Genomic DNA, 58,923 nt, shown 5'->3' with positions numbered 1-58,923 from the left:
CGCCCCCATGCCTCATGAGGCCCGGGGGGAACGCCTCATGAGGCCCCCCTATTCATTTCTATTCATCTCACATCTGACGTATAAATTGTCGCAACTTTGCACAGTGATTTTTTGTTACACACACATGTCCACTATCCATGATGAAAAGAAGAAAAAATCCTATCTGTTTTTTTTTTCAAAAATCGAGTTTTAGTCAACCGATGCAGAGCGCCCATTAAAACACGTGGGGGAGGCGGGGCGGTCCTCATGAGGCGGGGCGCAGTCCTCGTACGCGGGAGCGGTCCTCATGAGCGGGTTTCCCGGACTGCTGTAGCCAATTTGTACACTACTCTATTATTACTTAGAAACGTTGTTACTACATTTGGAGCCAACTGAAACAACTCGATGATGCATGATGGTCAATTACATAGACTCTCTAGTTTTGGATGGATTCACCTAGTTTTAATTACACGTGAACAGCGACAATCCTCTGCTATTTTCCTCCAAAATATTCTACTCTTCCTTTCTTGGTTTTGAAGTGAAAATATCTGAGGTAGGAATGGATAGCCAGACCACAGACAATTTTCGAGCACTTACATTGCAGTTCCAGGGTCTCAGGGATCCAGTGAGTGTGTGGGTGTAGCTAGCTATGCAGAGAACTAGCTAGCTGCTGATACTGTAGTAGATGATGAAGAGTGGAGTAGCTAGCTGTTTACATTATGCCGTCCACAATGCATGGAGTTGCGGGGGGGGGGGGTGCTGAAATCTTATCACCTGATAGATAAAGGACGTACACGGAACACTAGAGCTCCCCTCCCTCGTGACACACAACCAAGCACCTGAATCGTGTGAGCGCGACGGAGGATCGATTAGCGGCGCGCTACAACAACACAGGCAGCAGCCATCCAGTGCGTGCGGTTGTGCGCCAGCCAGGCCTGCCAGTGGATCGGGGTGGACTTCATCGAGGTAACCCGTGTAGCCGTAGGACGGACACAAAGGATTCAGCACAGGGCAGCGGGCATTGAACAAGCCACGACACAGTTCCAGGGGTGGGTAAGAAAGAAAATATTTAATTTGTCATTTCAACAGTAGAGAAGCGTTTGGTAAATTTTTGGGCGAGGATTAGTCAAGTCTTGGCTTTCATACATTATTCATAAATTGTTACGCCATTTAAAACATTTCTAGTACCCTAAATGATCAGATGATTGTGGTGAGTTTGAATCAGAGTGGATCAAGAAAGTTCGAGGTGTTTTTTTAGATAAGTGTGGTATGTCAAATTTATGGTAAGAGGATGACCCATTAAATCTAAAATGGGTGAAGTCATCTCTGAATCTTACACCCCTTTCCTGCTTACGGAAATCTTCCCCGGGTGCCCCCGGGAACCCCGGCCGCGTGTGAAAGGAATCTCGGTTGAAACCTAGCTAGGGGAAGCCTAGGTGAAACACCGATTAAATTTTGGGCAATTTTTACCCTAGAACTAGAACTTGAGTAGAAGCGTCCTGGGTAAACACCGATAGTTCACGGGGAAACCACCGGTAGTTCACAGGGAAACTACCGGTGGTTCACCGAGGAACGCCCAGCATGATGATTGAAAGGTTGTCTCGGTGAAACACTCGGGGAAAATATGCAAATTATGTCAAACGTCATGTTTTGTTTCTGGTCATGCACACGTTTTTCGCTAGCTATCGCGCTCTCCCAAATTAATCCACACGTTATGTATACCCATGTAAATACACACACGACTACAGGAGTGTGTCGTTCGTGTGACTTTCACAGCCGCGACGGCATTGTTGTACAGTATTGCATCTTGGTGTTGTATCGTCTACACATGCTGTATACAAATAAACTGAGCTGATTAGTTAGAGTGTACTCGAGTTGCCGTGTCTTCTTCTTCTTTGATTCCTCTTCCAGTCTGGTACGCTGGTGAGTCTCATCCGTCTTCGTACTCGACTATACTGCTGCGATTGCAACATCACTCGGTTTCTGAACAGTCCGAGTTGATTCAGAAGCATCAGTGTGACAGTGACACAATGATAGCAAATTCCATTTTTTTTTCTCTTTTTTGTATACAATAATGAGCTGCAAATATCGCGAATTTCAACACTGTGAGCAATGAAATGAAGGCCCTCCAAAAATGTGAGTTACGATCGATAGAGGTGATATCATAGAGAAGTTACAAGTACGAACCACTACGCGCTGTAGTACAGTATCCACCAGACCATGTTCAAATTATCGCACGAATCGCGCCATTATTACATTGTACACACTTCAGCTGGGATCGGCGGCGGTGCGAGCAGAAAACACATCTAGGGGAAAGTTGCATAACAGAATTCACCGAGAGCATTGTCGTAGGTGTGAAACGACGGCAGTGAAAATTTCACCGAGAGGTTCCCCAGTGAATTCACCAGGGAATCCAACGGTGGTTCACCGAGAGGGGCAGTGGGAAAGGGGTTAGGTTGGATGAAAGTTAGCGAATAGAAACCGTTTATGTTTAGAATTCTTAAACAGGAGGTTGGCTTGGAAAATTCTTTATTAAATTTGGATGTAGTGGATAGAATAACTCTGTGTAAATTTCGTTGTGGGAACCACAAGCTGCCTATTGCTAATTGTTGATATTTACCTGATCAATCACCCGAATTATGTACTTTTCTATGTAATTTGCAGGTTCAAGGGGATGAATTTCATTACTTGTTGGTTTGTCCTTTCTTTAGTGACACACGTACATATGTAGGCATTATATTAAGAAGTATTTCTCATGTCGTCCTAACGTTATTAAATTTCATCAATTATTTAGTAGTAGGAGTATTAAAAAGTTGAAGAATTTGTCCAGAATTCAAGTGCAAGACATGCAGTATATGAGGTGCCAATTTGGTGTTAACTTGTTTATTTTTAAAAGTGGACATTTTGCCATCACCAAATTGGCAACTTGCAATCTAATTTCCCAGGGTTCGACTGGTTGGTCAATAAAGACATTTTATCTATCAAGATCAGATACATTGATGTACTGTAACCCATGATTTGTAAATCATTTATCTCTGTGTTTTTTGTTTTGTGATAATGTAGCCTATTTTTGTCTCAAGAGCTCTTGGTCTGAATGTACGTTCCTTCAAAGTCAATGTCAACAACCATTCTGTATCATCTCTTCCGATATTAATTTAATAATTTCATGAATCTTTTATCGATGAAGAGCATGCCAAAGAACTTTTTAAAATGAGGCTGAGTTGCTTTATCATCATCATGATGTGAACTATGACAAGTGTGCGCAGTCAAATCTGCATACAACAACCACTGATAATAGAAACACACAGCGCTGTAGCAGGTGAACACTATCAGTAGGTTGATCACAAGTATTAGTCATCATACAGTTCATGTGATGAACGTCAAAGGTCATATGATAGAATGATGTCATCAGTGACTGAAAATGTGGTCAGCCCTGATTACCAAGTCAAAGCCAAGTTACGGTAGTGAGTTTAGCAGGCGCTCTGTCTATATCGAAAGTACAAAGGGGAAAAAAAAACGGTAAGAAGGAGATGAATTACTTACTGTAGGCAGTTGCTGACGGCATTAGACACACGCAAGGTAATGTATTGGACAGGTGGCTGCTTAATTGGATAGGACCGACTGATTTTTTTTTTTTTTTTTGGTAGCCCTACATACCCAAATTTATGTTGGTAATCATAAATGCACACTCTTTTTTTGCCACTCTTTTTTGTGAGTATGCATTAAATTCCTACTTGTACGTTATGTGTATCTATATTAAATGTAAAACAAAATCTGCCACCCTGATATATTGGAGATACAGGTGTACATGCAGTGGATCTGATGTTTATAGTCTGTCTCTTTTCTGGTCAGTTTCAAACTTCTATCTAGAGCCTTAAATTTGCCTAGTTGGATTGCAGGGTATTTATCTTGCATAACATCCATGTACCTCTCTACTTTATCCTAGATACTTATTAACCTGTTGAAGATGTAGTGATTTTCCTACACTGTATAACACACATTTCCCATTTACCATGGTCCGAAAATACTCGGGACTAGTCTTCAACGGGTTAAAAAAAACTTCTTTCTTTTTATTCTAATAATGAAGCTTTCTTGTAGTACAATGTTCAATTTTATGTGAACAGGGAAATGAGGAGATACAATGTTAAGACTCAGTAAAAAATATACAGCTGCATTTTTAATCTTAATCCAGGCATTCACATGTTTTCTGAAAGGTTTATGGAACTTGCTTTTATAGCTTTGTCACCTTGTGTGTGGTCTGCACAGACTGGAAAAACCTGATGGTAAAGCTACATGTAGGGGAAAGTTGACTTCATCCCCATCCCCCCCCCCCCCCCACCCCCCACCCCCATCAATTTTATAGATGATCCCACCGCAAACCTCCAAAACTTTCAGATAAATTCATGTTATAAATGACATCACCATAGTAAAAAAAAAAAAATGCAGAACAGATATTTGAGTGAAAGAAAACGACAACAACAACATTTCTTGTATTGTTGTCTGTCTTGTGCAACCCTTAAAATAGCGTCAATATTTTCACGCTGAATCTCATGGGTGTAAGATATAGGGCCTACTGATGTAAAGATTTTTAGCCAGGATTTCTTGTTTGTTCTTTGATCAGTCACACCCACCCAAAGCGAATAAGAATAAGATGTTTTTTTTTTTTTTTTTTTTTTTTTTTTGTTTTACCTGGAGTAAAATGATCTTTGCCCTGTAAATAGAACAAAGCATGTGATTACAGTATTTTTGGCCCTTGCCTTCTTGCTATTTGAACTGTGGCTTCTACCAGACAAGCATCCCACTATACAGCATCATCTACAAAAGTTGTATGTATACAATTCTATACAACTTGTGATCACATTTTCCAGGATCTTATATTGTGGGTTTTTAATGCAGAGGATAGAGTAGTGGGTAAGCCATTCTGGATTATTATACTATACACCATAGTGTGCATGTTTGAAACAATGGAGCTTTGATTGAATAGACCTAAATATGTTACAGATGTGCATACAGCTGTACATGTGCATGTCTCATGTTTTGTTGTGTTGTTCCTTTTTGTGTGCACTGTTATTTTCTGTATTCACCGCATTTGCTGAGTCGAATTTTTTCGTGAATCAGGACTTCGAGACAATTTTGCAAGTGGTACAGATTTGTGATTATGGAGTACAGTAATGAAGGGAGGTATGTAAACGCTTCACCTCACATTCATGTCAAGGTTAGAGTAAATAATTTTGCATGTTGTTAAATTTGCGAATAGCACCTGCAACTTGTGAAATTGGCAAAATATACGACGTATACAGTATTTCTGGAAGGAGCTTGGGCTGCTATGTTCTTGAAGAGATGTATAAGGTTAAGTAATACAAGCGCTGTTCATCCTCGATGTAAAATAACATTGTTTGTGTGCCAGGCAAGCTAAGCCAAGAAAAACAATACATGATATCACTTAGAAAAAAGAAAGAAAAACAAATAAAATGTTTTATTCAAAGTAGGTGTATTGCAAACTTGTATCCATTTGTGCACTGTCCAGACACAACTATAGTCATGCCATGTTTCTGCATTGTATTCAACTTTTATGCAGGTCAGCATTTCCTTGCGACTGATACCCACAAAATCCCGCTTGAGATCCTCCCACACCAAACCCTATTAGAAGGGGGGCGCTCTGTTTATCGAACACAGGTTACCACCATCTGAACAGTTTGAGAAAGTCCCACGACATCTCGCAAGGCCATTCTGAAAGGAGACCCTAGGTCGCCATGGCAACGGTCAATGCAGCGGAGGTAAGTTTTCTCTCAATATGATACAGTTTAAAGTCTGCTATCTCTGAGTGCCCCCTTTAACCCCGCCGAGGACGAGTCCTGAGTATACTCGGGCATGCGTCTATGGGAAATGCATGTTGTAGCAAAATCAGTCCATCCTCAATGGGCTAAGAAATTGCAACATTAATATCTCCCGTTCCATTCGGCACAGAATACAAATTAGTTTCTGATAAATTTAAATTCATTTTGCCATACATATGATTTTGATGTAGCTAAACATATAGTTTTTGTCTTGTGCATTTGTTTATCGCAATTGTCATTCCATTCATAGAAATCTTGATTCTAATATTTTCTTTCATTTTTACCATCTCTCATGAAAGTCTGTGAAAGTTGCTACAGGGCACAAATAGTATTTTCTTGTTTAATCCCTTCCCTGCAAAGTTCTCAGTTTTACATAGTCTTTGTGTAGGATTCACCTGGCTACTTTTGAAAAGCAAGAACTATTAAGTGCTATCAGTCCTTTAGACTTCAAACAGAAAGATCACATGGAGTTGCCAATTTGTCTTTCGGGTACATTGTACTCTCTAAACTTGTTACTGTTCAAAACATTTTTGGTTTATCTGATATTTCCTTCAAAATGTTTACTTATCTACAGTTACTCCTTTGATTTCTCTGTCTTCATACAAAACAGCATACAATGTGTGTATTATCAGGTTCGACCTTCCCTTTAAATCAAAGTGTACCACCAACCCCCATAAAATGTTTCAAGACAACTCAAATCTAAAGTGAAGATTCACTTCAGTCTTTTGAAGATGCATTCCCTCACCTACTCGCAGGTTGTGGAGAAAGTGAGGGCAGCTTTCCGCGCCGGTAAGACGCGGTCATGCGAGGCGCGGATTCGCCACCTCAAGAACTGTCAGCGGATGATGCGGGAGAGGCGTCAGGACTTCATTGATGCCCTGCGCAAGGACTTGAGGAAGGTGAGGGTGCTGTTTTACCCACGAAAGTTTTTATTTTGTGGGCAGTGCAAGAAGTACAAACATGTGAATCTGTTTTGCCAATACAGTATGTCCCCAAAAAAATTACAATCGGATTTTTGCATTGATAACACCCAATATGATCAAACCGTCTGAATGCTACTTCAGGGTCTTAAAATATACTGTAACATCTTAACTCTATTTTGCCGAAAACCCCATTCAATTTGGTGAAGCAGTCACAGAGAAATTTGTGGATTATTGTAAAGCATGTCATGAGTCTGATTCTTCCAAGTTTAGCACTTGGATGCTCTTGTGTTCTGCATATTAATGTGTGAACACAATAGACAGAACTTGGAGAGAAGAGATTCCTGACATGCTCTACAAAAAAAATCCTCATTTCTCTCTGACCACTGACACAAATTGAATGGGGTTTTCTGTAAGATTTGGGCAGTGAGTTATAGTTTCATACCCTGAAATTGTATTTGGTTTTATTCACTGATTTTTAAAAGTTATCGTTGCGGAGGGTACCGTTGTAATTTTTTGGGGACATACATTTGTACAGTATAAAGATCAATTTCAAAGTCAGCAATTCCATGCTTTTGAGACTTTTCAACCAGAGGAAACAATCATGCTTATGAACAGAATATATTTCAAATTCAAAAAGAAAAGTCCTCTCCCATTTCAGATTACCCCCCCCCCCCCCGTGTCAATCCCTTGATATTTGCTAATACAAACAAGCAAACAAACAAAGTGTGACATTATTATTCCATGCAAAAAGTTTTTTTCTCAATTTTGCTATGATTCATATAAATTTGTAAAACATTAATGAAATTTACTCGGGATACAGTATGACATTTTGCTCTGTTTTAAAACAGGCATTCAATTTTGAGCAAAGTTTGTTATGAAGGGTATAGACCCCAGGTTTGTTTGGTGTTGCAGGATGAAAGATGGGGAGTAGCAGCTGTGAGCAGGAATGTAAAACCTGTAAAATCATGCCGTAAGAGATGGAATTCAAATTCATGATTCTTCCGCCGAGATGTTTTCATTGCAACTGATTGACAAATTGCCCTACATCGACGTACATAAGCACTGAATTGATCAGTGTTTTAGTAGTAGCCATGATGAAAAAACCATGGGCGTACATACATACAAGGATTAGAACCAACACTTGCTGTCGGGCGAAAGCTCGGTGGTCTAGTGGAGATGACGCCTGTCCGGTGATCAGGAGGTCGTGGGTTCGAATCTGTTCGAGTATGTACGCCCATGGTTTTTTTATCATGGCTACTACTAAAACACTGATCAATTCAGTGCTTATGTACGTCGATGTAGGGCAATTTGTCAATCAGTTGCAAGAGATGGAATGTCCTGCATTCTTCTTTCTCCCAACCCTGCAGCAAACAAACAAACAAACAAACAAACATACCAGCATCTGAAAGTTTGCTTGTGAAATGAGCATGATCGATACAGTAGTCTCCCTTAAGACCCCATTCCACATCGTCAAAGAAAAAAGAGCACTTGTACATTGTGCAAAATTTATTGCTGCTCTTTATATCCCTGTGGCATGCCTGTTTTTATGCCTCCGCCACAAAGTGGTGCCGGAGGCATTATGTTTTCGGGTTGTCCGTCCGTCCGTCCGTCCTTCCGTCCGTCTGTCCTTCCGTCCGTCCGTCCGTCAGTCCGTCCGTCCGTCCGTCCGTCCGTCATTCCGTCCGTCCGTCCGTCCGTCCGTCCTTCCGTCCGTCCGTAATGAATTTTGTGGACAAGGTAACTATCAAAACCTGTTGAGGTATCCTAATGAAACTATTAGTATTAGGGGGTGAAGTTGTGCCTATCAACTTTTGGGTGCACATGCTCAAGGTCAAAGGTCAAAAGGTCAAGAACCAATACAAAAAACGTCACTATTTCCACCATATCTATTGAATGCCTGAAGAGATTTTCTTGAAACTTAGTGTATACATGTATTACCCAATTAAAATTCTCTGGTGGAAGTTTAGGTCATGAGGTCAGAGGTCAAAGTTCAAAAGGTCAGGGTCAAATACAAAAAATTTCACTATTTCCACCATATCTATTGAATGCCTGAAGATATTTTCTTGAAACTTAGTGTATACATGTATTACCCAATTAAGATTCTCTGGTGAAAGTTTGGGTCATGAGGTCAAAGGTCAAAAGGTCAAGTAAAAATGTTAAAACTTCTTTGTTTTTCCGTACCTTGGAAAATTGTTCAAGGTATCTTCATGGAACATAGTATATACATGTACTGACTGGAAGTGATTATCTAGAGAATGTAGGGTTCATGGGGTCAAAGGTCAAGTGCAACACTTCAAAATTTTACTATTTCCCTCATATTTATGCAATTCCAGCAGGGTTATTTTTTTTTTTACACTTGGTGTATGCATGTGTAACCTAATAGAAATTCTCTGGAATTTTCTTCTTTTTTTTTTGCCTCAAAGGTCAAAAGGTCAAAGATCAAGTGAAAGTGCTGAACTAACTTTTTCCTCCATATCTCGGAAGTGGCTCAAGTTATCTTGAAACTTAGTACATATTATGCATGTTCTACCTGAAAGTGATTATCTTATGAATTTTAGGGTCAAAGGCCAGATGAAAATGGTAACAATTTACTATTCAATTCAGAAATTGCACTTTTTCTCCATACCAGTACCTTGAAAATTACCCAATGCATAAATGTATGAATGGGCCAAAGTCTAGTTAAGGTCCTTAGATCCCCAAATACATGCTCTCCTATTCATCCAATTAAACCTAGGTCAAGAAAGGTGAACATTCAACACATTTGTGACAAACTTGTCATTTCAATATTTTGCCAATTTTGTGAAAATGTAATCACACATTGTCCACATACTATCTAGACCTATTGGGAAAATCATGCATTATGGCGGAGGCATACCAGTCGCCAAAGCGACATTTCTAGTTTTGTTTGTTTTGTTTTGCTTTTTTTTTTTTTGAGGGGGGGGGGGGGGGGGGGGGGGGGGGGGCTCATCAGATATTACATGATATACCAGGTCCTGTTAAAGACAATAGCTTCAGAATGCCTTCAGCGTCTTAAATGCAGTTTACTGAGCTGAGGTAAAGGGCAATTGCCAATGTCAATAAAAGCGACTCGATGCGAGAATTCATTAATTTGAATTACAGAGACTAAGTAGTAAGATTTTTTAAGGAGGAGATTGTTGAGTAGCTTGGAACTCTACGGAATGAGATGGAACATTAATCCCCTGTATACTTTGAGTGCCAATCATCACAAAAAAAGCCAAAAAACCCCAAAAACACACAAACAAAAAATCCCTGTGGCGCTCTGCACACTGTCAAGTTCCCTGCAACAGAAAGGTTTACTTTAGGAGAAATAAAATGGATCAGTGATATCACTTCTGATCGCATGACGAGTTGACTCCATTCTTGTTAATTTGAGATATTTTTGACGAAAACTGCTATTAAGAAACAAAGAAAATAATAAGAATATGTCGGATATTTTAAATCATAACTACAAGAATGTTCCATGTTTTGTTGTAAGTTAGGTATCACTTGAAAGGCATTATTTTGCTCTATCTGAAGATGGGCTTACTTTAAAGTGATTAAAATGGTGCTTAGCTAATTTTGCAATCAAACCCTTGAAATTTCTATATCTATTTATTGAATAGTAACGTCATGTGTTCAAACTAATAGCAACCCCCATATCTCTGTTCATCAGGCAAAATATTCTGTATTTAATGAAATCATGAAACAGGATTTCATTCAGCTTCTATAGAAGTAAAAATCATTTTACATGAAAATGCTCACCTCCTGTTTGAAACGGTGAATTCTCATCCTTCTACAGCCTGCCTTTGAGACGGACGGTTTTGAGATTCTGTTGGCCGAAAATGAAGCGGTCCAGTTCCTTGACCAGGTGGAAGAGTGGACGCAGCCGCAGAAGGTCAGTTTGAAAGTTTTCTTTTGTTTTCACCATTTGAAGTGACAGCCAGGGGAGCACATGATTCAATCTTTTGACTGGGCTTGCTTGGGAAATTTGCTGAGAGTATGTGTCTTGACTTGTCCATTGAATAAAAAAGAGAGATTTTATTTTTTAATTGATGTAAGAAAAAGTGTTGTATTAGAATTTGTACTATTGTCATTCATGTCTTTACGTTTATTTTGTATCTTTTTTATTGCTGTAAATTTTCCTGTCTTGTCCGTAGTCCTACTACTGATATCTTATATTTTGTATAAGTTATGTGAGTAAATTTCATGGCACATGGGTCAGCTATTCACAATGGATTATCTAGCTGCTTCCCAACAATTATATCATCTTGGTAAAATTCATACCTTTGATTTGTTGTTTGATTTTTGATCATTGGATCTGTAGGCCTCTATCATTGTATGCCTTGTTTTTGTGTGCTTTGTGAAGTGCTATTGCTTTGAATGAACGACATTGAAACTGAAACGGAAACACGCAGGTTCCCACCAACATGGTGACCTTCAACAAGGTAGCCTACAACCTGTGGGAGCCGCTGGGCGTGTCTCTCATCATAGGGGCGTGGAACTACCCTTTCCAGCTCATCATGGAACCCCTCCTCGCCGCCATCGTCGCCGGCAACACGGCCGTCATCAAACCCTCGGAGCTCTCGCCAGCGACTGCCAAGCTCTTCGAGAAAGTTCTCCCAGAGTACCTCGACAATGTGAGCTGGCCCTTGAATTCTTTCACATGCTCTCTGACATGATAATAGCCATAATAATGTTAATTATCATCATGATTTTCATGATGATAGTAATGCTGATGACCATTATAATGATTAAAAAGGGAAAACTTGAAAATCAGTAAGTTTAGACCAATCTTGTATCACTGCAGATGTCCGTGACCGTGCATCACAAAGCTTACAAAAAGTTGCATGCCCTGTTTGTACTTAGGCACTCAAAAAAAGTGAAACTGGTCAACCTAGTCAATCTTTATATTTTCATGTTTTCTGAAAGATCAGTTCTTCCTCTACATTATGTCAAAGTTTGGGATCATAAAAGGAAAGGGGAAGTTGTGTTTTTCATAGTTTTTCTGGAACACTTTTTTGTAGAATAGTGTAATAAGGGATGCCTTAGAGGCATCTTTGCATTTGTGAAAAATCTTTGAAACACTCTTCACTTTCAACTCCAATATCTTTTGAAAGGATGATGCTACTACTTTAAAAGTTGGTATTAGTCATGGACAGAATGTGTTAATAGAGTGTATTTAGTTTTAGCTTAATCCTGTTATACCTTCATTGTTGCTATGGTGTTTGACATCCTGTTTTTAGTCCCATTCATTAGACAGCGAGCACGGCTTGGAAAAATTGAGTGCTTGAATAGACGCTAACTTTAGAGCCTCTTTTTTCAGTTCACACGTTTTCCAGAATGTGTGCTTTCTTTCAAATATCTATAGGTTAGGAAAATCCATTCGAAGTGAGTTATACATCATTTTAAAGCTTAGAGTCTGCTCTTTCAGAATCTACCCTTAATTAACAATCCATGTCTGGCGACTATGAGTTGGTTTTGAGATGCAGCGTCACCAATGTTACAAGGGTCCCTTATGAGCATTTTAATTACTTTTACACTGACAAACTTTTGTTTATGATGCAGATTTCCACACAACATTTTACTCTATCTATGCCAATCTACAATTAATTTAACCTACTTGCCTTGTAAATGTAACATAGACACATTATTCTTTGACATCCCTGTGGCTAATCCCTCCTGATATTTGTTTGCTTGTTTGTTTGTTTTTTCTTGGTGGTCTACCAGGACTGTTACCAAGTTGTGAATGGTGATGCTGCGGTGGCCACAGCGCTTCTAGCCCAGAGATTTGATCACATTCTCTACACCGGTAACACGACTGTGGCCAAGATCGTCATGACAGCAGCGGCCAAGCACCTGACCCCTCTGACCCTTGAACTCGGTGGAAAGAGGTGAAGTGTTCTAGGAGGAAAATGCACAGTGAGAGTGATTATAGAGATGATATGGGGGATGATGGGGATGATGCACATGATAAAGATGATGATGGTGATGGTGATGGTGATTTATGTACTTGTATTCAATTTCTGTAATATATTTATATGTTTTTGTTGGAAATGAAAAATGAATGAATGAATGAATGAATGGTGATGGTGATGGTGATGGTGATGGTGATGGTGATGGTGATGGTGATGGTGATGGTGATGGTGATGGTGATGGTGATGGTGATGGTGATGGTGATGGTGATGGTGGTGATGGTGATGGTGATGATGGTGGTGATGGTGGTGATGGTGGTGATGATGATGATGATGGTGATGAGGATGGTGATGGTGATGGTGATGGTGATGGTGATGGTGATGGTGATGGTGATGGTGATGGTGGTGATGGTGATGATGATGATGGTGGTGATGGTGATGGTGATGGTGATGATGGTGGTGATGGTGGTGATGGTGATGATGATGATGGTGATGGTGATGGTGGTGATGATGATGGTGATGGTGGTGATGGTGATGATGGTGGTGATGGTGGTGATGGTGGTGATGGTGAAGGTGATGATGATGATAATGGTGATGGTGATGGTGATGGTGATGGTGATGGTGATGGTGATGGTGATGGTGATGGTGATGGTGGTGATGATGGTGATGGTGATGGTTATGGTGATGATGATTATGATGGTGATGATGATGATGATGGTGATGATGATGATGATGATGATTATGATTATGATGATGGTGATGATGTTGGTGATGGTGATGGTGATGGTGGTGATGGTGGTGATGATGATGGTGATGGTGATGGTGATGATAATGGTGATGGTGATGGTGATGGTGATGGTGATGATGGTGATGATGGTGATGATGATGATGGTGGTGATGGTGGTGATGATGATGGTGATGGTGATGGTGATGGTGATGGTGGTGATGGTGGTGATGGTGGTGATGGTGATGATGATGGTTATGGTTATGATGATTATGATGGTGATGATGATGATGATGGTGATGGTGATGATTGACAGAAAAAACCCTAATACTGTAAAAGTGGATATATTCGCGCCAGTAATTTTTTGCACTCGGCCGGATGAGATGAATTTTATGTGTTCTTAATTCCACAGAATCAAGACATCCACTACTAAGGCGGGAATGCGCGGAAAGAGAAAATAAATGTGATATTTTGATGAAAATATAATGACATAACATTAGAAATTAATTTCAGTGTATGATGTGTAGCAATCTTATCTTAGCCCGTGGAGGACGGACTGATTTTGCTACAACACGCATTTCCCATAGACACCTGCCCGAGTATACTCGGGACTCGTCCTCAACGGGTTAAGCTGCTGAAAATGACTGTTAGCTTTCTTCTTCTTACCTGGTAGATGTAATGAATGTTCTAAGTGTCTAGTCCTACAGGTAGTGCCTAATCTGCCACCGTGTGATATTCCTCAAAGACGTAACTTGGCTTGATTGTTTCCTGATCCAGCCCTTGTTACATCGATCGCAACAGCGACTTGGAAATCTCGGGCCGCCGTGCCACGTGGGGGCGCTTCGTCAACTGCGGGCAGACGTGCATCGCGCCCGACTACGTCCTGTGCCACCCGAGCCTCAACGATAAGTTGCTCGAGGTCATCCGCAAGTCGATCAAGGATTTCTTTGGTGCAGACCCCCAGAAGCATCCAGACTACGCTAGGATCGTCAACAGGAGACACTTCAAGTAAGGAGACCAGTTCTGATAGCAAAGTAGGCAGTGCCTTCACTATTGTAGTGTAAGATCACTTTGATTGAAGGATATCAAAACCCAAAGAGAAATGTGGATTGAGTGAAAGCAGCAGCATTAGTAGAACATATCAGTGAAAGTTTGAGGAAAAATCGGATAATCGATGCAAAAGTTATGAATTTTTAAAGTTTTGGTGTTGGAACTGCTGGATGGGGAGACTACTAGAGGTTATGACGTCGTGTATGGACCACAATTACATTTGTATAAAGAAAATATAAAGAAAATTCAACATGCTTTCACTTTTCTAGCCTAATGAATGAGCACTTGACTAACCACTTTCAGAAAGCAGGAGGAATAATTACTACCCTTAACATATGTCAGTATCAAGCTGATGGAATGTGTAATTTTCATGAAAAATGAATTTTGTGGAATTCCCTGTATATTTTCTTTATAATGTTGTCCACACATGACGTCATACTGTATGAGCTGAAATTTTCGCGTACAGATATTTTTCCGAATTGCTACTTCGAGGACATAAAGCATGTTGTTAATTTCGCGGTTGCGAAGGTGTAACTGAATTTACTTATTAGCGCGTAGTTATTTTCGCGTGTTGTTATTTTCGCGATTCAAAGGCAATTCGCGAAATTCACGAAAATAAAACCACTGTGAAAATTTCAGCTCGTACAGTAACCTCTCGTAGTCTCCACATGCAGCGGTTCCAACACCAAAACTTTAAAAATTCATAACTTTTGCATCGATTGCCCAATTTTCCTTAAGCTTTCACTGATGTGTTCTACTAATGTTGCTGCTTTCACTCAATCCACATTTCTCTTTGGGTTTGGGTTTCTTTTAAAAGTTGTGTTACATCGACAGATGAGACTAGTTATTAAAAGACCATAAAGCAGAGAACTCGAGGTTTATCTTGACAATGAAAGAGCCTTTTGAATAAGAAAAAATGTGTCCCTTTAATTCTGAATAACAACATACAGTTGTAAGATATATCGTTACAATGAAAGAGCACATTGAATCAGAAATTCTGTTAGTGTAATTCTGAATTTTTCATTATGCACACAATTTTGCAAAGTCAGTGAGGAGCCAAGATTCTCAAAAGTAAAAGGCACACAAAAATTGTTGTCTACTCAATGCATTAAACGACGGCCACAAATCCTGAAAGTTTCATGTCACGGAAAAGGCTGTCAGCTCGAATTCGTGAAAGTTTCATGCTGTGAACGTTTCTGGTTTTACAATATAGAAAGCTAAATGCCTGGATGCGTACAGAGTTGATAAATTTCTGCCAGTTGTTTGAAACTGACCTAAGTGTCTAGTGGGTTCATATTTGAATTGAAGTATCCAATAAAGTGACACAAAATGTGACCCGCGACAATGGTTTCAGGCAAAAGTTGCACAAGCAAATTCCCTCCTAGGCGGAGGTACAAAGGTTTTGACCAATATTGTTGATTTTTTTTTTTCAGAAATAGAATCCTTGACATGTTTTTATGCCTCCGCCACGAAGTGGTGCCGGAGGCATTATGTTTTCGGGTTGTCCGTCCGTCCGTACGTACGTCCGTACGTCCGTACGTCTGTACGTCCGTACGTCCGTACGTCCGTACGTCCGTACGTCCGTACGTCCGTACGTCCGTACGTCCGTACGTCCGTCCGCATTCGTTTACGCGATAACTTGAGTAATATTGACTGGAATTTTACCAAACTTGGTCCAAGTAGAAAGTATGATAGGGCAATTAGTTGATTAGATTTTGGGTGAAATCGGCCAAAGGTCAAAGGTCAAAGGTCAAGGTCAAATCATGAAATTGTATCCGTTTACGCGATAACTCAAGACTGGATCAAGCAAATTTCACCAAACTTTGTCCAAGAGTGATGTATGATGGGACAATTGTTTGATTAGTTTTTGAGTGAAATTGGACAGAGGTCAAAGGTCAAAGATCAAGGTTAAATCCTAAAATTTAACTGTTTACGTGATAACTCAAAACTGGATGAAGCAGCTTTCACCAAATTTGGTCCAAGGATGATGTATGATAGGGCAATTAGTTGAGTTGATTTTAGTGACATTGGCAAGAGGTCAAAGGTCAAAAGGTCAAGGTCAAATGCTAAAAATGTTATTTCCCCCATATCCATGCAATGTCCGAAGGTATTTTTTTTTCAAACTTATTGTAGACATGTACTACTGCGTAAAGATTCTCCAGAGAGTTTCATGTCATGAGGTCAAAAGTCAAAAGGTCAAAGGTTAGGTGAGAATGTTACAATTTCACTTTCTTGCAAATGGTTCAATGTATTTTTATGGAACTTGGTACATACGCATGTACTGACTGGCAGGGATTATCTAGGGAATGTAGGGGTCATGGGTCAATAGTCAGGGGTCAAAGGTCAAGGTCAACTCAAAATTTTACTATTTCCCTCATTAACTAGTATTATATGCAATGCTTGCATTATCATTTTCAAAACGTTATATATACATGTATTACCTAATGTAGATTCTCTTAAAGGTCAAAGGTTAAGGGTCAAAGGCCAGGTTTAAATGCAAAAAAATATATATATATTTTATACTGTAATTACACTCTTTCTTCATACCTTGAAAATTACTCAATGTATAAACTTACAAAAGGGTCGGTCAGAAGTCAAGTAAAAATCCTCACTTCCCCAAATGCGTGTACCTGCACTCTTAGATAATTATAGCAAACCTAGTTCAAGGAATGTGAACATTCAAGATATTTCTGACAAACATGACATTTCAATATTTTGTCAATCATCACACATTGTGAAGACATTGTACCATACACCTATGGGGAGAATCATGCATTATGGCGGAGGCATCAGTCGCCATAGCGACATTTCTAGTTTACACCTACACTAAATTTCATGGCATAAAAGTAAGGTTTTGTTATTGAGAATGGAATTTTAAACACCCTATATTGCATCGCACTCGCCAGTTTCGATCTTCTTATTGATGATGCGCCAATGTGCCCAGTGTTGCTACGTGAGGTGAACCTTCAGAGCCTGTTTTTTTTTCGCAATTTCGTCAGGCTAATAGATTAAAAAGTGCATTGTATTTTGCTTTTTTTATGCCCCCTTATGGTGCCGAAGAATACAAGTGTTTTATATCAATGCAAAGCTTAGGAAATGGGCAATGTGATTCAATAAAAAAATGAATTGTCAAAATTCCCGGCTTTTGCCTGAAGCCATTGTCGCCGGTCACAAATGAAAGAAAATCAAGACAAAATCAAGCCAACAACAAAAACAATTCTTTGCAGGAGAATATCGGCCATGTTGGAAGGCCAGACCATTGCCATCGGTGGAAGGACGGATGAGTCTGACCTCTACATAGAACCCACGGTGATTCTCAATCCCCCATTGAACGCACAGTGTATGACAGATGAGGTGAGACTACTAATTATGATTATGATTTTGACTGATTTATTTTGGTGATATTCTCATTATTATCATCATTTTTATCATCTATATTGTTACTGTTACTATTTTTGTCAGGATTGTTATTGTTGTTACTTTTGCCGATTATTTTTATCATCGCTTTTGTTATTATCATCTTTGTAACCATAAGTAGCATTATCATCATCAATATCATTTCTGTAATGACTACAGTAATTACAACTTCTGCTACCACTACTCAACTATTGCTGTGTACTACTACTACTGCTACCACCATTACCACTACTACCTACTATTACTATTACAACTACTACTACCACTACTACTACTACTACTACTACTACTACTACTACTACTACTACTACTACTACTACTACTACTACTACTACTACTACTACGAGTAACTACTTCTACCACCACCACCACCACTACTACTACTACCCCTTAACGGCAACTACTATTACCACAGCTAGTAACTGCTACTCAAAACCACTACTTGTGATTGTTTTTAATACTACTACACTTATGTGTCTATTACTATCATTACTCTGAACATAATGGCCGGAATTCACGAAGGTGGTCTAAATTTAAACCATGGTTTATGTATATTTCTTCTGCGTATATATGATTGACGGATTGCGTACGCTAACAGGCATCCAGTAAACAAACATGCATTGATGGGCGCATGTATTGGTACGCCTATTTAACGCTTATTTTAGACCACGGTCTAAATTTGTACCATGGTCTAAGTTTAAACCACCTTCGTGAATTCGGGCCAATGAGTGTCATCGTCATTATCATTGTCTCTCTGTAAGTGGATAATATTCTAATCTTTTTTCATCTATCTCTGATCCCTCATACTTCCTAGATCTTTGGCCCCATTCTTCCCATCCACAATGTGAACAGTGTGGAAGAAGCCATTGACTTCATCAACAGCAGGTGAGTGTCGGTTTCAAAAGTAAAGCTGGGGAGGGGTATGCTCTCTAAAGAATGTGAATGCCCATCTCAAAACCCGCCAACAGCAGGCCAAATTGAATATTCACTTTTCCACATATTGTTTAAAACTGGAGATGCTATGAGTAAATCTATTAGAGAAGTGCATGTTTGAGGTTATTCATAAGTAGATCCAAGGTTGGAAGGCAATTGAAAGGGGGGGGGGGGATTTTTACAGATAAGTTTTTGCTTTAGTTTGTTTGTTTTCTAAACGTCATAGTTAAATTGTCTAAATACAAGGTGGGGTGTACTTTGCAGCTATCTTTAAAGGGAAGCAGTCCTGAGATTTTCACTGTACTGATAATTAAGAAGAGTAAAAAATGTAACCTTTCACCAATTTATACGCGTGGACATAAAAAATTGTCTCCGTACGCGATTTTTAAAAAATAATTCATGCAAGCGATCGTGTAAGAGCCTGCCAAAAGGAGCAACGTCATTGATGCCCTACTCTCAAGTTGACAGCCGTGCCTCAGAAAACCAATTTAAGTGTTCAAAATGATCATATCTGATTTTTTCATAAAATGTGACAATATGTGGTTTTATTATTTCAAACAAAATATTTCAAGCTTATTTATATATACAATGAATATAAAAATAAATAGTAAACATGTATTTATAAATAACTAGGGATGACGAGCAGAACACCGCTGGAAAGAGTTGTGCATCGATGACGTATGACTCTCCGCCAAGACTTGCTCATTTGCAGAGTCACACTTTTTTAACCGAAATGTACGAGCTTATTCGGTGATTTGAAAGTTTGTTTTTGATGAAAGTAGTTCAATGGAGGTACCAACTACAACATATTTTTTTAAATTTCGTGAGGACTGCGTCCCTTTAACCAGTGTGATGAAGTATGCATATGGACACCATGCCCCAATAGAAGCCCACAAATATGCCCCACCCCCAAGTTTGCAATGTTCTCAGGTACAAGTGGTAGTCTGCAAGAATGCATTTATGATGAATGTGTGATAATCAGGTGAGCGTGAGATCCGCGGATCTCTTGCTTGTTTTACTCTGCAAAGTTTTTATTTTCTCTCGAGGTCAATTTTTCCTGTCCTGTTTTCTTCCGCACACAGAGAGAAGCCCCTCGCCCTCTATGCATTTTCCAACAATCTGAAAACCTTGGAAAAGGTCGCGCATGAGACGTCGAGCGGCGGATTTGTCGGAAACGACTGCCTCATCCATGCGGCGAGTACGAATCAAAAATATTGTAGTGGTGGTGTTTTGGTTGGGATGGCTTTGTGATGCTGTCATTCAAATCGTTTCTACTTGGGAATTTGATATTTGGTATTCGTCTCTTTTCTAGATGTCATATTGAATTGATGTTCAACCCGTATTGTACTTTCTTTGGCAATTGACGCAGATGTGTAGAAACTAATTGTCAATGAATAGAGACTACTTTAAGTGGAAATCCAGTTCAAATTTAAGTTAGTCTAATAAAAAAGAGTAAAATATTACGAGTTCAGTGATGAGATTTTGATCGAAAAAGGGTGAAAAATAAGGAAGTTTTGACATTTTACAGTTTCGCTAATTTTTCAGGATCAGTTCTGGAACGGTCAGTATGAATATACCTTGTGTATATCATAGTTCGCTCTTGAGTTGATTTTAATGTACACACAAAGCTCGTAAAAAAATCATGAAATCCAAACCAGGTTAATCTCACAACATGTGGTTTTACACAGAGACTTAACAAAATATACAACAGGGCTCCATTCTAACTTTCCTCTCCTGTAGCTTGTTCAGGCCACTAAAGTCTTCAAGTTTGAAATTATGGGTGGCTTGTAGTGTTCCAAAATAAGAGAAAACATAAAAATCCACTTCAAATCTTTAGTTGCTCGATCAGGATGTCAAAAGTCGATATTTTGTATAAAGTTTTGTGGCCATACTGTACGTCAACTTTTAGCGGCCCTGGGCTGCCAGGCCACCGCTAAATGTCAAACTCGTTATACAATGAAGTGTGACGTCATAGCCATTTATTGATTGGTTCTCAACAGCCTCATGCAAACTGAATATCTGTGAACACAACGATTTGCTAACCATGCTCAAACTAAATACTGTCACATCTTTTCATCGGTATTCTATATAAGCACGTCTGGTGTAATTTTAATACCTTTTTTCCCCCAGTTGAGAGTATGCCCTTTGGTGGTGTGGGTAACTCCGGGATGGGATCGTACCACGGAAAGTTCTCCTTTGAAGCGTTCTCTCACAAGAAGCCGGTCCTGATCGACAAGAGCGTCTGGATGACGGAGAAGATGCAAGGGTAAGATGATCGCACCAAACATTTAGTATTTAGGTGGAGAATAACGATTTAAAGGCATAATATAGTTGGATCAGATTTTGACGTTTGCGAGATGATAAGTAATCACTTATGAAATACTAAAGATCGTACATTTCTGAGAGGTGTGAAAATCAGTTTTGTTATCATTGATATCTGCAAAGTAAAGCAAAGTGGTCCTAATAAGTGAGGATTGCTTTGGTTTTGGCTATCTCAGCCATTTCAAAACCAATTTTCATCAAATAAACTTTGCATTTTTCTTTATTTAGAATTGTATGCTCTTTCATATTTCCTAAGAGGTTTGTCATTATCTCACAAAAAAAGTTGGAAACCTGAAGCCCCATCTGAACTAAGACTATCATCCATCCCACACCTTTAAAGTGAGGCAGTCCTCACGAATTTTGGAGAAAAAAAAATATGTTGTTGCTGTTATATCTTTAATGAACTACTTTCACCAAAACCAAACTTTCAAATCACCAAACAAGTGCATATATTCTGATCGAAAAAGTGTGACTCTGCAATGGTAAATATGCTTATAAGCAATTGTTGTTGTTCTTCTTTGATTTATTTCTACTTTTCTTTTGTATTTGTCCCTTGATGAGATACTGAAGGTAACTGTTCAAACATGGAACTCTGACCCTGTTGAGTTTTCAAAATCCTGATCCTGTTCCGTAAAGCTGTTTGCAATAGTTGTAGGGGACAAAAGATGCAGTTACCATTGCAACAATTACCATGGCAACAACTTGCTGCTCACAGTCAATTGCCTTTTCTGCTGGAAGTTGTTATTGAAAAGAAGAGATTGTTTCATTTTTTTTTTTTAGTGATGAAATGGAACCTTGGGTCTAATTGTGCATAGCAAATTTAAAGAAAAAAATGTTTCATAGTAGATCAGGAAATTGGGAACAATTTGGTTTTCAGTCAGATCCTAGAATTTAGAAGCTTTATTTGTTTTGAACAGCAAATTTCCTTCACTTGGTGTATTATGGTGATAGAACTTGAGATCTTCCATGTAGAGAGCAACAGCAAAACACAGAAACATCTGTAATTTGACCCCAACTTCGTAACTTTGAGTATTAAGGCTGTTAAGAAACATTGGTCTTGGGTCACAAGTTTTCAACCAGCCTGTATACAAATGATGCACAGGACAGAGTGGATCGGTGAGAATTGGATGCGCGAGTTTCACTTTGGAACTGTTTAAACCCACAAGCGCAGCAAGTGGGTTTTAGACTGTTCCAGAGTTAAGCGAGAGCATCCAATTCTCACTGATCCACGAAGTATGCCTGTGCGTCATTTGTGTAAAATGGGCCCATGAATTCATGAAATACAACCTTTTTACCCCATCATGTGTCCGGTACACCTATGACCCCATACAAGACTTGAGCCATGCGTTTGGATTTTACCGGACACATGGCTCAGTGTGGATCAGTAAAAATCAATGCATGACAACTGTCCAATCAGATTGTAGAGATTCTAAGGCCCATTTTATAACTCCTGTTGATTGATCCTTAGGATCCGGTACCCTCCCTACACGGAGCGAAATGCAGCGGTGGCCCGATGGATCCTGGCCAAGTCCCCCAAGAAGAAGGGATTCTTCTCCACCTTCCTGAGACTCACCCTCCTCGGATTCTTCATCGCCGTCGTCTTCAAGGTGAGCGCCCTCTAGAGGCGATGCATTTAATGGGGCTCCCTCTAGTGGTGGTATGCTCACGGGTAGTAGGGAGTGTTCGTAAGCACGACGCGACCAGTAGTTGAGCGTTCCATGTGCAAATTTGCTTCTGCGCATGATCAAATCCGAGAAACGGCCCGCCTTGGGGAAAACTGGTATGGTACTCGCCCAAATAGCGTTCGGTTCCAATGCTGGGCAGTAGTGAGCCAGCCAGCCAGCCAGCCAGCCAATCAGCAATCTTGTCCCCACGCCTCCGTCCTGTACAGGAAAGCGAAACTGCTTAGATATGAGGACGGAAGTCCAAGTACGGGGACTGTCACAGCTGATTGCTTCCGTGTATCCTCGGTCTTCCCGTCGCGTAGCAAAAACTCCCTTTCATCTGCATTGGTTGAAGTACGGTGGTTGTGATAAGTGGCACGAACACATTGGCTGGGGCTGTGCAATGAGATTTGAGGATATTTTTCTGCCATGCTAAATTTAATTTGGAAAGCCAAGAGGTGAGACCAGCCCAGGAGTGAGCTGCCTGCTCCTCATTTAGATATTGTAAGGGTTATGTGTGCTGTAGAATCTATGTTTGTCTGTAATAGTGTGCTGATATTTCATAGGAGCATTTGCAGCAGCAGCAAATGTCATGGAATTAAAGTTCATATCCAGTGATACTCTTTCACTTTCCCTCCATGTAATGGTTGTCATAGAAACACAGAGTGAACTGGTTAGTATTATCTATGAAATTAATTTTCTATGACATTGATGATATCATTTGAAATTGATGAGTGTCATAAGATTCTGAGAGCTGATTACCACAGTGGGATAACAGCTATGATGATGTGAAAATGGAAGAAAAAACAAACAATAGTACCATTTTAATTTCTATTGTAGTAATGATTGGACAGTGATACTGTTGATGACAGTGATCATATTCATATTATGGTGATGTGTCTTTAATTTTTCCGAGATTTGCCAGCTTCATGCCATAACTACAATCTTTAATCCACGGATGAGGAGGGTTGTTGAATATTTGCTTTCATGACATCGTGTTAGGGGGAAATTATTTTGACATTACTGAGTATAAAGCTATCGAAGAGACTACATACATTCCAACATGATTCTTACAGCAAGTTGTTTCTCTCTCTCTCTCTCTCTCTCTCTCTGTCTGTTTGTCTGTCTGTCTGTCTTCGGAATGAAGTTCTTTGGCATGGAGAAGTACATACCTGCAGCTCTGAAGCAGTAAGGAGAAACACAGTAACGGAGGACACGAGGTGCAGAATAGGAGCCAGAGGATGATTGAACCAGAGAGTGTTTTTTCCACCTCGAGACCAAATTGTTTCATGTGTGGTCTTTCTCCTCTGCCGATGAAAGTACCAGGTATATGAATTAAGAGACGAAGAAAAAGAGAACTAGAATCATGGGCAATTCAAGAAGAATTGAATTGCAGTGCTTATCAGTGACTTGCCCCAATTATTCAGGTGAACCTAATTCTGAAATAGGGATGTTCTTTTTCACTCCTGCTTACTGTAATGGACCAGTTCGTAATTCCACTTTGCGCATGAGCAGAAAAAGGTCATTTGTAATAACAGGCATTTTGGTTTATTAATTCACTGAGATAAGCATCTGTGATGTGATGATTAATCATGTGTGGTGCTTGCCAGCACATCTACATGACCGCAAGCATGGTATTTGGCAATATCAAAAGAAAAAGATTGTTATTGCCTTCAATACGAAACGATGAAACACTTGCCTGCTAATTGTCAGCTGATGGACTATTCCTGTCACCTGGTCTAAATGCAAGTTCATACTGTGTTTGAACACAAATCCCATAAATTGTTATGTCGGGCAAGCTTATGCATTCTACCGCTTCGAAAACGAGTGAAGTGCCTAACCAACTGAGAAAAAACAGAAAGGTCATTTGTACCAAGGTGTACATATAAATGAGCTAATTACGAACTGGCTTATTGTTGTGCGGAAGGTACCAGATATTTGATAATAAGAGCATGAGGCAAAGTTCAGTAACATTCTTTTGGCTTACACAGACCTGTGTCTAGAATTTTTAAGCCATTCTCTAGGGAAAAGACAGGACCATGACGTTAGATTTGGTTGAGAATGGGTTGAATAATGCATGCAGAAATGACATTTCTTTTTTGTTCAGAAATCTGCTGCTTGTGTGGCCAAGCTTGCTTGTCTCTCCAAATTGTCCCGTGATTTTGAAAACATGAAATTCTTTGCATAGCCGCTAGCTGGCTGCAGTCAATAATGGAATGCATGTACAGTGTACATGTATATGAACATGGATGTCTGTTCGCAACATTGATGTATGTAGTGATATTACAAGCTGTATATTTGTGGCATTGACGTCAACAGATGTATCAATACTTTAAATTTTCTTGCTAAATTTTGCCAGTAATGAAATACCTGCCGCATTCCCGTAGATAAGCATTTTTGGGTCCATCCCAATTTCATTGTTAACGATCTGCTAGTATGGGGATACAATGCAATTGAAAGGGTGGGCCTACTCGGATACTTTTGGGATTCTGTGTGTCAAATTATGTACAGCACTATCACTGATCTCTATGCAAATACATGCACAGATGAAGAATCTTGACTGGAATAAAATGTTACTGATGAGCATACAGTTAGATTCACGTATTTGCTGATGGGCAATTTCATTCAAGCAGGTCTGTGCTTGTCGTTATTTTACTGTATGTCAGTGGGCAGCGAATTGCGGTCGATTAAAGTCGGGTCAGTTTTCTCTCCCCAATACTGCAGGGTTTTCAAACCCCGAACACTGCTTTGAATGCTAGTCAATATTGCTGTGTTTCTGTATCAACAAATTTCTTGAGTCCACCAAATCTTTGAAGGTACACAGCTTGCCAATATACAATACTGCCTCCTGAGACACCCATGCAATAAATGTGGTGGGATATTGGTAATTGTAACTGTGAAGAAGTACCTTTTCTTAATTCATGCAGTAATTGCATAACAGCATGAGACAGTGTGATACCAATATTGCAATCCCATTCACACATTTGTGCTTTGACAAGGAATCTGTAGTTTATGCAGTGATTTTTTTGAGTATTTTTTGGTTAGAAAATGACCAAATTTTTAGGGAAACATCAGAAACATAGTGTGTATGCAGCTGTTATGGTCCATATCCAGTTTCTTTACATGTTTGTTGATTTTAAGCCATTCCATGTTCAGTTTTAGGAAACTGAATTTTGTTGCCATTGTAACCAATAATGAATTTGGCTAAATGTCATTTTATTTTACTTGTTTGTTGGTTTTTAACCTTTCTATCTTGAGTTTTAAGTAACAGAATTTTGTCTCCGTGGTAAACCAGTGGTGATTTCAATTGCTCTCGAAATAGTCGTACAAGTCCCTATACAAGAAATATTATACTTGCAAGATATCAGTGTCTAATGGAGTGTTATGAAAAAGGAGAAAATGATTACATAATCAAAGATGTAAAGATAAAATGAATGCTTTCATATCATGAGTGTAGATTAATCCAAGAGTCCCATCGTTCACATTTAGTTTTGATGCAGATATGATGAAATTAGATCATATGATACAATGTTAGATTGCTTTGAAATATTTTGTGTTTTCATTCATTGCTTTCTCAGAGATGCTCTATTTTTATAACTGATTTTTCTTGATATTTTCAAATTGTAAAATATAATATTTCTGTTCCATGGTATTTGCTCCAGCTGCAGTTGGTGCCATGAAACATCTGCACTCTTAACCCTATTCCCACTGGGGGGCATTTTGGCCCCCCCCCCCCCCCCCCCCGACGTTTCGCGTGATTATTCCGCAACACGTGATGCTCTCGCCGCGACGTTTTATGCCTATTTTCTTTCAAGTATCGCGCAACTTTTGAGACCAAATTTGTCACTCCCGGGCATACTGTTTTGAAGCCACGCCCCTTTGAAAAAAAGTAAAAAACAAAGAAATACATAAGAAATTCAACAAACAATAAAATACATAAGAAATGATTATGAAGCCTAATTTTTGCTTCAATATTATTGTTGAGGATATTGAAAAGAATATGTTCAAACCAAAAATTAGAAGTCTTGGAGCTTTATTTTTTTATTTATAGGCAAAAAAATATTTTTGAATAAATTAGCATAAATTAATTAATATAAAATACGTAAATTCACATTTGAAAAATCTAACTATAGAGTCTTGTAGATTACATTAGCCTCCACCTTAGTACAAATTTTCGCGAGGATTGCGCGATCCATGACCGAGATCTGAAGGGGGGGGGGGGGCAAAATGCCCCCCCACCCCGGGTGGGATTAGGGTTAAGCCAAACATTAAACTACCCAATTATCCTTAAATCCTTGGAGAAAATATGATTGGAGCTATTGTGTGTGGAGCAAATGTTGTGTCACTAATATTTCATCTAATGTAAATAAGCAGGCACTAAATATGTTACCTGGTGTGTGTATTTTAATGTTTTACAATATTGTACCCACACTTTGTTTTGAATGTTCATGCCTTTGCTTATGCCCATGATCTTGGACAGGGTGTATGGTATGCCCATACTTTTGCTTATGAGCTCACATTAGAAAACCCTTTAGTTTTCATGTTTACTTATATGTGTCCATGTTTAGTGTGCCATATTGCGAGACATGCTATGTAATGATTGCATTGATGGCTTTTGATGTGATGTAGTGCAGCAATTGAATTATGAATATGCCTCAAGTTGTTAATTTTGATCTTTTAGTCATAGATGCTTAGAAGTAATAGTGATAAAAAGGAAAATTATGAGCAGGTGCAGGCAAAGAAAAAAAAAAACAAGAAAAAGAGGAAAGAGTAGAAGAAGAAGATGGAGGAGAAGAAAAAGAAGAGAAAGAGGAAGAAGAAGAAGAAGGAGAAGGAGTAAAGGAGGAGGAGGAAAAGGGGAAAAAATGATAATGTTACAAATTTAGTGCAGCTGTATTTGTAAAGTCCTGTATGCACCCAATACTTGGCACTCACAGTGCAGTGCTATTAAAGGGGATGGCTAGTATTAACTGATCAGTGGGAATGCTGGGGGATGATTGTTCCAATCCTTGTGGGATTCATTTAAGGGTACATTATATATCTATTGTTGTGTGAAAATTATTTGCTTCAGAACGGTCTCATATTCAAGTAATGTGCAGTTCACTGTTTCCAGATTAGCATGCCTGTACAGTGATCGTTAACGGGCCGTTAATGATCGCATGGTTCATAGTCGCTTGACAAGAACAAAAAAAGACAAATATCTAATATAACTAATAACTGAACATAATTGTGATATGTCTTGTTAGTTTATATATATATATATATATATATATATATATATATATATATATAATTTTATAGTGCAGTACACATACATTTTGTACTGGATATTAAAGCTTTCTCAACAAGGGACCTTCTGTTAAAAGGTAAACAAAACAAGACAATAAAAAACAACAACAACAAGGCATAACTATGCAAAATATAACATTGAGGAACCAAGATTTTGTTATCACTCAGTGTAAAACTTTGGCAACGGTTACCATATTCCCTTTACATTGTATGTCTTCTGACAATCTGTCAATACAATCTTCCCCATTCATTCACGCTCTACTGTTCTTGTTTGTGCCTTGTAGATGTAATTATGTTTAACTGCTTCCGATATGTATGTGTGTGAGGAATGATGAGGATAATTAATTAAGTGATTCGGCATTACAGATTTGTGTAAGGAATGAATACATTTATGTAAATTTGATATAATGAACAGGTGAACCCTGTAATAAATTTGGTAATATGAATACCAGATTCGACAATACAAGAGTATTTCACTAGTACGATTGTCATTACTTATTTTGTTTTCTTTGGCTGTTAACATGAGAAACTTCTAACAGTCCAGACTATTTTTACCTCCGCAAAGGGAGGAGGTTGTGTTTTCTTTACTATTGGTTTGTGTGTTTGTGTGTTTGTTAGTTTGTCCATGTGCAAAATAACTCAAAAAGTAGTGAACGGATTTGGATGAAACTTGCAGGAAAGGTTTAGAATGATACAAGTAACAAACGATTAATTTTGGGGGAATTTATGAAGGATTTTTGATATTTTGGCAGGTAGGGTCAATGAACTTGGGAGTTCAGGCTGTGCGTATTTGAGGTTTGCATGCGCGCACTAAAGTGCGTGCTCTAGTTTCTGCTAGGACGAGGCGCGCCGTGCAGCTGAGGGTTTATGACGTAACAAAGGCTTCTATACTGTATTGGGAAATCGGGCGACTTTCAGCACACAATGCTATAAATACATATGGGTGGAAATCACTGATATCTCTGGAAGAACAAGATCAGTGGTGGAAATGAGCTACATGCTTGGCCCCGCGGAGGTCTGCGCTCTCAAGAGTGCTTTTCTAGTGTTATACATGTAGTGATGTTTGTGTGTACACTGTACTTCTATCCCCTACATACTGTACTGTATCTTATCATTGAGAACGTAAAACATGAAATTTGCAACATTTTGGGTTTTTATCAATTTCCCACAGTGAACTAGCAGTAGATGGCAAAAAACCAAACCAAGACAAAAAAACAAAAAACAAAAACAAAAACCAAATATTTCTTATCCAAACTAGAAAACAATTATGTTCTGAACTTGGATTTTCATTCATCATTAGCTATCAATGAATTGTCATGTATAATGGATGGCATACATAACCTCTGACCTAAAAAGTCTCTATCTCTCTCATATTTCTCCAACGACAACCAACAACAACAACAACAACAACAACAACAACAACAACAACAACAACAACAACAACAACTACTACTACTACTACTACTACTACTACTACTACTACAACTACAACAACTACTACTACTGCTACAACAACAGCAACTACAACAAATCAGACAAAGAGATATGAAGTGAAGTATCTACAAGTCAAATTGCAGTTAAATTTATTGAAGAAGTCATTGACAATATCCAATATACACACAAATGAATACCGAATGCCATACATACTAGTACGAGATTACAAAATCATATCAAGGTTTTTAGAATGGAGTGTAAAACTCAGCCATAAACACAAAAGATCATTTTATCAATTTTCATCTCCAAGATATCAAGGTTTAGATTTGAATACATATTGTAATGTACAGTCATTAAATGACCATCAGGCATCGGGATACAAAATGAATATTCATATCACACAATGAATATTTGTAGTGCAAATGGCTCGCTCAGCTTAAAAACAGCTACTGTATACGCCAAATATTTCGTGAGGTTTTTATTTTCGCGAATTTCGCGAGTTGGGTGCTTTTCGCAAAATTAAAGACACACGAAAATATTGACTCTAATCCCGATGTGAATGTGACGTACGCATGTACATTTCTTCGTGCAGTGCAGGACTCCACGATCGCGAATTCAACCACATGCGAAATCGTATTCCCAAATCACGAAAATTTAGACTCGCGAAATATATGGCTCATACAGTATACCCTTGAAAAATATTTGCAACTCAGAATAAAAACCAACAAATGAAAGTGCGTCCTACAATTCTGCCCCTCTCTTTGGCCTGAATTCACGAAGGTGGTTAAATTGAAACTATGGTTTAAACCATGGACAATTTGTATGGAGCGCCAAGTGTTGCATGGCCTATTTTGTTACGAAATCAATCATGATCATTTTGTCACAACATTTCATCGACGAAATGACTGATTTTGTAATGAAATAGGCCATGCGACACTTGGCGCTCCACACAAATTGTCCATGATTTAAACCACGGTCTCAATTGTACCACCTTCGTGAATTCGGGCCTTTGCATCCAGTATTACAATTTTGACTGTCTTTTCCCCTTTATATTCTGACCTGTGATTTTCTGGTCCAAAGTGGAAATGTACACTCTTTGCCATTTAGTGAATAAACAAGTTACGATAGGATAGATACTTGTAGCAGTACAATAAATGGTAAGCTAAAAAATTGCTCGAAAAGTTCCTGGTTTACTTTTCCTTTTAATATTTTGTTGTTGTTGTTGTTGTTGTTGTTGTTGTTGTATCAAAGTATCAAAATTGATTTCAACGAGTCATTTGCTCTGCAAATAATCTTTATTTTGATTATTGAAGAACACAGACCTGGAGAGAGTAGCATCCACATACATATTTGTTTACTTCTACCCAGAAGAAATACAGTCAACCTTGCTCGAGTCAACCTTGCATAAGTCAAATAATCGCCTAAGTTGAAGATCTTCTCAAGTCCTCCAATCTTTATATTCTATTGAATTTAACCGCTTATAAGACAAAGTTTCTCTACGTCAAAGCTATTTCTTCAGTCCAAATGGATTCGACTCAAGGCAAGGTTTGACTGTATACAAGTGTGCGAGGTTTTACAGGGGTGTCGAGGGGGCCGTGTACCATACGACATGTTCTGTTGCATTAAAGAATACGTTTCAGTGCAAATCATAACAGGAATGTTTAGAAATATGTGTATGAAAATCATGTCCATTTCGTTGGCCTGGAAGATACAATGAAGTATGATGTAATTGTTTCAATTAAGACCAACATGTTGATATTTATAATGTCAGGAGTAGTAAAGAGAATTTCAAATATGACAAAGATTACAACGTACAGGTACTGTATACACCATATCTTCAGCGAGTCTATTTTTTTAAATAGGAATCAGGACATCCCAACAATATCAAGTGGTTAAATTCGCGAAAATACACGTAGCATCTGATTCACAAAATTCGCAAAAAAGAAAACCTCGCAAAATACACAGCGTATTCAGTAATTTATCAGTACACGAACGTGCTCTCTGCACCACGCTGGTCCCACTGTTCATAGAACAGTGTCAAGTTGATAGCACTACCACAGATTTGACATCATATTTTTAATGTGCCAAAGGTCAAGCTTCACATTGTACAGTGTACATAAGTCATAAATGTTCAAAGATATCAAAGTGTGTCACAGTAATGGTATAAAATTCTAGAGAAGCACAAGAAAGGGATAAACACTAGTTTAATGACGTACTTTTGCCATAACAGCAAGAGTCAGACGATACCGTTACACATTCATTGCAGGTAAATCACAGTCATACAAAACATGCATACATCTTTGAGAAATTGATTTCCATAATTTGTTTTTACAGCACCTAAACCACATGCAGTGTACATAAAAGGCTGTCCATACAATTATACACAACAGAAGAATTAACAAATGCTTGAGAGAAACACTTTGAAAATAGTCATTTTGAAGGCAAATAACACACGCCAACATACATGTTTCTATTCATCAAGTTACAATATGAGTTTTATGTTTTGTTTCTGCACTATATGTATTTACCACAGGCTCCTTTTTGACACACAAATCATTTCTCTGACACAACATAACAGCAAGAGTTCATTCTATAATTTGAACATTGGTACAGCTCAAGCTTCATACACATGCACGTACACTAACATTCTGATTTTCAGAAAACCAAATTACCGTACTTTGCTTTTGGGACATAAAACAGTCAGCAATTCCATCAGAAGGGGGAAAAAAAAAAGAAATTCTCACAACAGAGTTAAAGGACAAGTTCACCTTCATAGACATGTGGGTTGAGTGAATGCAGAAATATTAGTAGAACACATCAGTGAGAGTTTGAGCAAAATCGGACAATCCATTAAAAAGTTATGAATTTTTGAAGTTTCTGCTTAGTCACGGCTGGATGAAAAGACTACTGTAGCTTGTGATGTCACATGAGTACAACGATATAAAGAAAGAATAAAGAAAATTCAACATATTTCTATTTTTCTGGCATAACAAAAGAACACTCGACTTCTCTCTTTCAGAAGTCAGGGGGAATAATATTACCCTAACGTATACGTCAGTAGCAAGTCGAAGAAATGAGCACTTTATTCAAAAAGTAAAGTTTTGTGAAATTCTCTTTTTACTTTTCCTTATATAGTTGTACGCATGTGACATCATACAGTGTAGTAGTCTTCTCTTCCAGCAGTGACTGTGCAGATACTTAAAATGTTCATAACTTTTGAACGGATTGTCCAATTTTCCTCAACTTTCACTGATGCGTTCTACTAATATTGCTGCATTCTCTCAATCCTTATGTATATGAAAGTGGACTTGTCCTTTAATACATTACTGTTAAATCTCACCAAGCATTGACTCAAATATGAACATGCAGGCCAAGGAAAGTAACCAGGGCTGCATTTCATGAAGTCATCACATAAAACTCAGAATGGCCAAAGTCATTCATATGTATGTAGCTATGAGAGACTTTCAAACCCATTTCATGAAGTCTGTCATCGGTGTGTCTCAGGAGCAATAGGTCTCTGATAAGACTTTCATGAGACAGACCCCAGCATGCAGGGAAGCAAACAAGAAGCTGTAAGCAGCAAACACACAAATAACCCTTACCATGATACCAAATGCTGTTTGGTACTTATACATCAACTGATCAGAAAGAAATATTCAGTGTGAAAAAAAGAGAAAAGTAACAAAAAGATTTACAACCCTGAAAGACACAGTAAAAATCAAAATTCTGCTATCTAGAAAAATATGCGAGAGAGGAAAAAGTGGCCAAACAGCAAAGAAGTGCCATAAAAAAAAAGAAAAAAAAAAGCCATCATTATCAAACCTCATACAACACATTTGACCATTTCGATACAATCTACCAGTAATTCGATTTGTCTGGTACTGTATGTATCCTCTGAGCAACTCAAAAAAGTGGCTTTGGTCAGATGACTGGAGTGTGACTTCAGTCATACATGTCTATGCTTTTAATATTACAAAGTACTTCACCTGTTCCTCAAATGAAACATACCTCCTTCCCCTACACTTGTATCTCACTATGCTGAAATCACAATAGCCACATCATTACAATGTACTTATCATACATCCATTCTACACAAAATTCTGTAACCTTCCTGTGAAATTGCAACAAGGCAAAATTTCCTTTCATTTTCCAGGAATAGTAAATATAAGTGATTTTCGAACACTGTTACTATGTGACTACATTGTATGGCAGCTACAAGACATCTTGCTAGATAATAATCACAATCACAGACACCCTCCTGCACTACAAGAGTTTCATTGCTCAAGTATTCTTTATAAATCTATCTATTCTAAAGGGAAATGGCTTTGTTAAAACAACAGTGCCTTAAAAATGAAGTGTATCAGTGTTTAACACAGGAACATGTACATGTACCTATTTTTAAGAATCAGCTTTGTACCCTCGAGCAACTAAGCTTATTTCTTATCTTAATCTTGTCTGTTGGATTTTCACATGGAGTCTCATAATCAGTGATGGCAATTTCGAAAGAAATCATCGTTAAATTGTGACAAAGTTTCCCTGAAAACAATAAGAGCAATCTCATTGTCATTTCATAGAAGGGTCCTGAAAAGAAAGGCAGACTCATAAATCTAGCACCAAAAAAAAAAAAGGAAAAAAAAAAACAAAGAAGAGAGATAATAATCTCAATAGGCATTTGTTTATGATATACCTGATGAAAGTAAAATACTTCATTCACAATAAGTAATTAATCCCAGTACATCCATTCACATCATAAGGCAAAACAAAGGTGCAAATGACGGAAAAAGGCTGCTCTTCATTTTCAACAATGTCTGTTTGAATTAATCGCATAGCAATAATAATTTCATTATATATAATAATTTTATTATGTAGAATAAATTTTGTGCTACTCACTCAATACAGCATACATTGATAAGCTTTCACTTTATGAACACACATCTCTACAAGTCCACATCCAATACATTTTTAAAATAGCAATGAGAGAGAAACATATTGTTTGGATAATTTAAGTCAATGACTCTAAAGCCCCAGAATATTTTTTTTTGGAAACTAGCAGAAAGCATGTGACAAAAGTCTCGCATGTACAGATGGCCTCACAAAAAGGCAAGCATTTTTTTTTGTGAAGGTATGGTAAAAATTCACAAAAGTCTAGGCATCAAATCTCAAATATATGCCACACAAGCATCAATACAGCATTTTCACTGACCACAAAAATAATCCCAGAAACAATCAGGCAAAATTGGCAGCCTACATATTCACACGAAAGTTGGCAGCATTCCTATCAGCATAGAAAAAGTTAAGTGTTGTTTTTTTTAATTGTTATCTGATTTTGATTCAGTCAAGAATATATCTATGAACATTTTCATAAGACACCATCCAAAAATGTACCAAAATGAACAGCTTGTCTTAACCCTATTCTAACTGGGGGGTCAAATTGACCCCCCCCCCTCGACGTTTCGCGCCACGATTCTGCAACGCGCAAAGATTTTGCTGCGTCGTTTCATGACTTTTTCCAGTGAAGTCTCCCACATATTTTGAGACCAAATTTGCGACGTCCGGGTACACCGTTCTGAAGTTACGCAATGTTTTGCATATGCATGTAAACCCGAAAACCGCTCAAATTCATGATTTCGTGTGCAAATCCAATGCAAACTGTATTTTTTTGTTTAATTGATATAAATTAGATTATTTAAACTTTTAACCATTGAAATAAATCAATTCTAATGTAGATAAGCTTGAAAAAGTGCCTCCAACAAATTTTGTCAAAAAACAATAGAAAACAAAAGATCGAAAAAACAATAAAATACATAAGAAATTAACAAAACAATAAAAAACAAAAGAATCTGATTTTGGTTGCGCTATCTTTTTAGAAGAAAATTGTTTGATGTGTCTTGAGGAACTCTGACACAAAAATTTAGCAATCCTTCATTCTTTTTGATTGAGTTATAGGTGAAAATATGATTTCATGCGTTAATTTGCATAATTTATTCATTAAAAAATATGAAATCAACATTTTTCCATTGTATGACCATGTAATCTTGTAGTTGACATCTGGCTCTATGTTCAGGCAAAATTTTGCGGCGATCGCGTGATCGGCGGCCGAGATCTGAAGGATCCCCCCCCAGTAAAAACTTGGTCTCAAATAGCCCAGTTAGAATAGGGTTAAAAACCAAAACAATGTTTTCATTATGAAAACCATATATACACTGCATATTTTAAAAGCACACAACAGAATAATTCCCATAAAAGTATAGGAAAACTGGCTGGATTGTCACAAATATATCAAAAAATTAGACTCACCCTTTACTTATACACTACAAGAATATTGAGTGATACCTTTGGAATTGAGTGATTTTGTGTGATTTCAGTGATTAAAAGGATCACTCTTTGAAAGGAAAATATTCTCAGATTTCAAGACTGTCTTTCTATGTTTCCTTCATTTGCCCCCCCCCCCCTCCCAAAAAAAAAAGAGAGAGAAAATGAATTAATGAATATAAAAAAATCCCCATTACTATCCAGTCATCAAAATTGTGACTTACAACACAACATTAAAAACCATGTGACGTTTTACTTACAGTTCCATAATTTTGTATTCTCTTCATCCCCCCCCCTTTTTTTTTTTGGAGGGGGGAGTGGGAGGGAGCAGGGGATTAAATTTTGATGAGATTTTCATGAATTTCTTCAACTGACTTTCATTTTGAAGTCAAGCTCAAGTTGACAGTAAACTTGGCACAAAAAAGGTTACAGGGCAGCTGAGGTAGACTTTGAATAACAATCACTCATGCAAATCAAGTTTGATTATGATGTCAGTGCCTTACAACTCGCTACTGGTTAAAGGGGCAGTCCAGACGATTTTCATAATTTCACATCATGAAGTAAATAAATCAACAGCTCCATGTATAGATTTGTGGAATTTATTGTGGTTCTTGAGCAGAGAAACCAAAACTTTGACAAATCTGAAACAAATTACACTGAACAGTGTTGATGACATAGCAGGCTCACATATTTTAGAAATGTAGCAGTGTAATTCCATTACAATACCGATTGCTTAACAAGTTCACCTGCGTAGAATCTATGCATGCCTTCTTCTTTTGTTCTGCTTCCTTGAGCCTCAGCTCATGCATTTGTATAGTGAGGCTGCCATGTCATCATCCTTGTTCATTGCAATTTGTTAAAATTTTGAAAATATTCTTATTCCTCATCCCAATCACTATAAATTCTAAAACTGCACTCAGCACAACTAATTTATAGTTGTTTAAATGTAAAAGTCTGAAAATCATCCGGAGGTCTCCTTCAATATATAACATCAGATATATTCCATTTTCTCTTTCTTTTTTGGTCAAAATATGGTCATATGATTATTTAGTTTCTTCTTTTATTTTTGCTCATTCTATCACAAAACCGAACATTATTTTTTGCTGCCACATTCAACAGACCATGTTCAAGAGCTGCCAACCCAAGTTGTGTTATCTATGGTGACTAATGTCACATCTAATTATCAACTATCCCCATGGAGAGTCAACCTTATAAACAACACTGCGGTATTTTGGGGGCTGAGAAGGCATAGAAACAGTATTCTTACCTTTTCTGCAAAAGACATGTGTAAGAATACAATTTTGGGGAAAAAAAACCAGCATTTTCCATAGTTACCTGCAGTATTTTTGACAACATAGAGTGCAAAATACTGCCCCCCCCCAAAAAAAAAAAATAAATAAATAAAAAAATAAAAAATAAAAAATAACCGAACTTTGGCACCTTTGTATCTAAATTTGCCCTCAGAGGGAGTATTATTAAATTATCAATTTGGATATAAAGCCAGTGGTGTTGGGATAAGATTTGTCCAACACAGAGAGAGTCCTCCAGATTACAATGCTCTACATACATGTAAATGCAATAAATTATCTTGTTTTTTTTTCATTAAAACTGTACTTGTAATTGTACAGCTACGTTGTCATTTGGTCAATATCTAAACTAATGAAAATGCACAAACAGTCACATACACACAAACATAGGAACACGTGCAATATCATGTTCTCCTTCATGTACAAGCTGTTCCTCATGCAAAGAAAGTTAATAAATAACTTGAACACAGTTACAAGTCCACATCAAACGCATCATCATCTTTGCAAAAAACGGCGAATAGTACAATGTAGACCTAATTTTCATCTACACGGAAGAATTAAATTCTGATGAGTGACTTCACTATGCAACCTTTGTTGTTTTTTTTTCCTGGAATCGAAGTTGTCAAAAAGAGCATGACTGGCAAGTGCAGAATCAGTTATGTACATGAAGAAGGCTCTACAATAAATTGAGGAAAATCCTAATGCTATCACGGCCACTTCCTACAACCACTTGCCCTTGTTGAGTCATGATTCTTCTGAGGCTTTTCTTCTATAAACGTAATCTGCTATGTGCCAATAGACTTCCAATGTCTTTTTCACAGCTTCAAAATTCAAATAAGAAATAAGATTTATTTTAACTGTTTTTTCATCTCTCTATTTCTCCCCCTCCCATATGTATCATTTTACTTGGTTGTGAGAATACTCTTACCAACATACACATCAATCCTGAGTGCAAACTGGCAATTTGTCTCTAGCTTTTACTTTACCGTGCACAGTAATCAGTGGCCGCCAATTTTCAACCATCAAAAATCAGGATGAGCTTGAAGAGAAGCCGGTGAGATAAGTTCGTGGAATACATGATTTCTCAATGTTCACAAATAATCCCTGAAGCAGGGGGATGCTTATATTCTATCATCGAGATATACAGGGATAGAGAAGTCTTCACGAAGCCTCAAGCGAAATGAGGGGGACTTGGCAGCTCTCTCAGGGATTTGCTTTTAAATGTTCCCAAAACATTTACACTGTGATGACACAAACGTGTGACTAGGGGGAGTCGACACTGTGTCTCAAAGGGCTTTAATCCTGGCTCACATGCCATCAGTGTATCCTATTCAACACACTCAGCACGATTCCATCTATAAATGCCTCAATTGAAATTCTACATCAATGCAGCAAAAAGCAAAAATGTGACAAAGAGAAATTGAGACTGGTGACTCTCAAAGTGCCATCCAGATTGTCTCAAAAGGATATTCTTGTTCTCATAGCATTGTCATACTTAATATACAATTGACAATTTTCTTACATCAACCATTCAGTCGACATGACGCAGATACCTTCTTGCACTTTGAAATCAATCACTTCAATACCAACTCACTAAAAGAAGTATTCATCCCGAAACAATCTCACAGTCAGATGAGTCCCAGTGCATAAGGAAAGCTCCCTCTATAGACAGAACCTTGACAAGGTAGGCAAAAAAAAAAAAAAATGCTCAGCACAGTCACTCCACCTATTCCCTGCTTCTGGGATTACACAAACTGCTGCACTGCCCATCAAAACATTACACATCCTGCAATGATGTGGGACTACAGAAACTGACCATACCTCCCTTACACTGATTCCTATCAGTGGGACCACAGAAACTTAAGTTCATCTTCCGATCGTTTTCTTGTACTGCTTTCACATGGTCATTTGCGAGTCCAGGAAATTGAGCCAGTTGTCCAGATCCCGGGATGCCGTCTCGGGGTCCGGCGAGATGTAAGTGACCGCATCACTGGCGACTTGCTGGACGATCACCTGGCATTTAGCGATGGTGTCTGTTCCATTCACCTCCAGAGATGTCGTGAGACCTGCGGGTCATGTGTGAAGGAAAACAAGATACCAACAATTTTAGATTCAGTTGGTGTAATGATTCAATGATAATATTAAAGATAGTATTATCTATAAAAATGATAATCTAACAATGAATGAATAAAATTTGATTATGCTCATTCATGGTTATCACAATTTCTGTCAATTTTATTGTCATTCAGTATGATTGTTAAAAACTACAAATCATTATCATCAGTGTCCATTTATAATTACTATTGCAAGCTACTTTAAATGTGAAAATTTTCATGCAACCAAAAACTAGCACAAAAATAAAAGTATACAATTTTGCTTGCCATATGTTCCAGTCATTGATGTCTTGATTTAGCGGAATTAAAAACATGCAAAACTCATCTTACAAGGCCGAGCGTGAAAAATTGGTCGCGCAACAATATCCACTTTTACAGTATCATACACATCATGCACATCAACTGCATTGACCTTTCATCATATTTACAGTATTACACACACTGTTCAAAGTCTGTGGCACAGATAGGATTAAAGGCATAATTTACCATTTGCAGATGAAACAAAAACCTAGCATTTGTGCTTTAAAATACATTGTAGTATTAAAATGTGACTTAGGGAAAGAAACATCCCCTGTAAAAATTTGAATCCGTATAATTGATGTTCAGTACTGTTAAATACACAAAATGTGAACAATAGTTATAATACAAATGTTTCCAGACTAAACCGTCTACAGTTATGGTTTATTGAGAAAAACAATGATACATCTTAACATTTTAGGCTTTATTGCAAAATCTTTATATGATAGGATGCTTTGTGATACAACTGACCTCCACATATTATGCATCAAAAGTGATATCTTGAAATTTTTTTTAAAAATCACTGCTCTCAAAGCTAAACAGGACCTTTAACCTCTACTGATCTCGCTAAAGGAAGCAGCCCAAATAGGCCTTTTGAGAAAGAAGTTAGTGTCCCCCTTTCAGAGGTCATTCAAAGGTCCTGATGGAAGTGCAGAAGATAGTCCCCCTCTCTCCTTCTCTTCCTCTCTCTCCTGTTTCCCCCTCTCTCCTTCTCTTTCCCCTTCTCTCCTATTCTTTTCCCCTCTCTCCTACTCTTTCCCCCTCTCTCCTACTCTTTTCCTCCTTCTCTCCTTCTCTTCCCCCTTCTCTCCTTCCCTCCTTCTCTCCATCTCACCTTTCTTGGTTGCCTCCTTGAGGGTCCCGTTGCCACCAAACATCCTGGTGATATCCTGGGGATCAAGCATCGTCTGTCTTGTCTTCACCAACACGCAGGAATTCTGAATATAATGGGCAGAGTAAGCTTTTCATTAAACTACATTAACATGGAATGAAACATTCATAGGTCCTGATGGAAGCGTAGGAAATATTCCTCTTAATAGCAACAAAATCTTGTTTCTGCACATGTCCGACATCTTGGTTTTGATTCTTCTTGCTTCTGCCATCAAGAATATACCGTAAAAACTGCTATTTTCAAAAGTGTTTGATTTTCGCAAATTTTGGGAATCACGCAAATTTAATAACACATGAAAATATTGGAATCTGATCTTGATTGCACTGTGCATCTTTGTGCACTGCACATCTTTGTGCACTCAGTTGTATACCAAGTACTGTACATGTACAGTATAAAGTGGTAGAGTGGGCAGATAGGTGTTAGTGTACTTCTGATGGCTTCAGTTTCAAATCGCAAAAACGACATCTTACAAAAATGTCTGTGACCTTCAGGAAACCTGCAGAATTAGGGAAACTTTGCAACTCTTCCCCAAATCATTCTGATATTCAGGCAGTTTCTCTCTCAGTGATTTTTTAAAGGGATGGTACAGTTTCAGTTGAGATGGAGCTTAAGGTTTCCAACTTTTTTTTTTCTTTTATGATGACTTTTTGTGATAATGAGAAATCTCTTAGAGTATTTAATTCTGAGAGGAATTCAAAGTTAATTTGATGACAACTGGTTTTAAAATGGCTGAGATATCCAAAACAAAGCGATCTTAATAAAAAGGTGGGTCTCATTAGGATTCCTTTGTTTTACTTTTTTTTATATACATCTCAGTCATTTCAAAACCAATTTTCATCATATAAACTTTAAATTCCTTTCAGATCTATATGCTCTTTCACATTTCACAAAGTGGTTTCTATTAGTATCTCGCAAAAAGTTCAAAGCTATTAATCCTCACCTCAACCAATAGTATACACTGATCCCTTTAAGAATACAAGCAAACACACACAAGCACCTCACAGCAACAACACCAACAGTGAGTGAAGCCTCAAACTGGTCCACCATGCAGTGACAGCTGTACTTACATCTCCCTGCAGTTCCTTGATAACGGCTCGTATTCTCTCGTCCGAATGGTCACTCTTGAAGATGAGCATCAGACAGCTCTGCAGCGTAAGACCAAAAATTTGTCAAAATTAGGTTGGGTCCCATTGCATAAAACTTGTTTAGCAACCCTAAAAAATTCAGGTTGGGCAAATCCCAACCTAAATTTTTTAAGGTTGCTTACCTAAGAATATAAAATCCATTGCATAAAAACTCTGGTTGGGAGCTTCCAACCGGAATTTTGTGATTTCAACCGGAAAAAAATCCGGTTGGAGTTTTATGCAACGGGACCAGATATGGACCTATCATTTTTCTCAAGGGGGTAGGATCTCATGCACTTCATGCTTCCAACGTTATATTTCTCTATCATTTTAACCCTTCGTGGGTTTCATTTACCAAAGGACACAAATGTCTAGAAATGAACTGGTAGAGAAATGAAATTACACAGTCATTCGTAATCCCTGTTGCATTACAGTGGTCTTTGTGTGACACTGACACACGCTTACATGAAAGTGGGTTGCCTAAAGGTCTAGTGATTTTTTAAAGCATATTTTGTTGTTTTATATGATCACTTGTTAGATTACTTGTCCATTTTGTTGTCTTGCTTACTTACTGTTTGTTTGGGTTTAGTTTTATTTATCTTCTTCATTATGATGACGATGATTATAAGTAGTAGAATGATGTAGTATTACCATTATTACCATTATTACTAAATATTATTATTATCATTATCATTATTATTATCATTATTATTAATACTACCATTATTATTATTATTATTATCATCATTATCATTATCACTAAATTATTATTATTATTATTACTATTATTGTTACCATTATAGTAATTATTATCATTATTATTATCATTATTACTACTACTACTACTGCTACTACTACTATTATCAATATTATTGGCTTTATTGATAATGTTATCATTATCATCATTATTAGTAATAGTAGCGGTATTTTCATGAGGTGGGAGGGGGAAGGGAGTCTTATGACACCACTGAAAAAGCTTTGAATGCTAGAGCTGATTACTTGGGCACCAAAAGGGTCAAGCCACTCACCAGGTCCCCGACAGGTCTCCTGGTCCCATGTGTGACAGGGACCACACTCCTTCCCTGCTCTAGGCTCACTTCCACCGACGACAACTCCTCTATGTTTGGCAATGGCAAGAACTCTTCCAGATTTAAATCCTTGGATGGGAAAAACAAAAACATTTTCAAAATCAGTCCTGTAAAACAAGATACTTTCGTGGCATGAAATTTTCACGACTTGGAGCCAACGGCCTTTTTTGCAGCACAAAATTTTCCCCGAGTTGCCTCTAACATTCAATGCATGTTATTGTTAATATAGTGGAGACATGAACTTTTGGGTGCATTTGAATTTCGCAAATCTTGGCTCGCGCGAAATTCACAAAATTAAAATGCACGCGAACATTCCTTGTTTTACAGTAGCTGGCATCCTCTGTTCTGCTTCAGATAGATAAATCTTATTAAATTAATTTACAAATTGCCCCACACCAATTCAAGAATTTCATTACTTTGAATAAATACATCTTGTTCTACATAAATCTTTTACATGAACCAATTCACAAAGATATGGCAATAGTGCGTTCCTATTTTTGATGGAAAATGAGAACACATGAATGATGAAAATATTACTACTACTATGCTCACAAACGTAACCTGAAAGTTGCCAAAAGTGTCAACTTCACATAAAATGAAATTACAAACTCTAGTGAGCCTATATCTTTCAAAAAGAAAGAAAAAAAGAAGAAGAAAGAAATCAAGGCACTAATTGGAAATTGGTGTTGGTTACTGTGGAAAAAGTTCCTTCTATACTCCTTTGATTACAAGTATGGAGTAACAGTGGTAAGGCTTGAGTTTACAGTATGTCTTACCGTGGGTAATAGAGACCAGTTATCTTCACCAGGGACTGGTGTGTAGTCATGTATGGAGCTCCATGTGTTGTTGTACGGCTTCAGGTTGGCTGCCCTGAATTGATCTGAGAAAGGGTAGGGTACCACTCTTTATTGGTCCATAGACATCCATGATAGAAGTAGCTCATAGGAACGGTATTAATGCCCACTCAACATGCAAATCAATGGATCAATGAAAAAACAACAACAACAACACATGAACAACCATAGACTGATGTCAATGGAACGGACACCATGGCATCCGCTACATCCGTAGTGTTCTTCTTTCTCTGGTTGGAGTACAGACTACCATCTGGTGCACTTTTATATGTGCACTGTTTGGAAGGTCTAGTGCATTTTCCTGCATCTATGGCAGCGGGAGGGGGACAACTTCATCAGGTTTCTTTGGAGATGAAAATCACTGGAATAGAAAGCAGTGAAGATGGATGGGATGTGAGGGAAAGATTAATCAAAACTGAACACAACTAAATGAGTATCTTCCAAGTACTGTATACGTCAAATATTTCGCAAGGTTTTCATTTTCGCGAATTTCGCGAGTCGGGTGCTATTCGCAAAATTAAAGACACGCAAAAATATTGACACTGATCCCGATGTGAATGTGACATATGCGTGTACACTTCTCTGTTCAGTACAGGACTCCACGATCACTAATTTAACCACTCGCGAAATCGTCGGGAATTCCCGATTCGCGAAAATTCAGACTCGCGAAATATATGGCATATACAGTAAAATGAGTATCTTCAAAGTACAATACTCTCCGCATAATCGGGTAGGCTCGAGCAGAGCGTTTCTTACCCGATTACGCGGAGTACCCTATTAACAGAAGAACACTTCTCATTCACAATTGACACACACAATGTGTACGTACATGCATGGTACACTGCACCAAACACCTACACTGTATGCTTAACGCGCGTGCTTGCACCGCACATTATACATACCTTACACTTGCTCAGTCACGAGCAATGATTTACACTCTTTTTGTGGACAAATATGTCTTCAGAAAACTTTGTCATTTGGCTATAGACTCCTCGCTAACACGCAGGCGTTTTCCCAAATGAACACGTCTCTTTGGGTGCACTAGTCACGTAGAACATCAGGTTACTTTTCGAGAAGTGACTGGGGAAAAGCAACTTTGGAATATAGAGTTGGTGCATGTCCTAATTTCCGTTGCAAACTTATCGTACTGTGAATGTTGTTGCGGAGCAAGGGTGGAGCGCAAGTGTGTTCAACTCCTGTCTGTCTATGCAATTGTGAGTGCCATTCAGCTACATGTGCAATGTTCGTTTACGTGTGGCAAGTCGGTACTGGTACATGTGTTTTCATGTTTAATCACTCCCCAAATGATAGGTCTTCTCTGCAAATTAAGTAGAGAATGCGATTAGCCGTGGAAAATTTGACATTCATGATTCCTTAAAGTGTTATATAGATCTGCGATAAATGTGGGTAGAAATTAGATTAAAAGACAATTATTTACCCATTTACATGTATGTAGAGTGCCAACCCGATTATCAGGTAATTTTAATGTGCATTGGAACTGATTTTGGCTTTTACTACCCAATTAAACGGAGTACCCTTTCAAGCGATACCTGATTACGCGGAGAGTACTGTACTTGTTTCTGCTGTTGCTTTCCGCACATCAGATCTCACAAAAATACCGCCCTCACTGCTCACCGTAGAGTTCGGGGTAGTAGAACTGAAAGCAGCCAAACTTCATGTGGGTGGACGACTCGATGATCGGCTTGGAGTCGCAGTGCAGCAGGGTCTCTACGCTGCGGCAGTCGCGGGTGCGGAACTGCTGGCAGGCGATGACGCACTTCATAGACTTGCAGTTCCTCAGGAACACACTGGGTGGAAAAAGTACAACAATAGACATAAGAGTGAAGGTTTGAGAGGTACACTGTATACTGTAAAACATGATATATTCGCGGCACGAAATTTTCGCGAATTGGAGCCGATGGCCTTATTCACGGCAAAATTTTTTCGCGAATTGCCTCTTGCGTTCGATGCATATAGTGTAGATTTCGCGAATCTTGGCGCTCGCGAAATTCGCGAAATTAAAATGCACGCGAACATTTCTCGTTTTACAGTAATCTCCTTCTATAGAATGCAAGTCTTGCCAGGAGATTGGTATTCTGTAATGGCATGCCGCAAAGTCAGATTTTTCTTGTCAAACTTTAATTTTGTGAAATTTCAATCTTTTTAAATACTTTTTTTTTGGCGGAAACTTTAATGAATTTTGCGAGGGGCCAATTCAAGATTCACAAAAGCAAAACGCACATGAACGTTCTTGTCTACACAGTGCCTTGAATGCCAGTGGCAAATCCGCAATTCTCCCAAGTTTCACGTCACGAATGTTTCTGTATTTACAGTAAATGTATGAATATACACAAGCAAAACCACACACACATAATTTGGGTGACCAACTTGAACTTATTTGTGTGCTCACACACACAAACATAAACATCAATATTAACAATTATATAATAACAAACACAGATAAATCTGTAGCATCAAACAGTGACTTGGCTGCTTAAGAATTAGTAAATTTGTGTGTGAAAGGATCCTCCTGATTGAAAAAACAAAAACAAAACAAAAACGACTGGATAGCTGAAGTTTTGTGAATGTCAGCAAAATCAAAATTGTAGCGTGTGCCCAAAGTGGTGAAAAGGTTCATCACATAATGCATAATCTATATATGCTCTGAGCTTTGTGAATGCTATCTAATTTTTCTAAAGCTAGCATCTAAGCTTAAAAAGTAATTTTGGCCTATGTCAAGATCCTGTCTTATCTTTTTTCTTTTTTTTTTGTGTTAATTGCACAAAAAGGGGATGTGCCTTGTGGTGGCAGACTAACAACACAGCAGAAATCTCACAAGACAGGAACTGACGTGTCCCTCTGCTTGGGATTTATTATCCCAATGAGTCGTATTTAAACCCATATGGGAACCAGCTCAGCTGATCAGGGTGTACCACCCTATAAAGTAGAAATAAATTCAATTCAATTCAATTCTGTGACTATCACAGAATGGTCCAAGACTTGACCCCCTGAGTGCCACATTCACTACCTATCCACAGATTTGTGCGTGACGTTTGTGCACATTTGACTCATCGGTACAGGAAGGGTTAACAAAAGTTCAAAGGTCATGGTGGTAGCCTCAGACTTTACCTCCCTTTGTTGGGACCAATAAACAGTCTGCAGTTGGTACAGTCATCCACGGTGATAGTAGCCATGTGATCAAAGAGGTAGATACTGCAGTCCTACCAGGGCAAAGAGAGAGGGGGTAAATTATCCTAAGTGGATAAGACGCCTGTCCGGAGATCAGGAGGTCGGAGGTTCGAATTCCGCCCAAGTATGATTTAATTTGTCATGGCTAACTACTACTTAAATATTGATCAATTCAGTGCTTATTTATGTTGATGTAGGGTAATTTGTTAATCAGTTGCAATAGAAAAAAACAACTCGACAGAAGAATTTCATGAATTTGAAGGGAGTAATTTGCTTTGTAAAATCTCATCTTTCTGGTGTGAATACAGATTAAATATCTTTAATAAAACTTTCAATTTGTGTGTAAGAGGGTTAATTACATTTTACACTGCTCAGCTCCATTCTGAGGTAGGAATTTACCAACTGTAAAAGCAAGAAGACAAAAAGATCTTGCAAAATAAGAAAAGTAAGGTACATGTATAACCTAAGAGTAAGCAACAGGTTGTTTGTTACAGGCAGGCAATGATCATTTCACAATAATTTACCTCTATAGGTAAAGCAGTGTTACATTGAATAGTCCAGACCTCCCAACCTTTCTGACTGTAAAATAGGGATGATTTGGCTCAAAAATAGGAAAGAAAGAGCAGTTTCCATAGGAGTGTGCAGTATGATTATCCAGAAAAATAGGAAATTCCTGTTGACACAAGACCTGGGAATGGTCGAAATTCAGATTCTTTCCTCCAAATTCGATATGGTTGGGAGGTCTGGAATACTCTGCATAGGGGAGATCATAAAAGCATACAGAATGCTGACGACCACTTCCTCTCTTTTAATATGACTTCTACCACGACTACTACTCCACTAATAATAATATACCGTAAATTCTTACATAGTGCTATATATGAACTACTCAGCGTGCTTGCTGCTCTCTCCAGAATAATGTTAAAGAAAATGTAGAAAATAGGAAATAGAAAAGGTTCAAAAATAAAATACAATATAGCGCCACTTCACAATGGCTGATGAAAGAAAACAAAAAGGGCAAATGACTTAGAATAGAATTTTGCCCAGTAGTGTAGCCATCGTGAGCAAGTTTTTACCTCACATTTTTCCACAATGAATCGCTGACCGTTGATCTTCCCCGGAACCCTACCCAGGACCTCTCCGGTGCGGTCAGCAAAGGTGAAGTCCTTGATGTCCAGCTTTTCCCTCTTGTCCCTGCATGGGTAGTGGTCAGATGGAGAGGGAACAATACACGAACATTACTTGGTTGACCGTCCATAAATAACGATAAACCTGCAATACGTACTGTGTGTGTTGGGCTATTTGCTCGCTACTCTTGTTTACGCCTCAATCAAGGGTTAACGTTCTGTTCAAACTAGCTAGCAACTGTGCAATGGTGACTTGTTAGGGTACGATGACTTCTCGGATTAGTGAAGAACTGCTGGACAAATGTCTCAATTTCCCCTCAACTGGTTGTACAGTACCGGTAAGTTTGTTTGTTGGTTTCTTTCCCTCTTTATAGTCACTCCGAGAGAGAGAGAGAGAGAGAGAGTGCAGGAGAGAACAAGCAAATAAAATCAAGGCCCCCCAAAAGGAACTTGCTGCACTCCTTCCACAAAGCCACAATTAAAATTGTATCACTAGACAATCTGGCAGCCAGCCGACCCCAACATTACTCATTACAGTCAGTGGCTGGCAAATTTCAGCAGAACATGGACATGTAGAGTCTACAGTATACATGTATGCAGAGTAGCAAGCTAAATTCAAGATCGTAACCCTGGATTGGATTGTCAAACATTTAGGTCTGTTATCAATAATAAATTGTTAACTTTGTGAATCATACTAGTCAACTTGCAAATTTCATATGATTAACTTACCATGGCAAAATGTGTTATGGTGTGATCTATCATAAGTACTAACCAACCAACCCCATACTATAGAGGACGGGCTGATTTTGCTACAACACGCATTTCCCATAGACACTTCAACTTCACTTGTTCAACTCAAATAATACTCTACAAAATTATATTTCTATAATAATGTATATATCAACCTACTTTTTCCCAACACTGTTTTTGTTAAATTTGTGTACATCATAAAATTTCACAAAATTCCCAAATATTATCACCTTGTCAATTCCCCCAAATTCGGACAGTCTCTCCAAAATTCGAATACGCACTGTGCGCGTTCAATGTCAGTACGTATACAAGGGCCAAGGCAGCTGAAAACTGAGCCATACCTTGTTGGCGCGAGGATGCATCAGGGACGTTGCAGCACCGTACGTGTTCGTATCCGAATTTTGGTGACTTGGCACTTGCATTCAGCCCCTGTACATTTTATTCACTGCATCCACGCTTACAGAGATTTTGTTTTTCTTTTGGTTTGTGTTTTTTGAGGATACCATAATCACAGTCTGAGCTTGTCTTGCGATAAGCAAAGAATCTCGCAACAGAACAATTTTCTATTTTTAACGCTTTTTCGGCAACCCTGATTCTTTACACGGGACCTAATTTGCGCACACTTTGGAAAACTTGCGGCGATTCTGCATTTTTGATAGCAAAATTTGGGAATTTAGATGGGTTTTTGGAGGTGACTCAGGCACTTTCCTGTGCGTGGTAAACAAGGAGTGTGCCAGTACGTAGGGTGTCTGATCGCGCACTGCTAACCCTCGACCAAAACGCGCCCCTATCTAATAACACGCAATTCCCATAGAACGCAATGGAGCCGCGTGCCTACGCTGTTTTGACCAAGCATTTTTGTGCCAAATTTCGCCTTTATTGCCAAATCCCCAGACCATGCCATTAACGAATCCTGACAAATTTGGTATCATATGAAAGAGGAAGTTTTGCTCCATATTCTATCAGAGGGGCGGTTCATGAATCTGACGATAAATTGATGTAAACATCGATAGAAGCACATCTATCCCCATATCTCAGCGTCTGCTTCGGTATTTGTATCGCCCCTAGACATGCTAGTAGTTGAGGATATGCTGAATCCGATGGTGTGGCTAGTTTTTCGCTAGCTCCACGCCTAGGTGTGGGGATATTGCCTTGAAGATACCCCTTGCAATAATTTTTTGGTCACAGCGAACGTTTTAGGCGGGGCTTCGTATGCAAGAATCCATAGTAACTTCAAGCGAAGGGGCTAATGCATATGTAAATTTGATTACGCATCGCGCGCCGTCTACCACCGGCCACATGGCCTCATCTGCGGTGTGTGGGGATCTCGTGTGCATGCGGCGCACGCCAGATGCTGCCAGCAAAGAGCTACCTCTGTGTGTGTGTCACTACGTGTGTGTGTGTATGTGTTGTGTATGATGTGCATATCACGAGGCAGGACACTGGGCTGTCGCTTGCGATAGCTCCTACAACACGCATCACACATAGCATGCACTCTGTACTGTACATATCGGATACAGTCACGCTCACAAATCACGTACGTCTTGCAAAACAACCAGACTCTACTAAATTTCTGTCTACTATTATTAGTTTACTTGTGGATTGGTTATGATCTTATCGTTGTTCATTTATATTTTGAAAGTGCACTCGCGATGCTCGAGTCACTGGCACTAAGCCGAGAAATCGGTTGTTAATACAATCATGTCCGCTTAGCCAAAGTGCGAACGAAGTAGGCCTTAACTAACGTTACTGTGGTGGTAGCGGCAGCGGTGTATTACGAACACCCGATCGACAAAAAGGGCGTGCAAAAGATTTCGGAAGACTCTTATTTGGCCATTTTTGCATGTACGAATAGTGGTAATGTGGCATCAATTCCAAGCCTGTGGCTGTAGAGGTTGTAGCTTGTACATATTCACGCGAGCTGTGTGCACCTGCTCTCGACAATCGACTGCATATTTCTTCGAACCATGCTCGCCATGCCGGCTGCCCTGGCTTACAATCGCGATGCTTTCCGCTCGGTTCCCCGAATTTTACCGGCGGGGTGCAGGCAGGGCTGCCTAGCTGCTGCTAGCTAGCTGCGCCTGCATACATATGCGGGGTTCGTACGTGTTGTAGGGCGCTCAATACGGTACATGTGAATCGAATGTAAACTGAATACCGAGCACGTACGCACGCACGCAGCGCACACAGGGTATGACAACACATAGGGGGAGTGGCTTCTGCGCTTGTTACGCGTATTTTCTAACCGCTGTATGCTCATTATCTGATCGCTGGAGATCCACACGAGAATGCAGCTTTTCGGCATTGTTTGCAAACATGATTTGGGTCACATATTCATGCGTGCTCGTAAAAAAAGGGGGTGATATTGCTGTGATTTCAAAGTTGAATTTCTCAAGATACAAACATCCTTTCGCCATGAAATTTGAAATATGTCTTAATGATGTAATTCTCTTTCATATGAAATAATTCACAATTCGTTTCTCACAGAATTTCAAAAGTTACAAAAATGCTCCAGACACCCTACCAGTAGTGCCAGTGCAGTATGTGACAGATGTCATATGTGTGTGTTGTGACAGTAGAATTTGCTGGCTTGTGATAAGCGATAAGTGTCCAGATTTTTGAGCCTGCAGGGGTCGCACTTAACTTTTTTTTTAACTTGCCAGGCGGACTACTTAGAATCAATTTTGACACTGAAGCAATATTTTGGCTAGCCAGACGGACTAGTAACTTCAGAATTTTATGATTTTTGGCTAGTCCGACGTGATTTTGGGTGGCCAATGCCAATGGCCAGCGGACCATCGCCAATTTCGAACCCTGTGAGGCCGGCTGAAAATTGGGGGTTCTACTCTAACATTAACACTTTAGACAATATCACGTTAGGTCTCCACTGCAGTGCAGTGCAGTGGTGCTGGTAGTGGTGGATCCTTGCAGAGAGGGGGCGCACCGGGCGTTAGACAGAAAGATCCGTCTGTCCGGAGGACTCTTTTATATTTTGCCATTAACAGTAGGGGTGCTGGTCCGAGAATGCGGATCGTCCGCACAAACGAGGGTATCTTCGTAAACGCGGACAAATCGCGTCCGCGTAAATCGGGATCGGTAGCTTTTTCGCGGACGATCTTTTTCCTCGGGGCTTTGCGGGCTTAGGGGTACCGAACCGCACGTTCTAGATGCGATAAACGGATTCCTCGTGTACAAATACCCCTAGTTCACCGTCTACTTTTGTGGGTTGTCCGTCTTCCCGTGGATTCATCGCGCGAAATGTGAAAGTCGCTGTGCTGTCAATGGCAATACATGTACACGCATCATGGAGCAACTTAACACACCTACGAAGTCACCAATGCACTTTGCAGTGGAATTACGGCAAATTTGAACGGTATGAATATTTCTTATGAATAAAATATTAATTCTAATTATTGTTCATTAATATTCCGATTTCCGATTGTCTGGTTTGGCGACTGTATGCCGGTACCTACAAATCCCGTTGTGAACACATCGTTGTGTTGAAAACTACTTACTAGTAATGTGTTGTATGTCCGACTGCACGTGCGCAGCTACCGACGCTAGTTTCCCATGTATAATGTATGCATGCACATGGGCATTTAAATGATCAAAGACAAAACGGGAAGTGCTTTAATATTCAAGGAACGGTTGAATAAAACGAACAACAAAACTCTATAAACAAAACAAAACAAAAACAAACGAAAAAAAATAATTGTGAAACAGTGGAAACGAAATTATCAAAGATACTTCTTTCGATCGCATCTAAATGATATTCCCATTTTTAAAATCCTTATGATCAAATGATTTATAAAATAAACTTGAAAATGGCTCCCGTAAGCGAGTACTGCAGCAATTTTAAAGACTGGTCGCACTAAAGTTATAGAGTATGCAGTGCTGATAGTTTAACCAAACTGTGTTTGATTTTATGAATCATTGTATCTATGAGGGTGAGCTCTCACCTGTAGGTCCGGCGGTAGCACGCCCGTCATCGTGGAGTCAAGTGAGGGGAGAGGCCAGTGCTATGGTAAGAAAAGTTACCAGAACTTCTCACATGATGGCCCACACGCATGCTTCATTAATTGGTCGGTGAATGATGATACAATTGTATCACATTTGTTTTATTGGTTATTGCATCATAAGCGCATCATAAGCAGAAACAAATTACATGCGTACTTCTTTAGAAGTGTTACACATGTGCCACATCAATTCTGTTTGAATCTAGATGCAAGTATACTAACCAAATTACATCTGTTAATTTCATAAAGATGACCTCCAAGAACTGATGGATGTTCACATTCAGGAAATGACGGAGTTGCGTAATGAAGGCCAAAACGAACAAGGTAAGCAACGTTACACATAAAAGTAACATTGATATATTGCTACCAATCTGATTCAGTATTAATATCACACTGCATATTTGTATTTCTCTCTGTGAAACTGGAACATTTCGTAACAGTTTTTTATATATTTTCTTTCCTTGTCTTATGGCACAGATCCCAACAGCACAATCGAAGTTGAGCAAGGTAAGATCGTACGATGTGTAGGATAATGGCAGCCCTGAAATAGGCTCTCCACTCTTCCCTGAATCATTATTAATGCTCAACAATGATTCTGCATGTTGCGTTGGCAAGAGGAGCTGATATGGTGCACTTGCGTTACCACGAACGACATATTGTTACAACGTCGAAGCACATGCAAAAATTAAGATCTAAAAATAAACGTCATTGAGTCGCTCAAAAGTAAAACGTTTATAGCTAAATTTTCGATTGAACGAAGTAATTTCCGGGCGACATTGAAAAAGAAAAATGAACGAAATTTATTCTATAAGGTCCTATAACGAAATGCGGGACGCTTACGATATACAGCATGACTTCAGCACAAGACAAATTTAGCGAGCGTCTCTTTGATGAAGAACGCATCACATTTTTGTGGGTTTAAATAGCAATCGCTCTGCGTTTCAGGGAACTTGCATTAGGCCATATTATAAGATAATACGAAATGAAATAACGATCGTTTTTTCCGAAGGTTCGTAATTCCAAAACACACAAATTCTGTTTGCAGTGTACCTAGATGTTCGTTGCAAATCCGAAATAAACTACTGTCCGTCATTGCGACATAGTTTGTATAGCATATGACGTTACTGCGAAGATTCATTTTTCCTTGCGTTCAGTAATCCGAAAATGAAATAAGGTTCGCTATTACGAATGTTCCTTAACCTAAAAATGTTTGGAATCTTTGTGTTTCAAGGTTCGTTAATCGGAAATGAAAATAGTTTGTTAATCCGAAAATGAAGAGGTGATTATAGGACTGCTAACAAAAACATACATCATTGTTTTTAGATCAACAAGTCTTCAGATAATGAACCGTTTTCATTTAAGGATGAACGATCTTTTTTATGAACAATGAACCTTATTTCCATTTTATGATAAACGAAATGAAATAACTAACATTTTCTCATTGACGGATGAACAAACCTTCGGAAAAAACGAATGATACCGGTACTTCATTTCGGATTAATGGACTTTCAGCATAGCAAACCTTAAATTTCCTTTTCATATAAAAAGAACCTTTCATTGAAGATGAACAAACCTTCGGAAAAATCGAATGATACTTCATTTCGGATTAATGGACTTTCAGAATAACCATAAATTTCCTTTTCATTTAAAAAAGAACCTTTTGAACAACTGTTACGAACATTGGGAATAGCGAGCCGTAAAACCGACGACCCGTCGAAACGGCAAACCTTTTATAGTACAACGGAAAGTAGGAACAACAAACCTTTAGAATAGTACTCGAATCCTCTACTACTTTGATGTGATTTCAAACTAAGCATGAAGTACAAACAACTTTCTCTATTAAATGTACAATATCGATGAAATTAAAGTGATAGCATTGCATTTAATATTGCTTTTTTGCGTATTATGAGTAGTCGATAATCACATATTTGAGTGTTGTTTTTTTGTGTGTGTGTTGTCGTACACAAAATTTTGATACAACGAAACAAAACTGCCGATCCCAAAGACTTTGTTCTAACGTCAGTACACTGTACTTCGGCAAGATACCTTTTAGTGTGCAGATGTGTTTATTTCATGTATAATTCTGCCCACTACACTCTAAACTGCCGAGTTACTTTTGTTGTACACATTAATTATAGTATTTGTTCTTCTCTTTGATTTAGGGAATGATCTTGGTGGACAGAACACGACAGCAGTTCTAGAAATTGATGTTGAAGGGCACGTGTTCATGCAAGTTGGGCTACTCTCAATTCATGTTCGCATGTTCGGCTTGCTCCTCACGAATGTCGGCTTTCCCGGCGGCTCTCAGTACCAGTGTCACGGCGTCATGAAGCATAGCTTGCACTTGTTGTCATGCAATTAACATCCAGAAGTACTGCTCAATGACTTTCCTTCAGCTTGTTCTTGATGGGAATGATGCTGTAACCTTAACTTCTCATGAATTAATTCTGTAGAAAAAGAAAATGACATTTTTATTTCGAAACGGGGAAAACTTGTGTGATATCAAAGTAAGATCATAAAGTGTACGCATAATGTTAAAATATTGTGTACTTGACCAACGGTGTTGTTTATAATGTTAAGGGACATTCCTTCCTGATATGTTGCTGTGTATGAACAGCTATGTGCTTAGCATCTGCCCATTCTGTTTGTAACTGAAAAAAAGTCACCAAACTATCTTTTTCCGAGGACAAAAGATAAAAAGTCTTGACATCAGCTCCTATAATAAAGTCATACTTTTGTTTGTGCCCTCCTCGGCAACTCCAAGGCCAAGCTCTGTCCAAGCCAAACCGTTTGGTAACTGTTTAATAACAATTAAAGTGCAATTTCACGTTCAATACTCTAAAATCTTTTACAATTTACTAAGTTTATTATTATGTCTGTTATACTTAAATTGTCACTGATCTATTTGTTTCTCTTTTTTTTTGCTTTCCAGTACGTTATCTTACTGCTGAATGTTTTATTCTAGGCGTACAATGTAATTAGGCTTTGTCTTTTTTTTTGTATTATAATTCTAGTCTATAGCATTATTGTCAGCACAGAAAGGATACATGCATGTATCGTGTACTGTGATACCTGTGCTTATTTTTGTTTAAAAGCTGATTTTTTTGTCTATAGAGTTGGCAATAAAATGTGAAGATTTGTGTGTGTGTGCGTTTGTGATTAATTGGTACCGGTACCCGATTTCTTGGCGCTTGTTTTGTTTGTTTGTTTTTTCTTGATGTATGATAACAATTTCCTGGCATTTGGGTATCTCAAACACCCCCAGTTACACATGCATACCCACACAAGACTTCTAATACATGCAGGTTTCGTCAGCGCTATAACATTGAATGGAAAATACTAAATGTGTGTCGTTTTCAATTAAAAATTGTAGTAATTAAATGATAGACGTAAACTGACGTGAAACTCATCTGCCTTTCACATACAAGTCAACATGCTGCAATAGGCCGCTTGCAAGAATTATTCACAATTTACAGTAGAGTAAGTGCACCGGTTTGCGGCCGCTTAAGGGTTTTTCCACTCTGAAATGCAAACGTGCAGATTGCTCTAATCCAGGTTATATCATAGAGATTGACCACTTACCAATACACCATATTGTCACCATTGCAAGACCAATGTCCATCCCGTTGGTCAAAAAAGACCGCGGCCGCGATCCGGTACAGCGCGTTCCGGTTTGCGGCCGGGGTGTTCTGGTTCGCGGCCGCCTCGCGCTTTTGGGTTTTGTCCAGCGCAAAGTGACTTGTTTTTTTCCATCAAGAATGAAACATATCAAACTGTAAATGCTATTTTCCCAATCTATAAATATTAGTTTTGATTAATAAAACTATTTCCTCAAAATTTTCCCCAAATTACTGAATATGAGCCATTGACAAATTGGAAGAGGAAGAGGACTTCAAGGAATATGAGGGACAGCAGAACTGAAGATCAGGGACAGCTATGAGGCACGCCCTTACAAGTCATCAAAGTATATGGATGCGTGATCTTATTTTTCAATTTACTTGTTTTATTAATAAAAAATATATTTTTGTTCTATTTCAAATGCTTTTCTATATTTCTGTACGCTTATTTTGGCTGGCGTTTTACCCCCGGACGCGATATAGAGCAAGCGCCCTCTATGGTGTTCCGGTTCGCGACCTCCCCCCGTTTCCTTCGCGATTCGTCATTTTCAATGTATCGTCCGTGGTGAGTAGTCATCACATTCTAACCCTCCTCTACGATCAATATTTCAACAAGAAAACGACATATAAGGACATGACAGCCGTCTAGCTACGTCCAGAATAGTTGACTTACGTGTTAATAATACCTATAATTCAAGCTCTTGCGGTGAACACCTTGGTTTCCAAGAGATTTTACAGCGACTAGACCTCGCACTGCTGTTAGTCCCAGGTATGTTGATGTTGTGCAGGATATTCTCCGTTGAATGGTGACAAGTTACCGGGCTGCCAGCCCATTGGCCAGATTTTATCAACTGGAGACCGCTGGCCCGGCCGCGAACTGGTGCATGGCCGCGAACTAGTGCACTTACTCTATATCCTGAAACGTCCATGAATCCAAGCTCATCTAGATCTAGAGATCTTCTAAATTTTACATAGATCTACGATTGTAGGTACAATGTTATGCTTGTACATGTAGCTGTATAAACATCACAATGATAGTAGGACATCGATACTCACATTTAGGTTGAAGAGCATTTCACTAATAACACTCGATCCATATTGGTCCTAGAAACGCAAAAATTGCTCAACTTGTTGATGTCGCAATGCGCAGCATGCAGCGGTACAACGAAGGTACGTTTGTACAGTGTATTATAGAGATAGCCCTATATCATACATGTACAACGTATTACATGTATGTCAGCTTCAACTTACAACAAAACATACGCATGGGCACACAGAAAACGGGGAAAGCAGTGATCTCTGTTTATTGCACATCGTCCTTATTTACGAGGGTCAAAGCAAGAAGCAGTGAACAGTCGCGCTTCTGCGTCCTTACTTTTGGGGACAATCATAGTTTTCTAAGCTTATATCGGTTTTTAAGGACGCGTCCTCATTTATCGGGACGCCGTTCGCCGAGAAGTCGGCAGCTTGCGACGTCGTCACCGTATACGAAGACGACCCTCATATACAAATACGATCCTCATTCTCGGACCAGCACCCCTACTGATTAACGCTGTCCTCCGAGGGGATCCGTGAAACCAGATGCAGTCTCCGCGGAACATTCCCCAACGGACAGATACAGACTGATCTTTCGGTCAACCGGGCGTGTGCCCCCGCCCCCTCTTTTGTTAAAACAAAAAACAAAAATAAAAAATTGGGGAGGGGGCGCGTGTGCCCCCTTTAATTTTGTAAAGGAGTCTCCCTTTTACGGAATTCCTGGATCCGTATATCCGCCCCTGGAATGGCATATTTGCTAAGTCGAAAGCAGTGTCTATTAAACAGTCTAACTGTTAGTTAGTAGGTTAGGTTCGTACACGGAAAGTGTCCTTCAAGTGCACAGTGGGCGGGACGCGACGGTTTAGGGAGCGTGTGTATCTCACCTCCCTGGCGTGTGCGAGCGAAGAGGCGCTTTGCTGCTCAGAGCAGCTGTTGTATGAACGTCTTTCGTGTAGTGTACATTACCCCGTACATTATATACGTAGACTAGTAACGTTGTCGGGTAGTACGGTGACAATTTATTTTTTGCCGGTGCCATATCGTTGGCATCGAGAATATTTGCTCAGAATGAAAAACTTACCAACTGTACTGTTGAGGAGGTGGATCTTCTTTGTCCCCTTTATCCCCTGATCCATCTGAAAAACAGCACCCCATCGTGAAGTTTGCAGCAAATATCAACTTCAGTTTTCGGGCAATTAGAGATCTACTAATTTTGTGGGAAGATTTCGGCGTCTCGTTGCAAGGTTGCAATCAGCTGGAATAGTCTATTTCGAAATAGGGATTTTTTGTCAATCTTGCGAATAATTGTGCAATTATTTCTTGTACGTTTCCAATTTTAATAATTTTATTGTAACAATATATTTACATCTTAATGAAAACAAACAATTTTAATCTTTATAAACAATAAATTACTGACATAAGATCCATTTTGTTTTAATCATCTCCTCTAAATTGTAGTTCAGTCCAATTACGGCAATTTCGCTGATATCTAGTTGTGTTGACTGCTCGCCCGAAAATGCACTGGAGTAAGTATAGCAATGAAGTCAGCAAAATAATGATGATATCATCGGAAAGAGTAACAACATTGCCGACGAAAGGTCCGTAAAAAATTTGTTATGTTTGGCACATGCCTGTGTCAATTTGTGATGTGTGTGTGTTTAGTTTCGTTGTTATAATTTCGATACTTCATTTTGGCTCTCAATTTATTCATGCAATT

General features: G+C 38.8%; 2 protein-coding genes across 2 annotated transcripts; one reads left to right on the top strand and one right to left on the bottom strand.

Moving 5' to 3' along the window:
• The first annotated feature begins 5,581 nt into the window (after positions 1-5,581).
• Positions 5,582-22,719, top strand: LOC139710393 (aldehyde dehydrogenase family 3 member A2-like). Its single transcript, XM_071622307.1, has 11 exons — positions 5,582-5,756; positions 6,572-6,715; positions 10,539-10,634; positions 11,155-11,376; positions 12,467-12,630; positions 14,153-14,383; positions 17,653-17,779; positions 18,657-18,727; positions 19,858-19,973; positions 20,906-21,041; positions 22,566-22,719. Exons 1-11 carry the CDS (start codon positions 5,733-5,735, stop codon positions 22,717-22,719), a joined length of 1,485 nt encoding a protein of 494 aa, XP_071478408.1. The 5' UTR covers positions 5,582-5,732.
• Positions 22,720-38,732: 16,013 nt separating this feature from the next.
• On the bottom strand, positions 38,733-58,418 carry LOC139710390 (protein XRP2-like). Its single transcript, XM_071622304.1, has 9 exons — positions 58,288-58,418; positions 47,738-47,855; positions 46,602-46,693; positions 45,108-45,280; positions 43,395-43,498; positions 42,559-42,687; positions 41,474-41,551; positions 40,350-40,452; positions 38,733-39,169 (listed from the first exon to the last, which is right to left on the bottom strand). The coding sequence occupies exons 1-9, from the start codon at positions 58,359-58,361 to the stop codon at positions 39,000-39,002; spliced, it is 1,041 nt and encodes a 346-aa protein (XP_071478405.1). The 5' UTR covers positions 58,362-58,418; the 3' UTR covers positions 38,733-38,999.
• Positions 58,419-58,923: the final 505 nt, after the last annotated feature.

This window comes from Diadema antillarum, unplaced genomic scaffold, assembly GCF_040938485.1.
Source record: "Diadema antillarum isolate AM-2024a unplaced genomic scaffold, OU_Dant_1.0 seq00001528_RagTag, whole genome shotgun sequence".
Lineage (NCBI taxonomy): Eukaryota > Metazoa > Echinodermata > Echinoidea > Diadematoida > Diadematidae > Diadema > Diadema antillarum.
This window is presented reverse-complemented; position numbering and strand designations above follow the sequence as displayed.

Coding starts and splice junctions, on each gene's coding strand:
- LOC139710393 (XM_071622307.1), top strand. CDS start 5,733: ATGGCAACGGTCAATGCAGCGGAG. Junction 5,757..6,571: donor CAACGGTCAATGCAGCGGAG/GTAAGTTTTCTC, acceptor ACCTACTCGCAG/GTTGTGGAGAAAGTGAGGGC. Junction 10,635..11,154: donor AGTGGACGCAGCCGCAGAAG/GTCAGTTTGAAA, acceptor GGAAACACGCAG/GTTCCCACCAACATGGTGAC.
- LOC139710390 (XM_071622304.1), bottom strand. CDS start 58,361: ATGGGGTGCTGTTTTTCAGATGGATCAGGGGATAAAGGGGACAAAGAA. Junction 47,856..58,287: donor CCTCCTCAACAGTACAGTTG/GTAAGTTTTTCA, acceptor CTACCCATGCAG/GGACAAGAGGGAAAAGCTGG. Junction 39,170..40,349: donor CAAGGAGGCAACCAAGAAAG/GTGAGATGGAGA, acceptor CATGACCCGCAG/GTCTCACGACATCTCTGGAG.